This window comes from Octopus sinensis, unplaced genomic scaffold, assembly GCF_006345805.1.
Source record: "Octopus sinensis unplaced genomic scaffold, ASM634580v1 Contig09569, whole genome shotgun sequence".
Classification (NCBI taxonomy): domain Eukaryota; kingdom Metazoa; phylum Mollusca; class Cephalopoda; order Octopoda; family Octopodidae; genus Octopus; species Octopus sinensis.
In genome coordinates this window covers 124,357-196,445 of record NW_021831847.1, presented here as the reverse complement: position 1 = coordinate 196,445, position 72,089 = coordinate 124,357, and the positions used below count along the sequence as shown (strand labels likewise).

Sequence of the window (72,089 nt, the reverse complement as noted above, 5' to 3'; positions counted from 1 at the left end):
GCAGAGAAACTTTTAGAAATATGGTTCAAAGACTCTGAGCAAACTCAACACGACTTGCGCAATATTGAGAGGTTCATTTCGAGTTTATATATGAAGATCCTACATCGAACAAATGCTTGCAAGTGCAAATTGCAAGATTCTCAGTTTCCGACGATTCAAGGACATTGATTCTTACATTCTTAGGTGATCAGTGCATTCATTTGCAGTGAAAGTAGTTTATTTGTTATGAAAGAACGGATTATCCTTAAAACGTGTGGAACAACTGTTCTCTTCAACTTGATTACACAATTTCTTAATTTTGCACGACTGTTTGGAGGGTTGGACGTTGTTGAGGTTATGGGAACTGTCTTTACTTGCAGAAAGTTTTTTATTCCCGGAAGAAACTGGCGAGGCCGCAATTACAAGATGACATCCACAAAACGTTTGATCGAGAAGTTATTCAACTCAAAAAAGAGTTTGGTGGTGGAAATGCTTATATTTTTGGAGACATGAACGACGAGTGTTGGTATTCTGTTTTGTTTAAAATGTGCAGGTTTTTGTACATGTATTCTTTGGATAGGAACATTGAAACATCACCTTGCAGACCAGAAGATACCACATTAGAAGTAATCATTGTGTTTATGCCACAGGTTCTGATGGTTGGTCTCGATGAAGATATTGCTAGAAACTACCAAGTCGCTGTACTTTATTTTGCACATTTTGATTATAGACGGACATGTTTTTGGACTGTGAGATTGTCTTGGATGAACATTTCTTTAAACCCTGCGGATATTCATGCAACGGAATCATTGACGAGGCAATGTGAACGATTCAAATACTTAGAGCAATTATTTTTCAATGCATGTCACACCCCAGAGAGAGTTTTCGTATGCAAGTTTTGAAACAAACGTCACTCACGTTGACTGTACTTATTTAGGGCTTAGCACATCTCGGATCTCGTTTTTCGAATTGTCAATTCCCTCCGTCCTGAAAAATTCATCATCACATATTTTTCTCAAAATGTTCATTCCAATGCTAATAAGGATTCTGATTATCATCAGATTCTTTGGAATGAGGCGTGGTTTGGGAACACGCTTACTGAGCCCACGGATGTTATCGAATACAGGCGACGTGATGCCCACCGTGCTATCCTCGACGATTATCACTTTTCATTTGCTTACTATAAACTCTTTAAATGAATTATTTCGATAAAATTTGTATTAGTTATTCTATCTGCAAGCACATTTTGTGACAAACGCGTCAAAATACTGGTGTAGAAAATGCTTTTCCCCCCGTCGATAAAGAGAATGTCAAATTTTTTATATTCGTAGGGCACAAAACTGAGAAGGAGAGAAAAGATGTTCGGAAAATAAATGTTAAGATAAAATTAAAGAGTGGCACTGTTTATTTTACCTTTTGAAGACCCCAATTTTGACGTTAAATCTTCACGATTCTTTGAGGATTAAAGGTTTTTAGAGTGCCTGTACATGGAATAACCACTATTCCAGACGAAAAGTTATTTTTCTGAAACATTTTCGTTTCGCACAAGTTGTACATGCACATACCGACAGCAGCAACAACATTTGAAATTTTCTTGATTATCTATTTTGTATACTAATATGTCGTGAGTCGAGCCCACAACGAGCGCAACGCGCGACTAATCAAATTCACTCAATGTCAAATTAACTTGTTTTATTAATAGATCAATAACAATTATTATTTCTAACTGATATCTAAATTCTTGAGTCGTTTTGAATGTACTTTTATTACTGATCCATCACTATTTTCCACATTGACAAAATTGTTAGATAATTTTGCAACAATAATGACTTTATCCTCGTATGGTTGTTCAAACCTGGTTAATCTCAAGGAAGGATTCTTCCCATAATCCTTTCGAATGCGAACCTTTTAAGTAATTATAAAATAAATACTCTGTCTCCAATGTTTAATTCATATTTTGACACATGCACTCCCATCTTCGTGTTCAATCTCTTATAATACGAAGAATCCAAGTTCACTTTTAGGAAGTTGAATTCAAATTTATTTTTGTTGAATCATCATATTGTTTTAGTGAAATTAAAAATTTGCATTCTTTAGCAACTTGGCGAATAATCTCTCTTCTCAATAAAAAATCTTTGCCGACATAAGGGTTCCAAAGCATTATGTCAACAATGATTGGCTTTATGAATTGCACGTGCTATTGTTTTTAACTCTTCTAAGTTCGTGGAAGCAATTACGAGCTTTTGTAGACCGTTTACATCTTTAAGATATAGTGCGAATAATGTCAAAAATAATCCAAATTTAAAAAAAAGATGGTGTTTTTTTACAAACTATTCATCAATTAGACTGACAGGTAGATGACAGGTGGATAACAAAATAATCTTTAATGCTAATCAAATTTTTTCATAACTGATCTCTCATATTTTGCCCTGAAGATTTGAAAAGCAAAAAACAGTTATTTTCGGATCAATTTTTGATGTCTCTAACAATAAAAAACTTCATGTTATTTATCGTAAAAATGGACATGATTTTTAAAAATGCAATATATTGCCAACAGAGAAGGAAGATTTATTATTTTGGGATGTTTCTATTATGAAGATGTAGGGAATCTTGTTTTATTAAAGGAAAAAATAAATAGCATCGATTATATTAATTAGCAAACAACGTAGTAAAATTCGCCCGAAAATGGAGCTAATATCCTGATTAACGCCCTATAGAACATATTTTGGTTGTGATAAAATCGCAATTATCAAAAAATAGGCCAAAGACATGAAGGAATTAAAGATACACTTATCGGAAATTTTAGCATCTACACCAAAATGTTTTTTTTTAATTTATCTTTTCAATAAAAAATTTTAACGAGAATTTACGGGGACGGTTTTCCTAAAAATCAGGTCGATTAGCTGCACACACATAACGTGAGACGGTTTTCTGAAAAATAAGGTCGATTGGTTTTTTACATGTGGAGATCTGGAATTTTTATTTTCTCATTTTATAGTAAATCTCACATTTTATGACTATGTGAAATGATTCCTTATTTTGAGATGATATGAGATGGCCCATATATAGGACTCGTATTCCTTTTGTTTTACCTAATTTTAGCAACTCGTATTTTGACTGACTGTTTGATAACACTTGTTAATTTATTTGATTCTTGAGACCAAATACTTTTACAGATAGAAGTGGGTGCAGCTCTCCGTTTCATTACCTCTTCTCACATAATCCCCGCGTATCATTTTTTCATGTTTTATTTCTCAATGATCTAAAGTTTTTTTAATTTATTGTAAAAAGGCTCTTCATATTCTGTATATTAAAAAATATTTTTTATCTTGACTGAGATGAAAGAATTTTTCATTTTTGATTTAATACAAAAGTTGTTTTAAGGTCATCATTGTTATCCATGAGTATTTATATCAAAAATATCCTCCAATAGTTGCAGAATGTGTTATCTTTCATATTTTGCCCTGAAGAATTGAAAAACTCGATTTTGTAATAACCAATTGAATTTTTTAATCGGATATGAATCCAAAAAGCATAGTTTCACTCAACCTAGCTAGCATCTAACCTTTAACTATTGTCTTCACTAATTTGCCAGCAGATTATGATAGTCATTTTTTTGTTAGATTTTCCATTAATTGAATGTTACAGTCAGTTTTTTGATTGAAAAAGATATTAATTTTTTTGCTAGCAGGAATATATTTTCTTAAATTTTGTTCAAAACTGTTTTCCATGTCATTTTTATCTTTTATATAACAACTAATTTCGCTTCGAATTTGTTCCATTTCTTTATGCAGGTCGTTAAGAGATTTATATGAACAGAATTAATTATTTTAATACATTTTTTGATGTCATATTTGTTAAGATAAATCCATTATAAATATCTAAGAAACAAGTATACTATCTAGTTTTATTATTAGTTATATGACTTCTGGAAAACTAAGAAAGACAACAAAACAAACCTAACCTCATTTTTGATAAATATTGATTAATTATTATATTGTTTTCATTTTAAAATAATCAATTTTCCATTTTAAAATAATAACATTTTTTGATTACATCTATTATTAGTATATTTGACTCGGATTTTATGATTAATACGATTTGTAATACTTTCTGATTACAATTTCTAGTGTTAAGAGCAACTCTAAATAACAGTTTTATTGAAACTTAATTAAAAAACCCCGTATGCGACACAATGCAAAACATTAAAAGTTTCAACTATTTATTTCAAAATTTTAGCAAGTATTGAGACATTCAAATTTTTGATTACATTTTTTTCCATATCTTTTAGATCATAATTATGTAATTCTTGATTAATCACTGTATACATATTCGTTTTTATTTCATCATACAAAAAATATTTTCTGTTTAAAACATTTTCATCATAATCATGTCTAATAATCATTTTATCTCCCACGTTTATATTTTCCTCATCATATTGACATATTCTTTTTTCCTTCATTTTTCACCTGCTTTTTGAAGACTTTCCAGAATCTTTATATTTTGCTGGTCATTTTTGAGCATTCATTTTTTTCGTAATTTATTTCTTTTTCTGGGTCAGTTCCATCAAATGCTAATAATGCGTTTATTTCATTTTTGTCTAGTTTTTTAAATGTGCCGATCACATATAATATCAATATATATTCATAAATAATAGTTTATAATTGTAAAAAAGCAAATTTAATATTTTGATAATAACAAAAATCAGAAATATCTTCAAGAAATTCTCCTGTTAAGGTTGATTACAGGGTCGGGAACGCTTAGTGATCGAGTATATACTAAAAATTGATATTTTTACCGCTTGCAAATTTTTGAGCAAATTGTTTCATAATATTCTTCTTTAAAACTACCGCCTATCAATTCAGCGACCAGAATAATATAATTATGCACTACTGATGAATAGCAATATGCCTTGATTAAATTTCTGCAAAGGGGACACGATTTATTGTCATATGAAACCCATGTTAGAATATATTGTCGACAAAATGTGTGTCTGCATGAAAATGTTATTGCCTAAATAAATAAAAATTAAAAAAATAATAAATCTCCACAAAAATATCAATGCATATGGAACATGTCATTTCTGTTTTAAAAATCTCAGCAAAATTTTCATGACTCTCTTCACGTGGAAAAGTATTCACGGTTCTTTCACTCTTATTTCTGGCTACGGTCCGAAAGAAATTGAGCATTACAAAATAGACTTACATATTTGTTGATTATTAAAAATGAAATAATTTTTACGTCTTCTGCGCGTTTATAATTATTTCAATGCCGCCATTTTGCCAAATTTGTGTTTAATTTCATTAACAGACTAATTACTTAAATAGAATATTTTAATTTGCTATGTTTTAGTCATTGATATTTTGTTTTATAAAATGATCCGATTTTTAATACTAAGTATTTTAATATATTGAATTGATTAACATTTAAAACAATGTTCTGGCGTACATCCAAATAATTGCATAAAAGAAGACGTTAAAAATTATGCTCGTATAATATAAACATGGTTTCGAAGACGTAATGACTAAAGCATTGATTCTCAACACAAATTATGCAGTATGGAACACTTATCAAAGCGGAGTTAATTCAAACAAGAGAAGACATGATGACACGAATGAGGTGACAAAAAACGAATAGCAAGAGGATCAAGAAAGTTGATGTCTCTGTTCGGGGAACTTTTCTTGGTTTAAATATCCTAATGGGAAAATTCAACACAAGTTCTAAAACAATTTCAAAAAGATGAAATTAATAAGAATCGGAAACAATGTTACTATTTTTAAACGTGCCTTTAATTATTAGACAAAGTTGTAACTCTTTTGCACGTATCGGAATACCTAGATTCGAATTCATCCCGTAATTCTTTTCAATACGAACCTTAATAATATTACAAATTAATTTACAACTGTATCTTTTATAGGATAATTGTATTTACTACAATCCACGTTTATTTTTCTATTCATCCTCTTGTAGTATTGATCATCATCGCTGATCGGATATATTTCAATATAAAGGATGGATCTGCTAACAATTCTTATTATTATTAACGCACTTTGGTCGAGCTTGTGACGTGGCTGCATTGCAAAGTTTTTGGAAAACACCTAAACTCAATGTTGGGACTATCTAACAATCCTTAAGATTGTTTAAAATATGGCATTTTCTACGGATTTAATAATTGATAACTGATTTATAACAAATAGACTAAATATTCAAGAAAACTGAAAATCAATTTATTTTCTTTTGGATAATTCTTATTTAACATTTTTAATGTCATCGGTTTTTAAGCGGACCAGGTTTTTGGAAGGACCACCCAAAAATTCCATAAATCATTTTATTTTATCCTGAAAACAGTTATAAAATAAATTAAAGGTTTAGATGGCATGATTGCTTGTTTCGATCGCATTCAGTTAATCACGCGTCGAAATAATTTATTCTTGTTAGCTAAATTTCCCCATCGGAAAATTATTTCAGACTTTGGGTAAAATAGAAATTTTAAATGCATAGATAATTATCTGAAGTAAGAGGCCCTTCGGGAAGCGACAAATTAAAGGTTAGAAAACCAGAGGTTCCCAACCTGTTTTTACACTCCTCCCTTAGAAAATTGGATATAACGAAGGCCTTTGACAGTGTTTGGCACTACGGACTTCTTGATACGTTATCAAAAGCAGGAATTGGGAGAACCGCATTATTATGGATAGAAAACTTTCTTTCAAGAAGGAGGTCGTATATACGTGTTGGAAATTTAATTTCTAAGAAAATTGAATTACGAAGAGGGGTTCCGCAGGGATCAATTCTCAGCCCGCTACTCTTCAATTGTGTAATGAGTGAGTTACCAAAAACTGAGAGCATAAATAGTCGTATGATTATTTATGCTGATGACATTCTTGTGCTTGATTCAAGCATAAGTAAACAAATTTCGTGGAAAAGGGTAGAAACCCATATAAAAAACATTGGGAGGTGGTGCCAAAACAATGGGTTGACTCTGTCAAGAGAAAAATCAACAGTCACATGGATTGCAAGTAAAAGAAAAAATATCAATGAATATGTAAATACAGGAGATATAAAAAACTCTGGAAAATTGGAGTATCTCGGAGTATCGATAGATCGAAGAGGATCTTTTAAGGATCATATCAAAACACGAAGAGAGAAAGCTACAGGAATGTTGAAATCCTTAACTCGATTGCATTTGGAGCCTGAAACTTTCCTTTTTGTGTATTCTACATGTATTGAGCCATTCTTGATATATGGCTATCAAGGATGGTATAGGTCCGAAGAAAGTAGCATTTTTGTGAAAAAGTTGGAAAAGACCAGAAGATTTGCTATTAAATTGGCATTTGGATTGAGCTTAAATTCAAAAATCGAAGAGGCTTATGACGCTAAAGTCAGAAAGATAGAAGATTTGTTACGTCACTTATGGAAATTATGATGTAATTCTTTAGGGTATATGCGAAGAAGAGACATGTGGTGTCTCATAAAATGACCCTATACAATGAAATCAAACCCACTTTAATTAGTTTCTTGTTCTGCTCTTGGCTTTCTTCCTAACTTTAATTTATGGGTTTGTTGGGAAATAAAACTTGTCTTGTCTTGTCTTAAGAGAACAATTTTTAACACAAAAAAGTTTCTGAGGTAAATTTTTTCCCATTTTGACACACAGTTTTTGAGGAAAGTACTACTCTTAGCTCATTATTGACTACAAAACAAGTTCGATCACTTCTGAGTTATCACATATACAGCATGGTCCAAAAATATTACACCCCTTGTTTTTTTGTTGAAAAAATTTTATATCTGTTAGAATAATCTTATATCTGTCTTATATCTGTTAAGGAATGCCGACTGAAATTCTGGAAATTCAAAAAAACCAAAACAGAGTTATCTTTATTAGTAAAAATAGGTTTGATTTGGACTTTTTGTTGACGAATCTAAACCAATTACTCAATTATTGAACATCAATGAGAAAAGAATTTATGCTCGGGATTCTCATCAAAATGCATTTTTTCCCAAACTGTTTGTTATGGTAATAATTTATACAAATTACAGAGAAACAAACAAAAAATTTACTTTTTTCAAAAATAATCAAAGTTTTTTTGAATTTGGCATAATTTGCGGAGTATCTTTTGCAGCCATCGGTTTTACTACAGTCAGTTATATAAGTCATTAAAGTGTCTTTTCCTCGTCTTAATAAGGGAATGATCCTCAAACGAAAGGAATACGGCACACAAAAAGTAATTAAATAGACGTGAACACAGGGAATGAGATATCTCGTTGTGAGGATGTTGTTGTCAGGAGGGATTCTATCAATTAAATCGTCCAGGTGACTTTTTGGTCACAGTTTTTAAGGACTTGAAGAATAATGTACTGGTTGTAAAAATGCGATTACAATCTGGGCAGAGAACAGGGCGGGGGTGCCAATTTACTTGCAAATAACGTCAAATTACATTCGTATTGGCTTGTCAGTCATTGATAGAGTACTCACGTGTAGTGGTGTCTATTAGACAATCAGGGAGGATCCATAAATTGAGTGGATGGCCTCCAAATTATTCGAATTTATGCAGAACAGCTGTGTGAGGCTGACCTTGGTTGGTTAATAGTGATCAAGGGCAATGGAGACTGCAAAAATGGTGAAATAAAATGAAGATTTTGTTTTAGTTAATTTTCCAATTGGTTTTTGGTGATGTTTCAATTTGTTCTTTATTATTAATGGTAATATTTTTTATTTCTTGATTTAATTTGTTTAGTTAGCTACTTTTTCCTTTCATGGAGTTTCAGTATATTATGTAATATTGAACGAACATCATTAATATGTTTTGTATGTATTTATCGTGATATATTCTCTGTATGTTTGAGAGTGTGAATATAAAATATCTTTTTAATCTTTGAAAAGAATGTTGTGTATTTTGTAGAAGTACTGTTTTAGAGTCATATAAAATGTGAATAAAAAAATATCAAATATACATATTATATTATTTCACAAACTTCTAGTTTATATATAGATTATTGTGTAATACATAGAAAAATCTTATTATTATGTGATATAATTGTTATATAATGTCAGTGTCATTTCAACGGACAGTACCGTTTGTTTGGCTAATCCAAAAGAGGAAAAAGGTTTTTATTAAATCAATTCTCTTTCAATTCCCAATAAAACATTTTATTTAATAACTTTATAATAAGTGAGTACCATAAAGCCCATAATACATTATTCAAATTCGAAAGAAAAGTTATCAGTAATATAAATATTTCGAAAAGATAAAGTCTATATTTCAGCTTATAACACAAACTAGTTCTCTTTCATAGTGAAGTATCTGAATAAAAAAGTGAACTTCTGCAAGCCAAATAGCCTCTTCCTGTGCAACACGGCCTTCACACATTCAGCTTGCAACAAGACGACGTGGCACTGAATAAAAAAACTCTATTTTAAGCATGGCTCTCAACAAAGAGACACTGAAGATGTACTAAGGAAGGAAACATTGGCAACCGCGGAAATGGAGACACTAAAGAAATGATTGCTAAGAGACAAAGGACTCGTAATTGACTTCAAATGCAGGCTTTACAATGTTTTTGTGAAATCGATCCTACTGTTGAAATTCCTCCAACAAACTATTGAAACTGGACGACTAAGAAGCCATGAAGAATGTAAACCCCTGGTATCTACAACAAGTGAGTTATATCAGCGGGAATGTAGTAGATGGCCGATAAAAGCTGTTTAAACGTGTACTAAGAATGAACCCGGACGTACCCCCTAACAAACGATGAAAATTGCTTTGACGGTTGCACAAACCCTTCCGCGGACGACCTAGATCAACACTTCCGACTGCCTTAAAAAAGACCTACATCGGGTGAGAAGAAATCTAAAGACGGGAAAAACTAATAACTGATATTGTCTTTTTGGCTAGTGCACATGTTTGTGAAAGTGATCATAATATAGAATGAGTGACGTGTGGCGCATGTTTGACAAAATGATACACGGCCGTTTACTAACGTATTATAATGATTTATCAAAGAATTACCAATGGAAATACACCCCTCGATAAAAAATTTGGTTATTCAATCTTTTCTGCTTTTATTCATTTAAAAACGAATAAATTCTGTAACCACGAGAAAGTTTTCCTTCCCTCTTACAAGGACAGCCATCTTTTTGTCAACGCCGTATTTCTTGAAAAGAATTCTAATAAAACTCGACTCTTAATAAAGGTAGAGTCCTTCAGACAAACAGACCTTCGATTCCTTCACTAAAACATTCACATACGAATTGACTATGATTATTTTTGTAAGATTTAAAATTGAACGTTGAGATGCTTTGTCAGTTGATTGGTACTTCATCACAAAGATATATATGGTATGACACAACATATAAATTAACAGTCTAAATAGACAGCTCAATTCCCAGCTCAATCACCACGTTGATCAAATATTTCAAATCGATCAATTAGACAAATAAACTCGTCAAAGAAAGTTTCATCCCGTCAAAAGCGCTTTTAATTTACACGTGCCTCACATTGGGTATGGCCACATAAAAGAGTTATTCAATCAAATATAAACTAGAGAACTTATAAACCACTACCAATACATGCATGCGCTCAGGAAAGAATGAATGAATATGGTTTATTTATTACAATAGGTCCAAAAGAAAAGTGGCCGAGGAATTAGAGCTTAGGGGGCTTGATAACGAGAGCCACGAAGGTCTCAACTTCGGTTTTGCCCCAGGAGACTGTCTTATCTCCCTCAGCGAGTTCGAGTTTTTGCCAGGATCGCGTCAATCGTGTCAACACTCCGCTCATGTAGGTCTTCCAGCGGACTGCTGAGCTCCAGGCCGAATGCCAGTTTGATGGCAAATTGTCTGGTTTTTTCGAGTTTGGCGATTAGAAGGTCCCTTTCATCAGTTTGGTACCAGCCCTCCGAGCCATAGATTATTAGTGGCTGAACACAAGTCTGGTAGATGTGTAGAAACGTTTCTGCGCTTAGACAAAAACGCCTCAGTCCTTTTAGGATTTTCGCTCCTTGTTTCCGCTTTGCATGCACATGGGGTTTGTATGACCCGGTGGGGTCTATAGTTACTCCCAGGTAACGTAGGTTCTTCGATATAATCAGGTTCCCATAATCCTCGAAAGTCGGTTTTTTGTCACGACCCATTGAAATCCAACAAATGGTACTTTTGTCCAAAGCGAGATTCAAGCCTTTACCATTGCACCAGATTTCAAGTTCCTCCAAGTACGGTTCTAGTCTGCTCCAGGACAGCCTTCTTCTGTGTCGGGGTCCCCACATCGAGACATCCGTAACCAAGATATCGTCTGCGTAGATAATTAGTCTGCTCGTAGGAAAATGTGGTTTCGGAACGTCGGCCAGAAATATATTAAAGAGCAAGGGGCTGAGAACCGATCCCTGAGGAACACCTCTCCTCAGATTCACGGCCTTCGATAGCAAATTTCCACAACGAATGAACGATTTTCTCTCGCACAAGAAGTCCTTAAGCCATCCGACAGTTTTTCGCCCAGCACCCAACTCCGCTACTTTATCTAACAACCCCAAGTGCCAGACACTGTCAAAGGCCTTGCAGACGTCCAGGCAGACCGCCGTTAGGCAGGCTTTATGTTGTTTGGCCCGAGTCAGTTCTTCCTCAAGAAGCGAGAGACAGTGACCGGTTGATCGACCAGGTCTAAAACCCCACTGTTCCTCCGCGAGTATATTATTTTGTTCCACGTAAGCCGATAAACGATTGAAAATAATTCTTTCCATTATCCTCGACGTTGTGCAGATAAGGCTAATTGGCCTATAACTTCCTGCCTGCGTATTTGGTTTTCCAGGTTTTGGGATCATTCGGACGATTGTTCGTTTCCAGCTAGATGGGACGTGACCATTGTCCCAACTGGCATTGAATAGTTTCACCAGAATACGAAGCAAGCATCCGGGTGCCTTCTTGAACACCTCCATAGGGATGAAGTCAAATCCAGGAGCGTTGTTCTTGCAACCTCTGATTGCTTCGAACGTCTCTTCCGTGGTTATTTCTCTGCACAAGGGTCCATCCAAAACAAGTTTTGAGCGGGAATTTCGGGTCGACTCCTCGAATATTTTCAGAGGCAGGATAGACGAAGGGTCCACCTCCTGAATCCCTGCTAGCTGCTGGCGGAAGACCTCCGGGACTTCCTCAGTAGGAACAAAGCCTCCATCCACCGATTTAAGAATGATTTCTTCTCCTTTCGCTCAGGAAAGAGGGGCACAGCACGAATTATTGTCGACAAAGTTGGCATTTAAACTCAGTTAAAAAGCGTTTTCTTATCTAAAACACTGGCAAATAAGAAAAATGAAAAACGAGGACGTTTTATTAGAGTGCAACCCACTGTTCATTTTGGAGAGGGCAGTGGAAAACTGTCGGCCGGTCATGATTTTCAAAAACATATCTCGTAGATTTGTACAACACTGTTTGTTCAAATTATCGACAGACATGGTAGTGCTTTCAAATAATATTTTTGGGATTTGTCAGTCTGCTCCCTAATTTTAGAGAAATTTTACTTAACATATATCTTACGTTCGACCTTCACACCATCTAGCCCGATGATCGTTATTTCGACAGATACCGAGATCCGACACGCCTTACAGAGTACGTTTTTACGGCAATCACACCGAAAAAGTCAATGATTATATTTTTCCTTCTCATTAGAGACGTTTGGCAATCATTGTGGACACAGTGCTTTAAAAGATCATTCGGGAAGTTGGTAGATAATGCAATATTTGACAATTTTCAGTACCACTAAAACAATACGTTGATTCAACTTATAATGTTGCCGATGGGCGTAATGAGATATTCCAAGTCGATCTGATAATATTTTTTTCGAAAATCTAAATAAATGTGGTTTTGAAGTGAAAAAAAAATCAAAAGAAATTTTTTGGAGTACGGCCCATGTAAATATTTGCGATCGGAGAACAGCATAGAGTTCAAGAACATTTAAATTACGTAAAAAAACATACAGAGAAGAAAAATATACTTCCTACCCTCCAATTGATGTCACAATAATCGAAGAATGTCCGCCTAAAAACATCCAGTTATTGAAACCCCACAATAAATGTCAGTTGATGGTATGTTTTAACGTTTATTTAACTTTTTAGGGGAGCAGATAGTGATAATTGCAGGAGAGAAAAGAAGTATGCTTTTTGCAAAAGAGGTCAACAAATTGTGATCATCCTCTCATTTATAGACATTACTCCTTGCTACCTATCTTCTTGGCATCGAGAAATTTTGTGAATTCTGTTTCTTTTCCACCTGCTGAACATTTCTAAATGACTGAATTTTATTCTCCTCTCAAAGTTTAGACTGCATCTGGTCTTGTCCCTAGGAAATTCGGACCAAACAATAATATTTCCAATGATATTGGAACTCTTTAAAGACTAATTTCGTCATCTTTGGCTAAATCATTAATCTAAATTTAATAATCTTCTAACTTTATGCATTCATCGTTTGCAAACAATTAATTGGCTCTTCTTGAAGCTATCATTAGTTAGTTAATAGCACTTCCGCGTTAATCACGTAAATGTCTCATGCCGTACTCTCAACTATCATCCCGGTCAGTCTTTTCTATCCATCCCTTTCCTCGCGCGCGGAACAAACTATCATTCCATTCACAAAATCTTTCTATAAAGAGGCTATTTGATAAAGATACTAATTCATTAACATGTGAAACAAAATGTCGGATCTTAATTTCGACTCAGCCCAGTATATAACATGTGGATATCTATTTCATTAATTGTAGCTGGGAATTTGTTAAAAATCTTTTATCAAAATCCTGACAAATTTAAAGTTACATGTCGATCCTGTACAATAGGTACTATTTCACTTTTTGTGATAAATTAATTTTAGCTCATTAAATAAAGAGTCTCATTTTCGAATTTTACTTAATTTCCACATGTTGTAAATTTTGAAATGATAAATCAAATCGAACAGGAACAAATCAAATTTACTTTTATTCTGTTTATAAATAACTTTGTCATTCAGATTATAATGTCTGTTTCAGCTGTCTAGGTCAGAATCTGAAAAACTTACGATCAGACTTAGTCGTAAATACCGTTCCCATCCGAACACGGCAGTTAAGCGATTACAGGATGTTCTAGTACTTGCTGGGTGACCTACTGGGAACAAACAGTGTCGTACTTTTATTTTATTAAGTTTATATAATTTTTTTAATATTTGACCTGGTTTTATTGTACCAAATGAAAACAAATTAAGTTAGGAATGGGGAGAGAGGAAATTCCGGGGGCGTAAAGCAGGCACCCTCCTGACAATCTTATATATATAAATTTTATTATTAATGACACGTGTATTATTGATGCATTTGTTGGAATTTTTTTATGGTAGTTTGATTATGTTTATTATTTAATTTGCACTTTATTTTTTATGTAAATGGATTTAAAGGAATAATCTGTGATTGAATTCTTTTAATGCTTACATTATCTGAAAATTAATCATTTTGTGATATTTTTTGAGTTTATTCCTATAATCTGTTTATATTTTTTTCTAATTTCTCAACACTGTTATTTTATTTTCCATCCTTATTCTCATCCAGAGTGTCAGAACATTTAACAAGATGATATAATCTAAATATTTATTTTATTTGACATTGCTCTTATCCGTGTTCTCCCTTGGACTCCCCTAGTGGAACAAATGGCATCGATTTCATCAACAAAAATGATGCTGGACGCATATACTTTTGCCTATTTGATCAAACAAGAACAGTTGACCATTTCGAAAGGTAATTTGACCAACTTTGTGTACTCTCCGTGCCACCTTGAACTGATTGCCGAAGAAGAAATGTTGAAATGTAATCTTGCACTCAGTCCCTACTGCCTGTGAAGCGCATTCATCTTCATTTGTGCCAAGCCTGTGGTATCCCGGTTGTCTTGACGTGGGATGGCGTTGTTTCGAGATATTTTAAAAACTATATGGACAAATTATCGAGTGAAAAATCCAAAAGGACTTATATTCAATCTGTTGTTCTAAAATGTAAAATTTACGGAAATATGTGTGGTTTTAATTTCATAAATTAAATGATAAAATTCTTTATTTCCTTCTGGTAAAGTGAATTTCACAACAATCTTTATATTGCCAATTTTATTTGTTAATATTTGCCCGATTTCTGAATTGCAAAATCAAGTAAATATTATTGGTCGTTTCACTACATGAATCCTCGATGCACAAATTGCACGAACTCAAGTTATTTGATTTTGTATCAATGAAAAATTGAAGAACATTTTTGCGCATAATAAAACGAACTTTTTTGAGAATATACGAAAAATTTAAATATATAAAAGAATTCAAGCGACTACTAAATGAAATGGTTTCGTTTAAAATTTTTTGATGAAAACGTCTTTATTTGGGACGATGCAACATTGTAAATTATATTTGATCTTACACGCGTAAATCCAATTTTATTATTGAACTTTATTATATAAAATTACTAAAATCACCAGAATTATATGTTTTCTTGAGTTAATTTCTGGGTCATGTTCCCTATTAAAACAAAAAGAATATAAGCGAAAATTTTTGTTCAACATGTAATTCACATACGGAACTTCTAAATAATGTTAAATATTTTTTATCAGTAACCTTGATACCACAGTTTAATTTTTAAAGTGTTAGAGCAATTAAGTACAATGTAATTTGTTTGATTTTGGATAATTGCCTGGGAACGAATAGTGTCGTACTTTTATTTTATTAAGTATGTAATTTTTTTAATATATGACCTGGTTTTATTGTACCAAATGAAAACAAATTAAGTTAGGAATGGGCAGAGAGGAAACTCCGGGGGCGTAAAGCAGGCACCCTCCTGCGGAAAGTACCGCATGCGTTGTGCCACGGAGAATAGCGAAGGATATCCTCTGTAATTTTTCCCAAAATAGTTGTATATAAGTAATACTCATTTTTGTTCGGGAGCGATAATATTTAGTACCTCCTTTGCGTGACCCTGTGGACAGGTGGAGGCCGGGGACCTGAACCGTGTGTGATGACATGGCATAGACAGGTCACTAAATGCGACACAGAGTACATTAGCGTGTATATACTCTCTGTTTATGCAGTCAACTGTTTTTAAGAGGACTCCTGAGACTATCTTTCTTGACATTTAGTTGCAATATACGCTGGACTGTACCTTCTCGGAAATCTACACAGCCAAAGAAGAGGAGGAAGAAGGGAAGGAAGTGCGTGGAGTCTCACTCTCGACTCACTTTGAATGTTTATGACTTAGTAAAGCAATTAATTAGTTGATTATGAAAGGATATCTTGCTTTGTGCTAATTTAATTTTTTACGTTGTGAATCGGATTCAGAGAAGATAAAGAATAAATTTTTTTGAACTTAGTGGAATAACATTAAAAAAATATTATTATTATAATTATTATTAATTTAAATTGAATATTCAAATATGACTTGAGATTTGGCACTTGTTGTCATGTCAGGTAAAGACCAAGTACGAGATTATCTTAAGAGTATTTTCTCCGAAATGTACAAATTTACTTATTTCATAAATTAGTCAAAGAAATAATGAAGAGATTGCCCCATGCAATGATATCAATAACAGGTTAGTCAATTATAGTCCTAAATATCCAAGTAATTCTATAACATATGATTCCCCTGAAAGTATTTTGATTCCAAAAATGTCAATACCCGATAAAAAACGAGATAGTTCTGAAATGGACTCCAAGGACAGTCAATTATTTAAATGGCACATTTTCTCCTTCTTTATTTTAGGCCTGACAACCAACCAACAAGCAATGATCTATCTTTTATTGATTTATATAGTTTTAACCAGAAATATGAAGACCCCCCATCCCCTCAAACTACAAATTTTATTCCCAAAAAATGTCTTCCCGAACCAACTGAGATTGGGGGAAATTTTGGTTTATTTTTAATCTAAAATTGTCACAGTCAATCATCCAGGTGTAAAAAACGTGACCAAATTGGTGGGGAACGTGAAAAAAATACTGGCGACCACGGAATTCGTCGACGACAAGTTTCTCCTTTTTTGGCAGGAGACCAAATATCTGAGACAGTCCGTGTCCTCCCTGGTTGATTGGGAAAGCATTGAGAAGGAAGACACGGCATGTGCTAGTAAAAGAACTGGTTTGCTTTGTTGGTGTATTTGAGTTATTTCGGATGTGGAGGACTGTTGTTTTGATGTGAATGGGGAACTAATGTGAGTCCTCTTTGTGTCATTTAGGTGTGAGATGTGTAGTGTTTGGTTTCGGACGAATGGAGAACTGTTTGAACACAATCTAGCCTATCATTGATTTTATTTACATATTATTTTTTGATTATCTAATTATGAGCAAATAGTGCTTGTAGTACTAAAAGTTGTGTAATCGTGAGATGGATGTAAATGACGACAGAGTGGTTTATAGATTGTTTCCTATTGACTGGAGATCAATGATTGTAGGGAATATATGAGGGAGAGGAGAGCATTGGGATATTTTTTAAGTCAGTTATCACAAATATCTGATTTTTAAATTTTTCTTCCATTTTAAAAAGCAAAGTGATCATTTATTTGATGGAATGTTCGTTGGAAATTTGATTAAACACAACTCCTAAACTGGCTGAAAGTAATTGAGTTAATTTCACTTTTTAAAAACTTATAACTCCAATTTAAATTGGAAAATGTTAATATGTATGGAAAAAATTGGAAATGATTTTGAATTATCAAATAAAGATCAAAACAGTTTGGCAAAGTAATAGTTTTTGATACTTTTTTGTTTAGAATTGAAAAGAAAAGAAAAGCTGCACTTCATATGAAAATTCGACGACAAGAAGAACACAAACAATTAAATGAATTAAAGAAGTTGAGTATCACCAGTAAAACCCAAGTGGAAACATTTACCAAATGGGGAAGGGCTTGCTGTGGAAACAGATCTTTCATATCGAGACTATTACCAAATGGGGTCCCTCAGGGTTCTCCACTATCTCCACTTTTATTCAATCGCATGATAAACGACATACCACAGCCAGAAGGGGACAACGATCTGTTATTACTATATGCATTTATTTATTATCATTTATTTATCGCATCAAGGGATGTGAGCATGATAAAAGCAACGGATAGAATACAGGATAACCTCAACAATCTGATTTCATGGCTATATAAAAACGAACTGGAGGCAAGTCCGGAAAAATCTATTTTGACCCTGTTTACGAAAAACAGAAGGCTTGGGAAAGTCTCGATTGAAGCTAAGTTAGAAATTGCGAATAAAATACACGTAATAAAACGCCCGGAAGAAATGTTTTTTTTAACTCCCAGTAGTTTTTATTTTCTTTTTTCCATATCGACAGTAGTTTTCTTACATATTTATTTTCTAAATTATCTAACATAAACCTTTTAAGATAGCCAGAGCCCGCATAGGCAGACACACACTTTATTTATAAGTGAAGGACAGTTAATGTTAATTAATTGCAGAAACATGTTCTTCAATTATTTTGTTTCTTGCGTGTGGGTCCTTCCGAAAACCACTGGTAACGGTTTATCCATTGTCGCATTTGCCAGTTTTTTTCCTTTTTAGTCTATCTTCAGCGTCTCCTAGTAGAGACCCGAACTTATTGGGACGTCTCCATCTTTCATGAATAATATTGTCTTTTTTGATTTCCGTAATTTGAATTTTGTTTACATTTATGCTGAGTACCTATGAATGTAATAATTTCCAGTAAATTGTTCTGTTCATCCTTTTAATTTTTATTCAAGTTCTCTTTGTTGAATATTAAGCTCTTTTTTAAACTTGTCTGATGTGTTTGTCTCCCATAGGTCTCTGTAATGCTTTGTCATACGTGGCACGTTAGGACACGATGAGTTTCGCCTCCAAGACGTATATTGGCCGACTTATAGATTACTTGTTTTTTAGATTCCACAGAGTTCGTGCTGATGATTCCGGTGCTTTTTTATCCATAAGAGTCTCGATTTGCGGGTGATATTTGTTTTTTCAAGTTGACTCTAACCACAGTTTTTCTGTCTGAAAATGTATATTTGACCTTTTTTCGCCTTCTTTGCGTAGTCAATATATTTTTTCTTAGTCAGACGCTTTTTTATAAAAAGTTTTACAATGCCTGTGGTTGCTGAGCTGAAGCTCAAAATGCAACGCAATTAAAATGATTTTTATAATTTTTAAGTATTTGTTTAATAACCGATTTTCTTATATTTGGATGATTCAATAATATATAAGGTTAGAGACGAACCCTCAATTGATAACAATTTTTATCATATTTGGATATTGAGCTATCAGGAAACAATCCCAATTTGTCTCCACCTCTCAATGTTTTCATTTAATGCAGTTAAATCAATTCATAATACATTGAGGTTGGCTTTAAAGTTCATGTTCTTTTTAGCATGCTTTGAAAACAACAAAAAAATTATATAAATTTAAATCGTCACAATAGCTATTTTTTCTCAAAATTATTTCAAAGGTAAATAAACATCACAAACAAAACTTACCTTTATAACTAATTTTATTATTTGCGGATAAAATATTGAACGTGTGTAAAGTTTAAAACTACTTAATGAATGCCTGAATGGATAAGATCACTATTTGAAATCAGATCAAAACAACAAATATTTATAACTAGCTCGGCAGCTCGCTTCGCTCACCGCGACCTAGCTCCTGCGGAGGGCCTGTTTCATCAAACAACTATAAGTTTATGTAGATGTATAAAACTACCTGGTTTAATGTAACCCTATTCTATCGCCTGTTGATAAACGATGTTTGTCGTCCGTCCTTCCTTGGCATATATGAATAAATTTTCTCTTCTGCCTACCCTCGAGCATCCCACATACAGCTGTCCATGTGAAAAGCACTCACTCTCTAAAAATAACCCAACTACCTTTAATGACTGTCCCTGGGCCTTGTTTATTGTCATTGCAAACTTTTTTTTCATTTTTTGTGGTTTATTTTTTTTTATATTTAATTTTTTCATTTTTCCTTTGTAATTTCCTTTTTTTTCTTTTTTTATTTTTTACTGGCGGAAATGGGGCAGGGGGAGATACGGCAGGCGGAAATGCGGCAGGCAAGAAAGCGACACACAAAAAAGATTTAATTAATTACCTTATTAAGCTGACCGTTTTTTCTTCAGCTTCGTTTTTCCTCCTTCGGTTATCTATTTAAAAAATTATTTTTGAATAATAAAAAAGTTTAGGAAAAGAGGCATACCGAAAATAAATTCTATCTTTACGAAAAACTCAAGTAAATAGTTAATATTTTTACGCAAATTCTTCTGATTGCGCTGTCAATTGGTGGTAAATTGTGTTAATGGTTGTGCTAATGTGGTTTCAACTATCAAAGTGTTTTTCAAAATCTGTTAATTGCACACTCTATTCAAGGTCGTGCGTCAATTGGTGGTAAATTGTGTTAATGATTGTGCTAATGTGGTTTCAACTATCAAAGTGGTTTTTCAAAATCTGTTAATTGCACACTCTATGATAATAGCTTTAATTTTGATTCATGGTCGTTAATGATATATGCATTTAATTTTAAAGAGAAAAACATAGGATGAATTGAATTTCTTTATCGCGAATAATTGGGAGTTCATCATTGTTAATATTCTCGCTGTCGTTTTCATCAAGGATATTCTTAATACGAGAGATTTTTGCCTGGAAAGTTTTAATGGACCTCATCATGAATGTCGAGGACATTCGCGTTGTTCATTTTAATCAAAATGCAGAAAATAATTTTTTGATTTTTTGGCGGGAGGTTTTAAGGACCTCATCATGTAAGTCGAGGACATCGTAGTTGTTCATTTTAACCAAAATGCAGAAAATTTTTTTTTAATTTTTTTGGGGGGGAAGGTTTTAAGGACCTCATCATGTAAGTCGAGGACATCGTAGTTGTTCATTTTAACCAAAATGCAGAAAATTTTTTTTTAATTTTTTTGGGGGGGAAGGTTTTAGGACCTCATCATGTAAGTCGAGGACATCGTAGTTATTCATTTTAACCAAAACGCAGAAAATTTTTTTTTAATTTTTTTGGGGGGGAAGGTTTTAAGGACCTCATCATGTAAGTCGAGGACATCGTAGTTGTTCATTTTAACCAAAATGCAGAAAATTTTTTTTTAATTTTTTTGGGGGGAAGGTTTTAAGGACCTCATCATGTAAGTCGAGGACATCGTAGTTGTTCATTTTAACCAAAATGCAGAAAATTTTTTTTTAATTTTTTTGGGGGGAAGGTTTTAAGGACCTCATCATGTAAGTCGAGGACATCGTAGTTATTCATTTTAACCAAAATGCAGAAAATTTTTTTTTAATTTTTTTGGGGGGAAGGTTTTAAGGACCTCATCATGTAAGTCGAGGACATCGTAGTTATTCATTTTAACCAAAATGCAGAAAATTTTTTTTTAATTTTTTTGGGGGGGAAGGTTTTAAGGACCTCATCATGTAAGTCGAGGACATCGTAGTTGTTCATTTTAACCAAAATGCAGAAAATTTTTTTTTAATTTTTTTTGGGGGGGAAGGTTTTAAGGACCTCATCATGTAAGTCGAGGACATCGTAGTTGTTCATTTTGACCAAAACGCAGAAAAATTTTTTTTAATTTTTTTTGGGGGGAAGGTTTTAAGGACCTCATCATGTAAGTCGAGGACATCGTATTGCCAATTTGAAGTTGGTGTGCACACACAGACAGACAGACAGACAGACACACAGACAGACACACAGACAGACAGACAGACAGACAGACACACACCATACCATTTTATTATTAAGATTGATTAAATTGAACTTAAGCGAAACCAACAACAAAGTTAACAAAAACAAGAAATAAGAAAAGCTATTTTTCAAGTAGCCAATCGATACTGAAGACTGGAGGATCGTCTAAAATATAATTTTATTTTTGTCAAAAATACCGTTTTTGTCATCTTTCTTATACCCTTTTTCTAAAATTAAATCAATAAAAAAATTTAAGCCGACTCTCTACAACCTTATTTTTTAGAGTGATTAAGAAAAACCAAAATGGTTATTTTTGGCAACTATCTACAATCCAGATTCTGAGAAATCTTTTAGTTATGTTTCTGATAACTTACTGCATATATGCCTTGGTTTTTCTTTTATATAGTATTTCTTTGCATGAGAGCTAAACGTTCAACATGGTTAACTACTATTAGTAAAAAGAATTACAATCAATTTCTATCAGAGACACCTTCTTAAGAATTGCTAAGAAAATAGCATGCATGGATGGACCCGACGCACTTTTAGAATATTTTAAATTTGGAAAATTCAAAATCTTGGTTTTTGTTGGAGCGATAACGCACACTGTTTTCAAAGGCGTCTTTAATTTATAAAGAAACAATTACAACTCGGTGAATGTGCGAAAAATATCTATTCTCATATTTACAAAATAGAAACTTCTCTAATGATCGAATATAACAGCTTAAGTAAGGTACAAAAAATTGTTTACCCTGAAAACGGTTCTGCCTATAAAAAATCTACTGTTGATTGTGGCGGAAGAAGTTAATGCTCTGGGCAATCCCGTTACTATAAATGTAAAAATGAGCAGTACGAAATATTTAGACATTTTATTAAATAATCTCAATAAAAATGGAGTTAAAATCGTTTATTTCAGGCAAGATAATGCTCCTTGCAATACTTCGCGAGTAGTAGCAGAATATATGATAGAAAATATAAAATTATTGATTAGGTGTCTCAATCATCTGACTTTAATCAAATTCAGCATGTTCAGGTAATGATGAAGAGTAAATTATTGAAAAATTTAGCAAAATACTTGAAAGATTTACTTATTATGAAAACATCAAGACCGCGGTAAAAACCGAATAAAACTCACGTGATCCCGACGCACTCAACCAGGGACTTCATCCTCGCTCGGTGATCTCTTCACGAGCCCAGACAAGATTTTACAAGGCGGCTATTCGCTTTCGCCACGCTCAATTTGCAAACAAATGAAGTTTCGCTCAATTCACTAACATTAACTTTATAGAATAGAATAGAATAGAATAGTGTTTATTGAGCGAAAAGAAAAAGAAAAACAAGGAAGAAAAACATCGGCGGGGAGATAAAAACAAGGCACCGAAGTGTCTCTTTCCATGCGTATCCCCAATACTAGTCATGTTTGACGACAATTCTCCAAGACCATCCGGATCGTGGGCACAGAGGATTCTTGTGAGTCTTTTAGCCTTCCGTCAAGTTGTACTCCGTAAGCCAATTTCATAGCGAGACGTCTTGTCTTTTCCAACTGTTCGATCAGGTAGTCACTCTCCTCCGTACCGTACCAGCCCTCGTAGCCATATGTGAGGACTGGCTGCACACACGTTTTGTATACGTAGATGTACGTTTCCGGATCCAGATGGAACCTGGTTAAGCTTTTCAGGATCCTCACACTCCTCTTTCTCTGATTTGCTATATGCTCTACGTACGAGCCACGACAGTTAATGGTTGCTCCCAGGTAAGAAAGATTTTTTCTTTTCGAGAGATCCATCACATAGCTACTCATCGCATATGCACAAGACTCCGCATAGCGACTCCCTCTCCGCAACCATGAAATGGTGCTCTTCTCCGGTGCTAGGGTCAAACCCTTCTCTATAGTCCACATCTTTAGCGTTGCAATGTATGATTTCAGTCGTCTCCAAGACTGCGATATCCTTTTCGAGGTATCCATGACCAGGATATCGTCAGCATAGATAACGAGCTTGCCAGTACGTGTCGACGGCAGAGGAATGTCCGCCAAGAAGAGGTTGAACAGAAGTGGACTCAAGATAGATCCCTGCGGGACTCCCCTTCTAAGTTCCACACACCCCGATAGACGGTTTCCACAGCGGACAAATGATTGTCTTCCTGACAAGAAGCTCTCCAGCCATCGATAGGTCTTTATCCCGGCTCCGATGTCATGGATTCTGGAGAGTAGGCCCAGGTGCCACACGCTATCGAAGGCTTTGGCCAGATCCAGACACACCACAGTTAGCCATGCTTCATTTCTGTCAGCACGGGATAATTGGTGCTCTAACTCCCTGAGGCAGTCCCCTGTGGATCTTCCTCCACGAAATCCCCATTGTTCAGGTAAAAGCAAATTTTGTGATTCTATATGACCAGAGAGTCTGTTAAAGACAATCTTTTCCATTGTCTTAGAGAAAGCACAAATGAGGCTAATTGGCCGGTAGTTCTGTGCCAGCAGTGTCGATTTACCAGATTTTGGAATCATTCGAACAATCGTATGCTTCCACGCCGATGGAAGGTGTCCGAACGTCCAGCTGGCGTGAAACAACATAGTCAATGCTCGTATCAAGATTTCAGGGGCCTTCTTTAACAACTTCGGAGGGATGTAGTCGAAGCCAGGCGCCTTGTTCTTCAACCCAGCAATTGCCCTTTCAACCTCTTCCTGTGTTATCGCCCCACATAATGGTCCCTCCGATAATTGCGAAGAGCCAAGCTTCTTCACAATTCGGTCATAAGTCCCTCGTGGAACGGTAGATTCGACCTCTTGAACCTGACTAAGTTGGTTCCTGAGTACTTCCGGGATACGATCAGAGGAGATATATTTCCCGTCTGGTTCTTTTAGTGAAATTTCAAATCCTTTGGCATCATTTCTGGTAAGGCGTTGATATGCTTTCCAGAAATTAGGGTTTCGCTTATCCAGTTTTCTGCATTCAGACCTCCATTTACTTTCGACCTCAGTCTTGGCCATTTTTGCAATAGTAAATTTTATCTTGTCGATCTCCAATTTCAGGCGGCATTTGATTGACTCAACCCGACATCTTCTCCTGCGATTTTCCAGGGTACCTTTCGTTCTGATCAGAGTGACAAGTTTCGAATTCATCCGCTTTTGCGTTCCTTTGGGTTTCCATACATTTTTTAATGCATAAACATCCAGGAATTTTATGATTGACGATCTAAGGTGATCATCGAGATTGTCAATATCATCTCTGCTTCTCAGAGGCTGAGACACGACATTTCGAAGAGAATCCCGCATATATGATTCGAATAAACTCCAGTTCATGTTCACGAGGTTGTAACCAATGAACAAGTCCTCCGTAACATTCATAGTCATCTTTATCAACATCGTTTGCGGCACGTGGTCAGAGCCAATGTCCGCTTCCAACCTCGGTATGTAACATAAAGGACTAATTGATGCCGAGCATAGAAAGAGACCCAAGCGATCAGCCCTGCCTCTGTCTGCATAATGATTCAATTCTTCCGATGTAAAGACCGAAAAACCCAAGCTACTGGCCAAGTCCTCAAGGACAGTTCCATCCATATTCGTAGTTTCACATCCATAACTCACATTTTTGGCATTAAGATCTCCTGCTAGGATTGACAGGCAATTTTCCTCAAAGAACGTCCCAATAACGTTTGAATAGCGCCTTAGCGACTTTGAGTACATTCCCCCGACGGTTAGCCAGCCAGCAGTCGTGTGCAGCTCGAGCACAATAAGTTCACAGAGTGACTCCTCCACAATTCTGATGTTTCTTACCTTAAGGTTCGCCCTGTAGTAGACTAACATTAACTTTAGTGTTCATCAAACATTTAAACAAAATTAAGTTTGAGGACTTTTTTCGATTTTTAGTAAACTCTATTTAGAACCAAGTAAATGACTTCCCAAAAGTGAGATCGTCGAAATACCAAAAATTCATTTTGGATTTAGGAAACTAGCAACGGGATCGACAGACAAGGCGAAAGAGAGGGGAAGTTGCTGGATTCCTGTATTGAACCAAATAATACTATCTCTAGAAAAAAGGCAGCCAGGGATATAAAGAGATGGGATATAAAGAAGGGAAATGATTATGAACAACTTCAAGAATATGATCAAGGCCGACTAGGTTAAACCCATCTGAAACATAAAGTTTTAAGAGAAAGTAAATTTTCTTTTAAAAAACAATGTGACATATGCCATGAGCTGTAGCTAGTAGGCACTTGAAAGTAGCAAGAGATTGTTGGCAGAAGGAACAATTTTCCGATTGACAATTTTTGCAGAAAATTTTTTGAAAACGTTGATAATTAGGACGGGGCAAATTCTCCCGTTCGGTTTTTTCAATGCCGTCTCGAGAAAGACAAACACTAAGATAAAAAAGACAAGAAAAAAATACAAATCAAATAAGGTTGGCAGAAAAAGACAGGAATAAGATTAAACAAATAATAGAGAAAAAAATAAAAAAAATAGAAACAGGAGAAAAGAGCAGACAAGAATTTCGCCAAACGGGACTAAGGCCTTGTCTTCAGGAAGAGTGCTGGTTGAATTCTCCGCCACTCTCAACTCAACGACGTTGTCAGAAGAGCTCTAGAGTCGGCAGGTTTCCTTTCCACTCTAGAGCCAGTCGGTCTTTCCCGGAGTGACGGTCTTTCCCGACTGGGCGACTACCTTTCTTTTTATGGAAGGAAAGTTTATGGTTTGGGATGCTACCTGCGTGACTCTTTTTCTGCGACGATCCTACATAGGACTGTCTAGAGTGCTCAGGCCGAAGAGTAAAAAAAATTTTGTACGCTTTAAAATTTTCCCCCTTGCCTCGGTCACTGTGCTCCGCTGAAACTGCTATTCAATACGCAGCGAGGCGTCATTAAGGTGACCTTTAGGCTCTCGACTATTTTCTTAGCTGCTTACCTAGCGAGCATCCAACTTTGTTTTTGGACTTTCATTTAGTAAATATATTCCCAAAGAGTAGATAGATTAAATTTTACTTTAACGTTTATATAGACTGTCTACATATTATACGTCAATTTAGAGTAACACGTAACTTAAAGAATGCAGGTTAGTAGTATAGGATATTAGGTTAAAAGAGAGGACATTCGGGCTGAGTACAGTACTGCATCTTAAGCAAAAGTTCAGATCGTTTAATGTCAAATACGACAGAATATACAGTCAACTAATTCTAAAGCAAAACAAAACGACCTTGTTTAGCAGAGGAATTTTACTCAGTACATTGATCAATCCATCATTTCCCATGGACTAATCATCATTAATAGTAGAATTAGTACATTTATACTGGCTTCTCTCATATATTGGTATCCCTTTTGACGTCTATTATCGCCAAAGTGTGTATTTGAATAATGATCATAATTTGTCTGCAGAATAAACCATGGATTCCCAATGTTGCTATTGTCGGTCATATTCCAAAGATTGTATTTGGTAGAGGTACGTGTAATCACAGTCCCCTTTCAAAGTCATTAATTTTACAAAACATCTGATTCGTTAACTGAACCCACAATGAAGTAGCATGGCGATATAATGGGAGTTGATTTGAGTCGATTTACAGCCTCGTCATATGTGGAAGAACTTTCAAGGACATCTCTGACCAAAAATGATGCAAATTGTTTCTTTTTACAACCGATGAAAATAAATTCAATTAATGCTAATATATTAATGAAGAAGCTCACAAATAAGTCCAGGAAGTTGTTTTAGAGGCTCAACTCTCTGATTTATGCTCACAGCAAATTTTCCCTGAATATATAAATTTAGAAAACAACATTTTTAAGTCCGGTAATTACCCCAAAATATCCGGCAGAGGTTATAGAAGTGAACAAAGACTCCCCTCCTCTGTAAAAATGTGTAATAACTGTAAGATTTCTGATATAATCGACCATTGGAAATGATCGATGAACAAAATCAAATCTAAATTTGTTAGTCAATATTGAAAAAATAAACCCAAGTAAACCAAAATCGAGACTTCTAGCAAAAAATTGTTCTATATTATGTAAATAGAAAGAAGAACCTCCATTCGAGTTCTTAGCCACGATTGAAGTACAAAACGTGGTTATTTCCATTAAAAAATTCATCATAATCAACCACCCTTCGACAATTCAACTAACTAAGACTAACCCCTGTCAATTTTGGTAATTTCATGTGCTGCTCTAATTTCGTTTTGATATTTAATCGGAATTTTGTATAAATAGTTCTAATTATTAAAATTTATATAATTTTACATCCAAATGGCTGATCTTATTTAAAATAATTTTTCCAACAAATGGGACATCTTTTATCAATTTTTCAATAAATCCTTTAATTGCCCAAATCTAAAATTATTATTTTTATTTCAACTGATTCGTTTTTGTCAGTAAGGACCTCTCTCCATCTTTCATGAGGAGACAAATCGAGATTTATTGTATATTCTGGAACACTAAAATAGTTTTATCCAATCATAACTCGATTGGTGTTGAAAATTGAAATACAACAGTCAAACAAAAGATAATTAGCATGTTCTATTTATTATCTATGAAATATTTTAATAATCAAGTGTGATATTATTGTTTACAAAAAATTAAATTTTGTTGATTTTTAAATCTTTAAAAAACGACAAAAAAAAATTTTCAGAGACAGTCGATAAACGTTATTCCATTCTGGGAACTTTTATGGATCGGAATTGTGTGCTGTCAATGACCCGGTCTGGAGACATTACACGATAATAATTTCTTTCTTGACCTGGACTAGAATAATGATCCCCATCTCGATAAATTTAATTGTGTTGCTCGATTTGTCGTGAACAAAAATTGCTGATTTGTTATTCGAGATAGCAGTATCTGTCGGAGTTTGTGTCAACTCGGATTATCACAAATTCATTGGTGTCAACAAATTGGACTCCATGGAATTTTTTTAATTTTTTTGACTTTTTTATTCCATATTTGTGACATAAATGCAAAAGCAGGAATTCGATCACTTTATTATGGGGTCTGAGGTAGTGGCCGTTCAACATGCGTCTAGAATTTTCCAAGTACAAAATTAGTGTTGACGCATTAATTATTAGTGTTGACTCATCACGCATTAGTGTTGATGTATTAAGCATTAATGTTGAAGCTCTAATATTAGTTTTCCAACTCCCTTGAACTCCCCTAGTAGAACATAGAGCATCGATTTCGTCAACAAAAATGATGCTGGGCGCATATACCCTTCCCTATTTTATCAAACAAAAACAGTTGTCTATTTCGAACAGTAATTCGACTAACTTGGTGGACTCTCCGTGCCTCCTTGAACTGATTTCAAAAGAAGAAATGTTGAAAAATGTCATCTTGCACTCAGTCCCCACTGCCTGTGAAGTGCATTCATCTTCATTTGTGCCAAGTCTGTGGTATCCCGGTTGTTTGACATGGGATGGCGTTGTTTCGAGATATTTCAAAAACTATATAGACAAATTATCGAGTGAAAAATCTAAAAGAACTTATGTTCAATCTGTTGTTCTAAAAAGGACTCTAGAAAGCATGGTAGTTGAACATGGAGTGAGAGTATCTGCCAAAGAATACACCTCTCCTGCTTACCAGCTTGGAGAAGTGACATGCCGGTGAAAGATATGAGACAAATAGAAAATCTATTTGACGGGTGGATGGAAAGTGTATAGACACTACGATGCTACGCCGTCGTCTCAAGAAATCGTTGGAACCGATACTAAAGTAAAATCAATGTTCAACAAAGTTAACGAATTTTTGATTCTTAAACATACCTCCTTGAATTACTGAATTGCCTTCTTAAATAATTTGCCATCAGTATCAGGCTCCATTTGTGATCAAATAAGCTGTTAAAAAAAATTTTTTTACAGAAACAATTATTTTCATAGTATTTAATTAGCAGCAAAGGATAAGATGGAATGACAATTCTCACGCAAGATGGCTATTGATATGCGTTGGAAAAGCCATGCCCGTTTCCGATGATTATTTCTCCTTCTGTTTGTTAGGTCCCCCAGTTTAATAAGGAATTTTTTAGTTCTGGGACCGATGACTCCCGACGTCTCCACTGCGATCGGGGCAAAGATATGGTGGTGAGATAATGCACTGTATTTCTTGATTTTTAGCTTTTCGACCAGGTTAGCTGCGGAGCCCGGCTCTGCGGCTGACGTAAAGATGTTTCCGGCAGAGAAGGTGTCCGTGCAAGTTGCGTCCCAAATGAGCGACTTGCCATTTTCGAAGGGGAAAGTCGTTAGGCCGTCAGGACGTTTACCATACTCCGGTGTTAAAAATCGGGGAACCCAGAATTTTGAATAAAATATTCTGAATTCAGAAAGTTCAGTTTTCGTTTTTAAATATTCTGAATTCAGAAAGTTCAATTTTCTTTTTCTTTACTCGCCTGAAATGCAAGTTAATGAGGTTTTCACTGAAATAAAAGTCGGATTTAGAACGATGATGTCGTTCGATGGTGTACCTATTTAATGTGTTTAGCGTCGCATAGCATATAAGCCAATGTGTTCTTTCCCTACATTGAACTAAAAAACATTTTTCTTTTCAGAATCAAAATCACTATTGTATGGCCAACATCTAATATTGTCTCTCGTGATGTCTGATTTTTGTGATGAATTTGAGAATGATACAAAAAGAAAGTAAAAAAATTTAAAAAGGTAATTCTATAAACTAGAAATAAAAAAACAAAATGACTGCCAACAATCCACCGGAAACCACCCTTTTGATCGAGGAAAACAATGACAATGCTCAAAAGGGGGGGAATGAAAACAGCAGCTCAAAAAAACAGGAGAAAAAGCTAAAAGACAAACAAAAGCGAAAAGAAACAAAAACTGAAAACGAACACATTCTACCTGTCCAGGAAGAAGTGCCTGAAAAGGACATCACAAAGGAGAAACAGGAACCAGAAAAAGTCTCATCAAAAAAATAAAAAAAAAGAAATGCGGGTTTTTACTTTTTAAATAAAACAGTTTGACGCCCAAATTCGTAAAGCAATGATAATAAAAGAGCGGGAAGAAGAACGCCTGAGATTAAAACAAGAAGCTCTTCCTAAAAAAGCAATGAAGAAAAAAACTGAGGCTCGAAAAAGAGGATAAGGCCAAGCAAGAAGCCCGAGAACTCAAAAAACGTCAAATCGCGGAAAATAAATTAGCAAACAGTAAAATCAACAAAGACCGTTAAAAGTTAACGAATTGTTACGAAGAAGGGGTAATCCCCTAAAAATATTATTTCAGGTCTCGATAAGGGACAATTTTGATAGATCGACTGTGGAAAATACAAGTTTCCCGGACGAGACCCTTAGGTCTTTGATATTATTGATTTTGTAGTAATTTGAGGTCACGTGGGTCGTTGTTGTGTGATATTGCAATGTTGGTAGTCGATGTGATGCATGAATTGGAGAAGCAGACGATCGAGATAATTAAACTAATAATTAACGTTAAAACCCCGTTTATTGTGGCATTCAATAAAGTTATTGGTGCTTGCAGCTAATTTAGATTTATCGTTTAACAAAGTGGAACTCCCAGCCGGGGACGGACGTGAGGGATGTTTTGGAATCACAAATTCTCAACGTCCAACTCGATATCAAGAGCCAGTTTAGTAATATTGTGGCAGAATTTGCAATCCAGGCCAGTCATTGTGCACAATGTTAAGGTATTGAACGGTAATTTCGCTCAACACGCAGCGCTTTGAGATCCTTAGAGAGACCGCCCAAGGCTGTGCGTCGTTTAATAGTAACCGGCTTCCTGCATGCCGGCAGTTCGGAGCGACTAACTAACTAAAACCTCCTGAAAGCCAAATCTAAGAACCGTTGCTCTAAATAACGCCACACTAATTAGACAACGAAGCCGACTACCCTTCGTACCGCGTATTTCAATCCAGTCTTAATGACTTTATTATATTGGTTAAAGATTAATTAATTTGTTTTATTCATCCGTATTTCAGAAAATGACCAAACTTGCGTTCAAATTCGTCACATCGGGAATAAAACAAATCATTCATTTGATAATCTCTCTAACTTTTTCCAAAACAGATTCTGAAAGTCCCCAGTCTCCACATTCCTGACTATATTTCAAAATAAAACTTTGTCAAAAGCTTCTAAATTCCCATATCCAGCGAGATAACCGTTCAGTCTACAGGCCGCATGTGATTCAATTACTTGGCTGTCATTCAACTTCAAAGCGTCGAAAATCTTTGAACATGTGCGCAATATATATTTCTGATGATAACTAACCACAATTAGGTTAAGTAATTACTTTTCCGCTACATAAAATTTTCCGGCTGGTTCTACGACTGTGTTGACCACCCCGACGTTTTCATGATTGATTTTAGAAGACATGGCCACAGCGAGTTGTTTGTGACTGAGAGTGAAAATGGCAGACATGTATTGCCGTGTTCTCAAGGATTTATAGTCGTGATTCTCCCAAAACATTTCGACAAGTTTTTCATAGGATGTTATATTTGAATCGAACTCAATTTCGACAGTCTCAGTATGATCTCCTCTGTTGAATTTATTAACTAATTTTACAGATTGTGATATGAAGGGTTGAGCTTTTTCCCACCAGTAAATCCAACCCTCGTTCTAATTACGCCGGAGACACACCCAAATAGTGCCTCCGGACCCCAAAATCAGGACATTGCAAATAAGGCCTTCTCCATCTACACTGTTGTTTTAATTAAACTTAATTTTATTATATAAAGATATAATTATTAGATAAATTTTATTCATAAATATTGGAAGTGATATTATCAATTTCTTATAGACTTTTATGTGAAAATAGTTTATCTGTTTCCGTTCTTTAGCGGTTAGAGTTGTAGAGGAGGATCGGATCGACATTTGTAAAGTTGAATTCTGAGTTGTACAGTCAAAAATCAGTGAGGTCGATTGTGTTTTAAGATTCATTTAATCGATGGAGTTTCTTTTGTTCTTTGCTAATTTGTTTATTTCTTTGTCAAAACTTCCTTGAATGTCCTTGGACGAATTCCACTCAGCAGCCTTTTTAACTCTGATCGAAATATACTTCCATAGTAGTCTATTTAATAGTGTGCAGCATTTTGAGTATTTCTCGCCATACTTTATATGAATATTATCTGAAACACAAAAGGTCTGCACGGCCAATATCCTTTCCTGTGTACAAGGTGCAATGAAACGGTGATTACTCAAGGTAATCATGCCACTGTACTTACGGAAGTCTGTGAATAACCCCTTCTGTGTTTGTCTGCATAGTATGTAATCAATTTTATTGAATGTTACATAGCAGTCTTTTTTCTGGCCTGTTCACGTCGTAGCATGTCGAGCTGCTTGTCGGAATGTCTTGTTACAGAGGAACAGTGCAAACTACTTATAAAAAAATATGAGTGCTTTCCGGACAGATTTCTGATCCTTCGAAACTGCCCAGGCAAATTGATTTGTCAAGGCGTTTTGCACTTTTGCATTTTAATCTCCAGCTATAAAGAGCATGTCGGAGCTGGACAGGGATAAGTAAGCCGATCATAAGGACGAATAGAAATCGTCAAGTTCCTCTGCGTTGAGGGAAATCCTCATTGTGGTCTGTACTTCCTAGTCTTTTGGCAAAGGCGTGGGACGCTTTTTTCTGGTTCATTAAAGTTTTCCATATCCATTTCACTTGTTAAATAGCTGCTAGTAAGAAATTAACGTATCAACATAGCTTCCGAACTGGTTGTTTTTAGGGGCATGGGATCTTCATCGTCCCCATCGTCTTTGGAAGAAATATCTCTTGACATTAAACATATTTCTTCATCGGACATGATTCAAATACATTCTTCATCCTCAACATGTTTTGTCAAATTTAACGTTACTAAACGTATTTTCCCACACTTCCTCCTGGAATCCCGCCTTACGGAGAGTTTTAAATTGTTATTTTGACTTGCCTCCAAGCCATTTTGAGAATGTGTAGCGCATCCAAGGAAGTGGTAAAATTCACAACAGATTTGCGACAACTATCGTCTGAATTAATTACAACAATCACTTTTTGTAAAATTGCCAATCTGTAGTCGTGCTTTAGACTTTTTATGATCCCCATATCACATGGCCGAATGCATGGGGATAAAAGACAATTTAACATTTGATTGATTTTTTCCAGAATCTTTTGAATTCGCAGCACAATTGTCAAAAACTATGGCTATATTTCTTTTTTGCAATATTATTTTCTTGTTACCACATGATAACCAGTTTTTAAAAACGCGTCATGTCATCCATGCATTCTACAATTCTACTGAAATTGACGTGATAGCTTATTGACAATGTAGTCAACTGGAAGTGTTTAAATTCCTTTGAAGCACCTTCATTTGTGTTTGTCCGAACCCGTCATGTTGCAGGATGCCATTACATTTATTCTATCCTTAATTTTTCTTTACTTTCGATCCGTATTTCATATGAGTGCTGTTTTATTATAAATGTTTTCCGGTTTAGAATCTTTTAAAAGATCTTGCAATGTCCATTAGTACCAGTATTCAACAGAATTTAAATCGGAATCTTTTTTCTCCCCATAAATACGTTTAAATGATATTTTGTTTCTTTCCAACGCATAAGCCAACTTGAAGTAGGAATAAAGTCATCCATTTTCATAATTTTAGCAAAGTAAGTAACTTTGTGGGTTAGTATGTGACCATTTATTGGTAGGTTTTGGTCCTGGTTTGAGCAAACAAGACGGACAATGCAGTTTCTACGTTCATTTGCGACTCGAATAGGTACTTATCTCTATTCTTCAAAATCCATGAAACCTGAGACTGAGAACAGTTGAATCTTGCAGATAGAGCTGCCTGAGTTTGCCCTCCTTAAATAAACAAATTAATTATTTTCAATTTTTGAGAAAGTGTAAGATCAGGACAAAAGCATGTATCCTGGGTGTGGTCCGTCATGGACAAGATAGTGGTGCTCCAACTCAAATAAGGAACCAGACCTAACTCTCTGATCACAATCATCACTGTGTACACGCCGACTGGTGTCAGAGTCCTTGCAAACCTTACACATTTATACAACACCCTCAGTTCTTCATACATGTGCTTCATTGCTGGGGACTGGAACGCCAGACCTGGAAGAACACGACCCATTTATTGGATCCCATTGAAGAACCAGCGAAATACACCTAATGTAAATGTAATGTAATTACAGCTCAATGAATAAATACATTGAACGGCCAGACTGCAAACTTCATTAAATAGGCGTGTGAGAATAACACTCCTTCTGAATTTCCAAAATGTTTGAATATTCGACTAATACTTATCACATGACTTTATTCGTAAAAGAATTATAATTTATTCTAAGAAACATGTTTCTTGTTTTGATAGCTTAGCTGTTTCCGGGGAATCGAAATTCTCTGCCAGGGCCATGATGATTCTGGAGGCTCACAATAGCGGAATGCGATCTTACTCACGATATCATGGATGAAGCCGCCTTGAGAATCTCTTAATTAATTAGTTATAGATTACTAAATTGCTGTACGTTTGCCCACTCTATCATATTTCAATTGGCGATTCCGAGCCTTGACAAAAGGGTAAAATTACTTTTTCAGAAATGCGATTTTTGCAACGATGACACGATAGTTTACTTTCTGGAGAGCTTGGACAGACATTTTATAATTTTGAAAAAGTTTTTAAGGCTTTATGTATACCTGAGACTTGGTCTCAAAATATAACGACACATCTGTGAGTGAACTGTCCAAATGGTCTCCAAGGAAAATTGGCGGAAGCTTCCCCAGTATGCATCTCTCAACGGGTCACTTTCATGTTCTTAAACTTAAAACAAAAATTAATAGATTTTTAAAATATATGTTTTTAAATGAATAATGTTTAATTATTTAGTGCAGAAATGAGCGTCGCGGAGGAGTTATTATCATTGGAGTGCATTTACCCCGACAATCTAACCAGTAATTTGGATATAACTGAGAGTAGTCATATCCTCCACTCCTCCCGTCTACAAATTCTCACTCCAACTACAGAATAGGATCGCTCTCCTTGAAGGTACATCAAAATTTCCAACCACAGCCTCATTTTCCCTGTGCATCTCACTTCCCAACGAATATCCGAATGTCCCCCCATTCTTCAAGGTGGCGGATCTCACTAATCTCTCCGAGGAGTTTGCTACTCAACTTGAGGACTTTCTCAGCCTTCACGTGCTCTAAAAGTGATTAAATGTCACAGGCCAGCAAACTGAAGGGACTTCCGATGATATTCGAACTATTGAGTCTTCTACCCGAGTTTGAGAAGGAATATTCTCGAGGGAGTCGACAGGTCAGTGAGAGGATTGTGTGCGTGGAGGGGGAGACTGTTGGTGACGAACCAGAGCGGTGGGGGACGCCTGTGACCGTCGAGTCTTTTTCTCGTTGGAAAGTACAATTTGAGAAAGAAATGAGTGAGAGTCAGGAGTGTATTGTGAGAATGACGGGTAATAAATGTGCTGAGTGTGTAGGCAAGGAGTTCTTTGCAGGGATAAAAGATGAGGAAGATTACTGCATTGAAGAGGGACTGTTCGATGATATGGATATTGCAGAGTTAGACTGCTTGCTCAGTGACTAACATGTTTATTATTATTTTTCTTATCACGAGAGTCATAGTACTTTATAGCCCTGGCAGGAAACACACTTTATTTAAGTAAAGACCGCAATGTTAATTAATTGAGGACAGAGAAAATGATCCTTGCTCTTTTTTCTTGCGTGTGAGTCCCTTTTAGAAAATCCAGTTCCGCAGTGGGTATTTATTCTGTGTTTATGTGATGAGTAATTTTTGATGAATGTGTACCGAGGAACTAGGACAGAATAAAGACCATAGAGAGTATTCGATTGGTTTTAGTGACTGATTAAGCACACTTACTTTACTGCTATTTATTGTTATATTTGCTCTAGATAGATCATTCGTTTCATTACCGACTTAAAGGGCTGCTTCGTCCGCGATCAGGCAACGTTTCAATATGGTTCTGTCGTTTGCTGAAAGAGGTTCCGTACGTAAGTCTATTCTTTGAAAAAATGTTTTTTCATAGAACCCAGAAACATTTAGGATTTTTTGTTTTAAGTAGATTTTGCAGAGTTATTCTCCATTAAATTTCTTAACAGACTTCTAATGTGTTATCTGTTCTTTCTATTGCATCTTCATTCTCCTGGACTATCAAACTGGAGTTTCAAGTGGAAAAATAAATATCTTATAAACCGCCCGGTCTTTTTTTGCGGTTTTATAATGAAAACGATATTTTCTTTGAGATATACATAGAAGCTTTGATACGAATGAAGTTAGGAAAATCCCTAAGAAATCATCTCCATGGCACGAAAAATGATTTGGCTTTTCAAATTTCTCGATCGAATATTCTCCCAGGATTTTTCCATCTCGGTTTTCTTTTCGGCAGTCAAAAGATAGCTATTCAGAATTTAGATCCAAATTTAATGATTTCCGCCTCATTTGATTTAAGTGACCTGTCTATCAACATATTGAGTTCCTTTTTAACGGGGAAAGCTTTTTTGAGACGACCTGCGTATAGTTGTCATTATATTTTGAGTCATATGATTATCCATTTGGGTTCTAATAGATACATTGCATTCCAAAACTTTTGTTGGCAAACGATTCTTCCAAACTGAAGTCAAAGTTTGTTGTTTGTCCAATACAAAGTCACACTTGGGGCTTTCTCCCAAACTGTGTTTAATCCGGATTCAGAAAGTAAATTGACTTGTGTAATTTTGTTATTTTTAGCTGAAGGGCATCCGCCATATGTAATCCAGTGTACTGATGATCCACAGTTAATGCAACATTTAAAGTTTGCTATGGGATTTGAACATTCTTTCATATCATGTGGACCACCGCATGTTAAGCATCTTTCTTCTCCTTTGCAAAAACGTGCTATATTAGCGTAGGCTTGGCATTTGTAACGAGTTTCAGGTTTACTGAATCATGTAAGTCACTTTTACTGACTTCCGTCAGTTTCAGAGATGTCATTGAGGTGGGTTGAAAATATTTCAGCCATCTCAACCGGGTCCGATACGAGGGTTCTATCGAAGCGTTTAAGGCGCACTGCAGTTGCCGCGGATTACGGGAATGGAGAGTCGTTAAGGACTCTCTCGGGTTGTCCCTCCTTTTGGCGATTCTTCCCCCCAAACCGCGTAGGAAACAAAGCCACTTGCGGCCAAAGACCCCAGAGGTCTCAACGGCATGAAAACGAAATTGGAGAGGTGACCGTACTTTAGGATTTTGAGATCTTTGGCGCGATTGAAAGCAAAGCCTGGGTCGACGGCCAACATGGCTAGGTTCCCGTTCGAGAATGTGTCACAGCAGGTAGAATCCCATATAAGGGATTTTCCCTGCTCAAAGAGGAATGTAGTTAAGCCGTCAGGGCGTTTGCCGTCACCTCTGTCCAAACCGACAGGTTCGAGAACAGACGGCATCCCGGCTTACCTGAAAATTATATTTGGGTTTTTAACTCATGATTAGTGTTTAAATTACCTTTTATTTATAAAGTTTATTATAGCGTTTATGAAAAAAATAGTTAAAAATACAAACATTTATAATATTTTTAAGGCTCGTCATTATTATCTTCAACATCAAACAGGTTGATTAACTTGCTAACTCCCAGAATATCATCTTCCTTCATTTTACTGGCAACCACTTGTCGTAATAGATGAGAAGAAGATTTTCTCGTTGGATTCCAAAGGCATACTCCAACAATAACACTGTCTTCATTCAAGTAAAATATCACTCCTCGTCGTTCCGAAATGCTCTTTGCTTGTTCGTCTTCAAATACTGAGACTGTTCTCAAAACTGGATCGAGGACTCCGCAGCCTTCCAATTCTATGGGACCCACATACGACCAAAACATAGGAATGATTCTGTGAATCATTTCATGTCCTGTCATATTCAGACCCGCCAATTTTCCCGACATGAATGCATTGTCATATCCTTGAAATGACCTCTTTCCAAAGTAAAAATTCTCGACAGATACGGAATCTCCGACCGCCCAAATATTTGGACTAACATTCAAATATTTGTCGGCCATAACTTCCCCTTCATCGCTACTAGAAGTCCCGAAGAGATGGTTTATTCTGGAATCTGGCGAAATTTCAATATATAGGTCCCCCTCAACAGTGACCCCATCTTCCAAACACAGACTAACCTTCACGCCGTGAGGACAGACAGTCTCTGTGTTTTCTTTTGTGATAATCACTTTTAGACCATATTTCTCCAGTTCATTCTCCACAACTTGAGCCAAATGAAGAGGAAGAACTCCCGACAGTAGAGGGCGATCTGAACGACGAACATAAGTTAAATTGAACAATCGTTGAGGGTGGGTTTGAAGGATTGAAATAAGTTGTGCAACCATTATCGAATCTCCACTTATTATCACATTTTTAGCCTCCGACAAGACCGAAAAAATGTCCAAAAAATCGTCAAATGTAGACAAGTTGTGAATTAGGTTCCGAGAGATTTTAGGAACAGCGGAGGGTGAGACAAGGCAGCGGTCGAATTTCACAATTTCTGGGCCAAACTTTGCCGTGCAGGATTCCGAGTCTACTGAATCGACTCTTAAGTTGTTTGCAATGAAAATTGCCCCATTTTCGATGTTTGAATAATCCGAAATGTCCAAATAAAAATTGGGTTGCTCAAAAAACAATTTTTTGAAAACATTGTATATTTCTTGTCTAGAAGAGATGTCTCGATCAAAGTCGACAAATTCCCTAACAAATGCGTCCCTGATGTAAGGCGGGTGACCACGGGGACACACCACTGCAACTTTTGAAGTCACATCCGAGGCACGAATCGCCTGAGCGGCGGAGAATATTTCCACTCCGTCTCCGATCAGCAAATATTGCACGTGATTTGGTAGTTTTTGAATATATTTGCTACTATTTTCCCCATTTTCAAAGTTTTCTTTAATACTACCAGTCATGTGTATGTAAGGACTGTTATCGTAGTAGAAATAACCGCAGATACTTCCAACGAGACACGGAATTGAGCTCCCAAATAGCTTGTAAAATCGGTTATTTTTTGAAATAGAAGATTTACTAAGTCGTGTAAACAAACGACCAAAAAGCATGCTAAAATTAACTATCAGATAAATTTATAATTTAATATTAAAAATTAAAAAATTTTACTTATTTTGTATAACTCTTTAAATTGATCCAAGTCGAATACCATACATTGAAATGACATGTCAGACTTTATTTTAATATTCAATAATGGTTAAATGTTCAATCCATTCTCGTTAAACAGTCGTTCCTTTGGCAAATTAAAGTATGATTACAAGCATAATGTGATTTTATGAATTGGCGGCTCCGATAGTATTTGGGCCTTCCACCTCTATTGGAAACTGGAAAAACAACTGGAAACTGGATGTGTTCCTGGAATTACTCTGATAATCAGGATTCTGTAACGTTTAATGTTGTTGCAGATGCAACAGTCACTCTTGCAACAGATCCTCGAACAGCAGCTTTACCTATCATTCTTCATGATATGAATTTTAGTGCTCCTAACACAATCTATAAAATCCAGCAATGTTGCAGTGCCTGCGCGATCACTTTAGATAGTCCTGCTAGAAGCTCTAAGCCAAAGCGCTGCATTAGGCACAGCAAATGCAGACTTAAAATTGAGTAAGTGAACCCTCACAACTTTAGATTATGTCCTAGCAAACAACTACAAACAAAGTAGCTCTGCAATCTTAGCACTCAATCTCGTCAAAAGCACGAATTTTTGAAATATTGCTGACAATAGGCAAGGAAGTCTAAGAGGAAATCTTATTGTCAATACCTCTGCGGATGTTTCTTTGTCTAGAAATCAAAGTTTTGAAATCATTAAAAGTCAAAGTGGATTTGCAAATGAATTTCATAATGTCTCCTTTCACAGTTTTCCAGCTTTCGTGATCCCGAACCTGTCTTACTTGTAAAAAGGCGTTCGATTAAATACAAACCGTGATGTTTCTACCCATTTTAGTGGACATTCTCATATTGTCTTTTTTATGATTTTTCAGCACAACTCATACTTCACAGGAAAGTGCCTTCGACTTAAACATCAAATTCCATGAATAAAGTATTCAAATAATGACCAACAACTTGCTAAGATTGACCTATCAGATCCACAAAAAAGACATAATTAAACCTTTCCTCAAATCTTGCTCAATCGATCAATACAGTTACCGATAGTTCCAACGAAAACTTAACTCTAGTCGTTGAAAAGTCTGGAAAAGATCGACTGATCTACAATCGAAAATGTAAAAAAGACAAATTCATCGCGCGAAGCAATCATCGATATTCTTGACTCAATTTACATGCGTGCATTTGCCTTAAGATATCTTGAACAAATCAAAAAGACAAATCAAACAAACAGACAGCAAAGCAAAAAGGAGAATCAGGTTGGATTGATTGGGCTGAACTCCAAGAATCTCAGTATATGAATATTCAATAGATTCTATACAGCTGCTGGTAAATCAGGCAGATGTCTTTGCAAAGTTAAATACTTTGACTGTTGGCACTGAAGTCTTAGGTCCTGGCCAGGGGAAACCTCACTCATACTGCAAGAAGAGTGATCCAGCTTGCAGGAGAAACAGCATGGCAGGAATCACTCAAAGCACTCGCTTGCATAGCTGCCCATGACACAGTCGAAGCAGCAAGAGCAAATGTGACAGATTTTGATGGTGTTATTGTTCTATAAGACACTGAAAAGAGCTTCACTGTTAAAACTACCACGAAAGTTCCCTAATGTTCAAGTAATTCTAGATAATCCAGTTGTACCTCATTAATTGTGCGTTTGTTATATTTAAAATGAACACTCCACACACTCATCACCGGTTTAACAAAACTAATTAACCACACAGGCAGACACAGTCTGTGGCAGTGAAGAACATACGGGGAAACCTTGCCTTTTACCTCGTATCCAAATTTAATATGTGCCCAATCAGTGCTTTCAGCTCTACCTCTCGCAAGGCAATCTTTGCGGCGATATTGTCCTTCCAAGTACTAGGTTGTCTGGGCTTAACCGTCAATTCTTCATAAGTAACTTGATATAAAGAAAGAAAATCTCGTCTAGAGACTGTGGCTGCTTACTCAACAAATGGTGAGTATCTTACACGCAGGTATCTTTCGGGTCATCTCTGGAGACCAACGAAAAGGCAGAGAGATTCACAGAGAATACAAATGTTTGAGTGATAAACCCTACTCTGATGCACATGAACTATGGAAGGACTCCTCCTCGAAGCAAGTGTTTTATGAGACAAGTATTTAAATGATTAGTTTGAATAGGTAAATTTGTTAGATGTGGTGCACGCATCATATCACCCGGATCACGTTGCATAACTTTTTTCTTTAAAGACATTGTATAATAATTACGTACAATCGGGAAATTAGTTATTTAAAAGCCTTTCAGTGAAAATTGGCGAAATAAAATGCCAAGAGGAAAAAGGGAAAAAGGTATTTAATATCTAAATGAAAATTAGTTGGTCGTTTCACGAACTAAAAGAAGAATTAGAAAAATTTGGAGGTAAAAGAATCATCCATTTTCAGAATCGGCGGTTCTAGCGCCCAAGGTAGAGAAGGCACAAGAGGCAAAGAAAACACAAGAGGTAGAGAAGGCACAAGAGGTAGAGAAGGCACAAGAGGCAGAGAAGGCACAAGAGGTAGAGAAGGCACAAGAGGCAGAGAAGGCACAAGAGACAGACAATTCTAGCATTTCTACTTTAATCAATAAAGAAACATCCACCAGCCAGACTACATTTGACAAATTTGCAAATTTAGAAAAACTAATAAAGGAGTCGACAAAAGGAGATAATAAACAATTTCAAGGCTTCGATTACGAAGACTTTGATTCTATACCCTACAAGTGAACGGTTAAAAATAATTATTTGAAGTAACTCCAAGTGGGATGAAACAGGTTGCACTACAGAAGGAACTGGTTTGTTAGTTCTGAAATTGTAGAAATGATTCTTCCCGATTGCTATTACAGTCATAAAATAAAGCAACAAGTACTTTAATTATTCTGATGTAAAAAGCTCCCTTTTTTCCGCACTCACCAATGTAGTGACAAAACGTTAGGGCTCTTATTCTATCTGCAAACTCAAAACGAATTCCACGTCCATATAAGCAAAGAATTGTATTAGTGAGGAAATATGGCGTAGATATAGTCGGAATTGGCGATACCATAAAACGGAAAAAGTATGGATAATTGGGTCAACAAAAGAAAAGAAACAATTAATTGTAAATAAACCGACATGTTCATTCACTGAAACATTCACTTACATTGATCCCGTCAGATTTATGAAAAAAGTATATTTACAGATTAATTTTAGTTCGACAAAGAATTTTCAATCACTCCCGATAATCTGGAATATATAAACTATTCAGAATTACTCAGAGACAAGGGACCAAGTGATATTCATTTGGCAGCTGAGGCAGAACTGAAGAAAATGTTGAAAAGAAAATAAAATTTATTGTTAAAATACTTTTTTGAGTTTTTTAAAATAGATTTTAGATTCAAAATAACAAATATTTGTTTAGTTTTAGCTGTAGGCATTAATAGGATATCTCGAATAATCTATAGCTATTTTCGAATTTAAATAATATACATTTTTGCGTTTAATGACATTAAGACTTCTAAACTCAGTAAGTTGATCAACACCGCAGTGATTCGCAAAGAAATTGGAGGATTTACTATCTTTCAGGGCAATTGTTGGTCAATCCTTTCGTCAACTGCTTTTTCCATTTCCAACAATACTAACTGATTACCACTGAGGATAGAGACTAATTGTTTGTCTTGTGTCAACATGGGAATAAACTGTCTGGGTACACGGAGGCAAGACAGTTTATAAAAGAAGAAAATTAACTATTTAAACAAAGTTTTATTTAATGAACCATGCAAATACATGTATTATTTACAACTGATATTACTACTATTCTGATGGAATTGGTCGTCAGGGTTCAATCGATCCTTTTCCCGTTGTTTTCTATAATAACCTAAATGGAGTACCCTTCTTCTGAACTAATGAGCGGCATGATTGTGATGAGTGGGGACATTATTTCATTGTCTCTAGTCTTGAATACTATCAATATTATTTGGTCAAATCAACTTGACTTGAGTTCCTTTTTGAGTGGCTGACTTGATTCGAACGAAAAGACAAATTTGAGAGCTTTTTTCAAGTCTCTGAGCGACCGTTTGTAGAAATACAATTCTTTCTCAAGCTTCTGTATTCGTGAATTGGGAAAAGACTGACTCGGTCCATCTTGACACAAATTATTGGTCTCTAATGACGTCGTCTTTTTTAAATCAAATCACAAAAATACTGCCAATGAAGTATTTCCTTGTGAAGCATTTTGTAGCTCGAGTTTGCAGTCAATGAAATCGTCGAATAGTGCACTGAAAAAAGAGACCAAGTGCAAGGGAAGCAGCAATTTGAATGTGGCCTGGCCGTGAGTCTATCGTCAATGTAAACCTGATTTTTAGCATTTTTTGTAGGATTGTTGACAAGTTCTACAAGTTTGGACATTTCTGCCAGTTCGAGCGTTCTTTTAAATATTTATGAAAGCTGAACTACCTTCGAATTTCCCGTGGCTGAGAATTCAGGCTTGATTGTTCTTCGAGGATTTCACGCTTTATGGACTGGATAGAAGACTTGAATAGCCGGTCGTCTGTAGACCAGCACTGAATTTCAATGATTTTAATTTCCTTGACTATTTTTTCAATTTCGTCAAAAAAATTTTCAAGTTGACTCACAACATCCTCAAAGGTCGCCTCTGTGGGTCTCAGCAATCTGATGTTTAGAGCAAAACACTTAATTCTAGGAATGATGCCGTCCTGTGACACACGAAAGCAGCTGCTTTCCAATTCACCAATCTTTTTCTGATGATATGGTTAGTTCAAGATGAGCAAACCCACAGCAGAATTGAGTTTGATCGACAAATGCACTTGTCAGGCGGAGAATGAATAAAAGTTGATTGGACACTTTCAAACTCGTCGTACATGATTTTATTGACATTTAAACGTTTTTCTGAATTAAATTTGTCGACGATATTTTTGATTAGTTGCTGACGTCCAGTTCGGCGACTGTCCCTCAGCTTGTTAGTTCCATTGTGACTCTCTCCGCTGGATTTGTTTGCCGAACATCTCCCATTCACGTTTTTATCAACTTTGAGACTGGTCTGACTGTTTTTTGTCAGTTTATGCTGCTGTGTCATAGAAACCTGGAGTGACTACCAGCTTAGAATTTTCTTGAGAAAGCAGTTCAATTTCCTGCATTTTTTGAAGAACGATTTCCTCTCTAATAGAAAGTTCTCTAGAAAACTAGAAAGGTCATAAGACAAGAGAACTTTTTCGTTTTGTTCAAGCAAATATTTTACATGTGCTTGTTGGGGATCTTCTTCGCAGTCGGAGACAACTTTATCAGCCGTAGCGAGCCAGGCTCGAATGCTTTGTCGTCTGTGCAAATCTGTCTGTTCAGTGGCAAGCTCGTTCAAATAAAAACTGGCTTCTCTGATTAAGTTTTCGTAGTGTCGTGAGTGAGTACGTAAACTATTTTTTGTCAAAATACTCAAACTCTTCGAGGTCTTTTACTTTGCGAGTCTTTTCTTCCTCAGCCTCGTTCTTAAAAGACATAGAACTCATCTTCTCGAGTTGCAGTTGCTTCTTTAAGTCTCGGACTTGTACGATCAGTTTCTCGATTTTTGTAGAATCGACATTTTTATTGATTACAGCCTTGTTTCGGATGTTCCGGGCCTATACATAAAAAGGAGATGTTCTGACTCTGTCCGCGTATTTGAGACTGATGAAAGTCTCGTCCACGTTGCTCAGTGCGGGACTGACGCAACAAATCATCAACGTTCGAGCATTTCCGCCCAACGAGTCCTACAAGATAAAAGATGTAACTACTTTTAATATTCTCGTAATCTTCGAATCTCTGTAAGGCACGTGAACTGATTTTTTTTCTGAGAGTGCGCTGATGACGTTTCCCAGGACGAGGAGTCCGCTGTTGATGTATATCGACTCCTTCAATCTAATTCCGCAATTTCCCGTTTTGTTTGCCCGCTCAGATCCGGCCAGATCAACCAAGTTCAGCTTGGAGGACACCGTGTTTGCTGGGGTCGGGACTGGGAGGGTACCTAATTTTGTCGTGTTCCCTTCCCAGTCGACCTCTAACTCACTCCAAGTCTGATCTGTCTATATAAAGTGGATAGTTACCAATCAAAATTGTAAAAATTGCATGAGAACGACTCGAGCGGTCGTTCATGAGAGTTGTTCCAGTACTCCTAGTCTCCGATCCTTTCTTTAGACACGTTATAACGTCATCAATGGAGTCACATACAACTTCCAGGTTGTTTACTAGTACTACAGACTTTACTTGTGAAACAATACTTGTATTTCCTCTTTCGTCCTCTCTGATGTGGACTTCCTTTGAGTCGGAGCAAAGTAGGTCGACCACTTCCTCTTTGTATATTTCAACGTAGCAGACCCTCACGGAATATTCGTAGTTCTCGGATTGGCTTTCTTTCTAAGTGAAAGATGCAACGACAATTCCAACTTTCACATGTGCATATATGGCTTCGATCGACCTTCTGATGACGCCGAAAGAGTCTTCGTGGTCATCTCCACTGATTGTGAATGTTTTCCCACTTCCCTAAATGTACAATTCAAAACTCTGAACTAACAGTCTGCCCATAAGCAAAGATTGTCACGTTGTAACCTTCTAAAAAGTTGACTACCAATTGGCAAACGCACTCATTGAAGACATCAGCCTAAAAATAACTACACAAATAAATTGACCTGTTTGGCTTTTTTGTCCAACACATAATCAAATGTAAAACAAGCTTCTTTTCCATTTACAATGATTTGATCAGAATTGCACGTGTAAATTCCGCCGTCCCCACTATCCTCAGTATTCAACGGAGGACGGATCTATTGACAGTCACTCTCTTAGTATACGCGGACTGCGACTTTGACGTTTGTTTCGACGTGACTGTTCATTAGAGTGGTTGTTATGGTAATTATTTTTCTTTTCAAAAATATTGGTTTATTAAATAACTGCAAAAATGTCTAAAAAAGTGTGTTTTGATAGGCGAGCTCGACAAATCGTGATATGCGATTTTATTTCACTTATTAGAGATTCGACAAACTCCCTCCGAACAGAGGGCTGATAGATCCATTCAATGAAAAAATATGGGAGATGATGTATACTTGTGTTGAATCTTTTCCGAACCTAGAAAACAAAAAACCAACTCTTTGGAAATTCATTTAACAGAGCAGACTGGTGAGTTCTCCAACACTCTTATACATACCGAGTACCAGTTCCCGGACGACATGGACTTTCATATGTAGGCAAGGTTCTCAGCTTTTTTTAATTCGTTGATTTATGAAATTAGTATTCTTAATAAATTTAAACAACTAAATAAGTGATCAAGGAGACGTCCTTACTTTTGTAGTCTTCGCTGTATATCTTAAATCATTTGTCGCTTGGCTCACCTACGACGTGGTGTCATTGCACAATAAATGTGAAAAAGAGCCGCAAACTCCTTATCCCTTCTTCATGGAGACGTGGATGGTGTCGTGCATTTCTATTTATCTCTGGCGATGTCAAACCAAATCCAGGACCAGCTCTGATTATTGCCCAAGTCAACATCAATGGAATTCTAACAAAGATTATGGAACTTGGACGATTTTTCAGTCTAACTCAGTGGATATTGCTTTAATTCAGGAGTCAAAACTCACACACAAAGATTCAACCCCAACGTTCCCTGGATATTCCGTGTTCCGAAAAAACCGAAAACTTGGAAAAGGTGGAGGCCTCCTAACCATTATCCACAATCAGATTAATATTATGGACCTATCAAACAAGATATTGGCTATTATGGACATGGAAGATCTTTTAGAACAAATCACAGTGAAAATAAGTTTGGGATCCCTCCGGATGACGATAGCCTGCATCTTATACCTCCTGCATCTTCATGTTATATACCTCCTAAACTTGGAAATCAGCTCAGTGGGTTGATGACAGCCGAGCTCTTCTGAGATACGTTATAATATCTTTCAGGAGAAATTACTTGAGTACGTTTCAGGTATGACTAAATATTTTTTTTGAAGCTCCTTTTCTACTGTCGGGATTCCGCTCAGTCAGAGATATTATCGTTCAGACTAAGTTTGAATGCTAGTTTAAGTATCAGCGACTGCTTAGAGTTGTACCAGAAGTCTAGTGTGTCTTGATGGGACTCTGGGGAAAGCGGACTTGTTTAAAGCAATGCTGAGTTGCCTACTGCCGCAAACTTGATTAATTTTGTTTATATAGATAGAGACATCGTTCAGAAAAAATAGGTTTTTTGAAATGTCAAAGATTAGCAAATCGTCTGTAAAGTAGAAAGTAAGTCCAAAGATCAGCGCGGGTTTGGAAGTTGTTCGTAGCCATGCTAAATAATAGAAGTCTATGAGTAGAACCCTGACGAACTCTTCTCAAGAGGAAAATCTTCATGAGTTAAAACCAGACTGAAAGAAAAGAGTGTCGGTTCGACAAGAAACTTGTGAGCTAATACACAAACTTTGTAGTTGGATGGGGGCATAGGCATAATCCACAACAACTGTCTCCCAGAGGAACAAGTCGGTCATTTCCGACTAGTCAAACCCTCCACGTAGGGCTTTATTATTAACCTATTCGTCTTCTCCTCCAGCACTACTGTGACAGAATACAAAATCGTCGTTAATAAACGTGGCTTTTCTGGCTTCCCGATGACACTAAATGGACGGTTGTTGGAACTGGTCACTCAGTGGAACATTGATTTGTGCTCGGTTTCTGACCAGACGAGCATGGAAGTGGTTTCCCTCGACTTGGTCACTCACACCCTGTCATTCTATTTTCCTACCTCTTTGTTAAATAACGAGCTTAATTTGCCTAAATCATCTTTCACTGCTAAGTTCAAACATATTTTGAAAATTTGTACAATTTTAGAACAATTCTTTTGATAATATTGGGCAAAGAAGGATGAGTTTTTCAAGGCATTATAGTTTTTAAAACATAAATTATTATCAATTAGAGAAATAAAATCGCTGAAAAATATTTAGCGATTACGTAATATTCTTGATCGAAATGGAGACAAAATTGAGCGAAATTGAGAATTGTGAGGTGGATGTAAAAAAAGCGAACCCAAATTTGTTTTGAATACAAAAAATGCTTGAGAGGAAAATAACTCTATCCAAGTTAGTGTATCAAAAATGAACAAGTCGAACACATCAAAAAAAATTTTAGTTGAGTGATGTAGGTACTAAATGATGGATGACATTGAGAATGAGATAAGGAGTTATTTTAAGGATGTGAATTATATTGGAAATGATTTTTTTTAATTTTACGTTGGGTACCTAAATTGTGATAATTAAATAAAGGATTATAAATATTATAATGAAATTCCTTTTGCCCTATATATTACTGTGTCACCAAGTGGCATCTGAAATTAGCATCAAAATCAAAAAGGTCGATTCGAAACAAGTAGAAAACTATCATATTGAATGGTTCAATACACAAGTAACAAATTGTATTTCAGATTGCAGGTCGATCACTTTGATCCCTACAACATGGATGAATTCTCTATGAAATACATATATTCTTCAAAGTATCATAAACCAGGCGGTCCAATCCTTTTTTATCCCGGAAACGAAGACCGAATTGAAAAATTTGCAGAGAACCTAGTCCTTTGTTCCATTTATTTAAATAGGAATTTGTATGGAATGCTGCAGCTGAATTAAACGCATTTATCATATTTGCTGAACATCGATATTACGGCGAGTCAATCCCAAAGAATACCCATCATGTGAAACACAATTATAATGTTTAGAATGAACCATTTCCCTATTTGTCATCTCAACAAGCAATTGAAGACTACATTGGACTGATTTATGAATTATTTCCTGACGAGAAGGTCATAACCATTGGCGGAGGATATGCAGGGATCTTGGCAGTTCAAATGAGGATGAAATATCCGGCAAAAATAACTGGGTTGACCTTGTACTCTAAAATAGCGCTTTTGCCTCATCTGCTCCTATTATGATGTTCAACGGATACGCTGACTGTAGTTCTCCCTATGAAATCACCACAAAGGCTTTTCGAAAAGCAAATCCAAACTCGGTCGAAAATATTAAAAATGTCCTTAAACTCGTCCAACTTGATTACCTCAGTCTGATCTAAGTCAACATAGTTTAGAATATCAACACACTACATTTCGTAAACTTAAAATTTGCGATCTTCATGATCTTTCAATGGCTTATTTAAATATACAAGATGTGTTTTCAGTGGCGGCAATGGCTAACTACGAAACTCCTTCAACACTTTTAAAGAATTTACCAGCCCGTCCACTTGATGTATTGTTTGTACTAAAAATTTTTAGAAAATCTCAGAATTTTTCTCAGCTCCAAACATGAACAGAGATGAATTGGTCTCAGCCTTATATAATACTCTTGAATTTTATTTTCAAAATGATAGCCAAACGGAATGTATTAACATAACCAATACATTTGACTCTTCGTTTTCAACTGAGAAACAATTCCAGGTTTTTTAAATGAAAGAACATTTTAGTTTTGCACTGAAATGCCTTTTTATCTATGTTCGCGAGAAAGTTCAAACAACATGTTTCCTGAAATGAATTTTGATGTTGATAACATAGAGCAGACCTGTTGGGATAATTTTAATGTAATTCCAAAATGGAAATTCAATATTATGAATACGAATATTAATGATTTGTCTTCATTTACGAATATTATATTCACCAATGGAGAATTTGACCCCGTTAATGGAGGATGCTATCATAACACGGCTAACGAGGGGATTACTGTCATTGAAATCTCCGGAGCTGTTCATCAATCTGACTTGAGGAAGTCGTCATCTTTGGACAGCATAAGTCTGAAATCTGCAAGGAATCAGACGATCAATATAATTAAATCTTGGCTCTCCTAGAAGTCAATTACTAATTTTAATCAAATGGTTAATTTTTCTTTATTAAAAATAACAAGACAAATTTTTTCGGTTATTGGTTAAAATTGAGATAATAATTAAAATTTACATTAGAAAATGGAAAAAAAATTCTAGATTCCATATAAAAGATTCGCCTGCTCCTAACTCTAATTTTTAACTCCATGCGGGCTTTGCCCACCCCTATCCCTAACTCAAATCCTAACCAAATCTTAAATAACTAACCCTAACCCTATGCGGGCTTCCAAATCTTAAAAAAATTAGATGAAAAATTTCAAACAAAATCGTTAGTCAATTTTTGTAATTCTTGATATATGTACGTTAGTTTTTTCACCATTCTCATCTTTGTTCAAGTACATGTCATGATAATTATGTTCGGCCTAATTAATGTTAATTAATCCTATACCTCAATGCATTTAAGCTTCATGCATAATTTAATTCTAAGTCTTTTTTTGACTATTCCTATTATAGGTGTCAGTTTCAGCAAAGTAAACTGATAATTTATGAAATCAAATAACTATCGGAATGATCCTTTTGAGAACGTCACTGTACAAAGATTCAGTCGGTGACTATAAAAAGATATTAGAAAGTTGGATTGACTCCTTTAGAAACAAAATTGAGCCAAAGATGGGTGAAGACTCGATAAGCAGCAATGTAAGATTAATAATAAGACTAGAATTTGTTAATGATAGACTAAATATATCACCGCTACTTAGTTCCTGCAAAGGACCTGTTCCATCAAACAATTATAAGTTTATGTAGATATATAAAACGACTTAGTTTGATGTAACCCTATTCTAACGGCTGTTGATAAACGATGTTTGTCGTCTGTCCTTTCTTGGCATATGTGAATAATTTTCCTCTTAGGCATATCCTTGAGCATCTCACATACAGCTGTCCATTTGTAAAGCACTAGCTCTATAATAATATAGCACTAGCTCTCTAACTACAATCTCTGGTTCACAATCACCAATTTGATCTTCATTGTTGTTTAATCCACGTAGAGACTTTTGTTGAAGAAATGACCTCACTAACATTACTCTCTTAAATCCACATTCAAATCGGTTTACCTCAAAAAAGGAAATAATCAAAAAATATAATCAACTAATCCTTTTTTCTAGCGAAATGCATTTCTTGTGTAGCAAACAATATTCACTTTGATTGAGATTGTACTGATAAGTCAACTCACGCAATGACTGCCAACTCAATAACACAACAGACCTTCTTTATCTCCAGATTTTCTCTCCACAATTCTAAGAAACATTTCGGACGTTTATTTGAATGGTCGGCACTACAAGTGGCAATCATCTTATTCTCCATGTCCCCAATGTCCTTTCTTAACACATCATTCTCTTTCTGTATCGTAGACAGTTGAAGCTAAAAGAATCAACAATTTTTCTACAAACTAAATATTCCTTCCGAACTTGCTTTTCCTTACATATTTTGTCAATAAAAGACTTTTCGAGTTGCTTTGATTGCAATATTTTCTGCAATAAGAATGTCAAATACCATCAATTGGAGTGCCCTGTCCACAACACTCAGTCTAGCTCGGTAGCCTTCAAGTCTTTTCTCAACATGTTCGAAACAATCTATAAAATATAAATAATTGAATACATGCCTATAAATTTCAACAAAATCATGTTCAATTTCCTTTTAAAACTCGTAGTTTCTTGTTTAAATAAATTATTCTGGGATTTTACAAAACTCTCCCTATTTGGGGCGATCTTGAGTGATGATTTCTAAAAATAAAAAAATTCGCGAACATTAGGAGTCTTTAGTGGGGTGTTGCGGACGCCAATGTCATTCCGATATATTGGATTGTAGTATCCGACAGGCGGAATCTCCGCTATATATATTAAATTTACAAAATACATGATTTTTTATCAGTAAATCGAGGCGTCCTACTGAACATAGCGAAAAAGTAAATAATAGCGCGGTCTTTATTTATTAGTTATAAAACAATTAATAAAAACAAATAATAATTGTATTAAAATAATTATAAATTGTTAAAAAATAGTACGGACAAATATTAACTTTTTTTCTGTATGAAATCATTGTTCGAAAATTGCTTCTTAACACCATTTATTCTGCTACAATTTTTTGACAAAATTTTGAAATTCTAAAAATAAACTTTTTTGATTTAAACATAGTTTTTTTATAAATTAAATAAATACTATAACGTGTTAAACGTGTTTAGTTTGTTCTAGTTGGCTCATGGGAAAGACTGATGCTAAATATGCCGCTATAAAGAAAAAGAAAACGTACTCTTAATAAACAATATAAATAGTATTGACCCCTTTTTGAGGAAGGAATGGTACAACGTGAGTGCTCCTTCCTATTTTGAGAACACCAAAATCGGAAAAACTGTCGTAACAAAAACCACTGGAGAAAGTATCCGAGTCTTTGAAATTATTAGAACTCGCATCCGACAACTTGAAAGGGCGTTCATACAAAGTGTCTTTGGCAGATCTCGATAAAAGCGAGAATTTGTGCTACAAAATATTCCGTTTTGTGTGCGATTCCGTCGAAGGGAAGAACTGCTACACCTCCTTTGCCGGAATGGACACAACCCAAGACAAAAAACAAAGCATTGTCAAAAAATGGCACGTAGGCCTTATTTTGTAGACCTCCATTTAGACTTTGGTGGATGCCCACGCCTCCGCGAGCACAACCGACGGATATAAACTGCATTGCTTTATGGTGGGTTCTACGGGGAGGAACAAGAACCAGATCAAAAAGACCAGTTATTGTCAGAGGAGGCAAGTGAAGCGAATAAGGAAGGTGATGGTGGACACGATGACCAGAGGAATTGCGTCCTCCGACTTGGCTTCGTTTATCAAAATAATGTAGTCTTCTGGTTTTGATTTTTAGTAAAGCAGAGGCGATGGCTAAGGATGTGATTAAACGGACAGAGAGGATCTATCCTTTGGGCGAAGTTTTGTTGACTAAAGTCAAGGTTTTGAAGCGACCAAAATATGACAGTTTTCAATTTGGGTGAGTTGTAGAGTCTCAACTTGAACAATTGTATTCGACTGGTGCGGAGGTTCAGCCTGCTGTTGTGGATAGGCCTGTTGAGAATGTGGAGCCTCCCATTCTTGACTGGGTTTAAATATTATCAACTTCTCTAATTTCTTAACGTTTTTTCCTTTTGTTTTGCCTTAATAACATGTTGTTAAAATTTCCAAAATGCCAAGTAACATTTTTTTGGCTAAAATATTTGATTTTTAATTAAATGAAACTTATTTGTTTTTTAATTTTAACTTGTGATAGCTAATTCATTTTTCAATGTACTTGACAGCAGTCGAGACGCCCTATCAAATATTAGTGATTCTCACGCTTTTTTAATCAGGTGCCATAAAGAATTTACAGGGGGCACCAATATTTTTTAACAATTAGTTATTACTTAAAATATTAAAATTATTGGTTGACTATCAGTCAAGTTGTTGCGAAACTTCGTTTTAATTCGAACTCAATTTAGTAAAGTATTCAACAAGCCAATTGAAACAATAAACAAAATCCCAAGCAATGAATCCTATTTTGAAAATTAAGAATTCTAACAAAATTTTCCTTAATTCACATGGCGCTTTATGAATGGATTCAGAATAAAAGATCACTCGGCGATACTATTACAAACGGAATTCTACAACAAATGGAAATAAAAAATTTTCATTTCTGAATTTTAAGGCTTCAAGTACATGGATTAATTTTTTTAAGAATAAATTTAGAATAAAATCTCGTACTATATCAGGAGATGAGCAATATGAAACCAATGCTGACTTTTTGTCGAAAATGTCATTTTATGATCTCAAAGAAAATCAGAAATATCAAACTAGTAGATGCAATACCATTGATAATTGAAGCGTGGGATGAAATTACATAAACAACAGTAACGAATTGGTTCGAAAAGCATCTAACATTTGGGCAAAGCAGGACACTCCGGGTGAGTCTACTATGAAGGAGGACTCTCCGGTTTCAGATAATAATGAAAATTGTTCCTATAAAATTTGCAACATCAATGATGAAGAATTTGTAGGAACAATTGAGTCCAGTGAAGATAAGGATCAAGAGAATAAAAATGATGAGATGTAGAGAAAATTGGTTTCTGTGATGCAATGTGTGCAATTGAGACTATGGAAAAGTTTATTCTACAAAAGTCACCTTCAAATATTCCAATTATGGGTAAATTACGAAATGTAATCGTAAAAAAGGAAAAATCGAATTTTCGTTAAAAATAAAATCCAATATATTCTTTTTTCCTTTGTGCTGTAAATATAGCCTCCTTTAGGAGTGAAAAACAATTTCCAGTGCCCTTGTTACGCCAAAATTCCCATTATTTTAGCAAGAGATACTGTTTATCTTCGATACAAGTTGATAGTCTTCTAAAGACAAGACAATTTTCTAAGAGATAGAACATATGAGGCTGATTAGTCTGTAATTTGCAGAATCAGAACTCGGTTTTCCTTTCTTTGAGATCATGCGAACAAGTGTCCTCTTCCATGCTTGGGGAACATTTTTGTACTCCACGAAGAATTAAATAACTTTCATAGTCCATATAATAAAAGCATTTTCACATTCTTGAAGATAATCATTGGTGTGTAGTCCCAAACAGGGGATTTATTTTTACATCCGAGTATTGCTAACTTGATTTCTTCCATAGAAATATCTCCACAAAAGGTCCACTTCTTGAACTTTAGCTAGCTGCTCTTTTAACTTCTCAGGTACTTTTTCTCTTAAAATCAGATTGCCTAAACTGAATAAGTTTTATCCTTCCACCCTTTTTATCAGAATTCATTTTAAAAAAAGTTTTTCAAAATTCGGATTTTTAGGAGAAAGTTTAGAGAATTTTTTCAACTTTCCACTACTATATTCCTCTGATAAATTTTTTATCGAATTTATTCTTTGTTTGAGGAAGATCGGATCTTGCGAGTCCCAACACCGCTCTAATTTATTTCCAAGTTTATTTGTTCATGATTCCTCTTCATTTATCAATCGATTTTTGTATGAGATAAAAATTTTTTTTGCGTAGTCCTCCAGATAACTTAGAATAATATTTCTCATTTTGCATCCTAATAATTGATCTCGTTAAGATTTGGTGTTTTCAATTCATAAGTATTTGTCAATTTTATATACATAAAAATGATTCCAATCAATGTTGCTGATATTATAACCAAAAAATACATCCTTCGTGAGAACTGCTCCCGTCCGTAATTTTATCGTTTTGGAGATGGTCATTCCCCACATCATTTTCAACATAAGGCCTGTCACAGAAACCATTTAGAGAATTTGCAACAATAAACAATTGTAATCGATCACCACTTTCCCAATGAAAGTCGTTCAGCTCTTCAGACGTTAAAATTTGAAGATTTTTTAATCTTAAATACACAATTTCCGTCCTGATTTGACTTCGCGGACCCATTTGCAATATGCTTCGCATTTAAATCTCCAACAAAAATTGGATTTTCATTCCCTTCCATAAAATTTTTGACAATCGAAGAATAGTCTTTCAACCTTTTGGAGTAATTACCTCCGACAATTATCCATCCAATAGAAGTTTTAAATCAATGAATGCTAGTTTTAAAATCCGGAACGGAAAACAGACAATACTGGTGCGTAGTCCGTACACGCATCAATTAAATTACTCCAATTGATCCCATTCACTGTTAAGTTTATCAAATATATCCTTGGTGGTTGTATTAGTGCTGAGTTTCACAAAACAATTCATCTTCTAGATGCTTATCGTGTATAGAACTTACATATACCCATAATTGATCCGAGCATTATTAAGTTGGTGATATCCGTGCATTATTAATTTGGATAGCAAAAATTGGCAAAATAAAAATTTTAACCTAAAATTTTATACTTTATTAACCTATAAACTAAAAAAATAACCCAAAAATTTAGCTTTATAATTAAAAACAACGAGAAATTCTAACCGCTGAATACACAGGCTGGTTTGACGAGTGACGTCATCAGTGACCCTCCATCGCGGGACCAAATTGTCTAAAAAAGATCCACTACAAGAACAAGAAAAAACAGTCAAAGATCCCCTGATCCTATCTACGATTAATTAAAATATTAACTCTTTACTTAAAATAAAGTGTGTCCTGCCAATGCGGAACTATAAAATACTATGGATTCGCGGACAAGGCTATAAATAATAAAACTAAACGATGAAGACACTAAAAATGTTTGCTACATATACAAATTACATAATTTTCTAAATTTTCTTGTATAAAAATTCAGCTGGATCTTAGAAAACTCTTTATTTGAAAGAAAGTTCTTTTAACCGAGCCTATAGATCATATAAAGCAGTGGTTCCCAACCTGGGGTTCCGCGGAGCCAGTTTAGGGGTTCCGCGAAATTTATTATATTTATTTAATAATAGTTTTTAATTATTAAAATATATTAAACATCCACGCTTATATCTTGTTTCTCTTTTGAGTTAGTTGGTCAATTTTATAAGATTTTTAATGAGAAACAATAATTGCATAAGAGGTTCCAAAAAATATTCAAAAAAGGTTTTTTTTATAATTATAATTTTAGAAAAGAAATATGATGAAAGCTACCTCTCATATGGGTTTTCTCAGAATGGATCTGATTTACCACATACGGCAGAATGTGTAATATGCCATCATATAATGCCTAACACATCTCTTGTTCCTGCAATATTTGGTTACAGAGACTTGCATATTTGGTTTCAATTTATGAAAAACTGAATAAATTTACATTATCATTACAAGGAAAATATCAGAAAGTTTTTATTTTGAATGAAAAAGTAATGGCCTTAAAACGGAAAATCGAATTTTGGCGATCATCTGTAGATAATAATATTGCATGCTTTGCCGTTTTACAAGAGTATCTCGAAGAATCAAAATCATCATTGGACAATACAGTTCTTCAGGACATCAAAGATCATTTGATGATTTTGGACGATAACATTGCGAAATATTTTCCGGGTAAATTTGATGACGATTGGGTTCAAAACCCATTCAAAGTTAAAGTAATACCAGCAAATCTAACATCAATTGAATATGAACATCTTATTGATTTGACATCAGAATCAGCGTCATATCAGTTATATAAAAATGAATCCCTTTTTAATTTTTGGAGGGGATACATTTCAAAATATCCAGATATCTCAGAAATGGCTATACGTAAACTATTACCTTTTCCAACGACTTACTTATGCTAGTTTGGGTTTTTAATATGTCGCGACCCACGCTGGCGACCATCAGTTTGACAGGTTATGACCTTCAGTTTGACAGGTGATTAGTTTGATATTTAAACCGGAAAAAATTCATTTTAAGAAATGGTTTAGCGTCATTTTAGAAAAAAAATTATAGTTTCTCTCAAAAGATGTTAGCATGAAAAAAGCGACTCAATTTATCATTATTAATGATCGGTATATTTGCGACTCCTAACTCATAGTCTTTATCTAAAGGACGAGAATAATCAAAAACACAAATTGGTCATTTGTCTGGACAATGAAATGGAGATCAGGACACTAGCATTCGCCATTCACCAAGAATCCCACTGGGGAATACGAAAGCTTCAGAAAAAGTGCAGTGAATTCTATTTCACTGTAAAACGTCCAATCATCGAACAAATTATAAAAGACTGCGAAATTTGTAAATTTGCCTTACCATTGAAAGTATTTAAAAAAATATATACCTAGTTGTCGGATTCTAATTACCATGTAACTGCAGAAAAACCCAATGAAAAATTCCAGGTGGATCTTATTGATGTTAGAAGATATAAAGAGTTTGACGATGGATGTAATTGGATACTGACAATTATTGACATCTACAGCAAATTTGTTGTCTGCAAATCTTTAAAAAATAAAACTGCTTCTGGTAAGACTTACAATTTAATTGAAGAAGTGGTGAATAAATTCCAAAAATTGTTTTATCAAATTGGATATTATCAGATCTTGCAAACGGACAACGGGCTGGAATTCAAAAACCAACTTATGGCTCAACTATGCGAGGAATAAATTTGAAATAAATTAGGGTGTAATTGAGCGCTTTAACTAGATATTGACACGTGGTATGGCAAAACTGATGGATGAAGAAGGAACTAAAAATTGGAAACAATACGGCGGACATATTACGAACAAATTTCGACCTCTCTAAAAATCAAATTATACAACATGCTACTGAAACCGGTCTTATTGTACAATTTCTCTACATAAAAAAATACGTAAAAATTGGAAACAATTTTTAGACAAAGTAACTTTTTCCTATAATACGACACACCACTCGGCGATCAATGAGACCCCCTTCAAAAGTTTAGGGGTATTTCTGGAATTAACACTGTGATTCATGAAATACCAGGTTATAATCTTATTTATAATTAGATAAAAATAACGAGGCATCGTTTGTCGAAGATGAACTTAATGGTAAATTTACGATGTATTTATTTCTAGAAACGAATAATAAAAAATTGTAGGACGAATCCGTCATTGAAGCTACACAGATTTGAATCCTTATATGAAGAAAATGGAAAGTAAAAAATATAATGTCTAAATACAGATTAATGGTTATTTGTCTTTCCTAACAAACATTTAGATCGAATTACGAAATAGTTACTATGAATAGAGATAAAAAATGTCAAGTTTTTTGATTTTTTAGCAATTATCTTTAGTCAGTAATTAGTGTCAAACTATGTAGGTCGCCCTGTCAATCTTGTCAACAATGAAGGTCGCTCTGGTCGCCAGCGTGGGATGGTCGCCAGCGTGGGTCGCGACATAATATATACATCCACCAAAACAAAATATAGAAATAAACTTAATGCTTCCGCTGATATGAGGATACAGTTGTCAACAATAACTCCTAACGTTACACAACTATGCTATGATAAAAAATTACCTCAATGTTCACATTAAAATTGTTTTTGGTTATTACTATTATGTTTTAAGTGAAATTATAATAATTGAATTGGAGGGGTCCGCAAAAAATTAATTAGCCCAAAAGGGTTCCGCGAGCACCTTAAGGTTGGGAACCACTGATATAAAGTGACACCTCGTCTACAGCGGTTCTTAACCGTGGTCCCCAGGAATTTTGAAAAAAATATATTAAGGTTAACGTTAATTGTGTAATTAAGTATAAATCAAAAACATTGAACTTAACCCGATTTTATTAGCGTGATTTGTCATTATAGTTATGGTTAAGAAGAATCGTCGTCTTTTGGCCGATTCCTGTGTTTAATTTGGATTTACTAAATTCATTTCCTCAGATAATGAAATAAAGGAAAAATGCATGATTTACCATAGAATTTAGGGAACCAATTCACTGAAATCTTCTCAACTTAGGCGCCACAAAAAGTATGTATATCCAGAAAATTGCTGCTTACATAAATATTTTAAAGCCAAAAGAACGAAATTTAATTCACAGCCAAAGCTTGAATGGTTTAATAAATCCCAAGATAAATGGAGATTATAAGCATCCTATGCTGTAATTTTAATTAAAAAAATAGGTCTCAATCATGTTATTTTGATAATTTTATGTTATTTTTGTATAATATATTTATTTTATTTAAGGTGGTCCCCACAAAATTTTATAGTGCAAAAGTGGTTCTCAGTCTATAAAAGGTCAAGAACCGCTCCTGTAACAGTTCCTAAATTATGGTTTCTAAATAAAATTCATCATTTTTAAAGTGCTTAAGATTAGTCACTATAGTTATCATTTGAAAGTGAAATGTCTTGAATTTGTTGTTCAGATTTGCAGGAAATGTTATCTAACCCATCGTCATGTAACACCAATTCATCTTAATAATATCAAAAATTATACATTCTTGACCTATATCACCACCCACAGCATTTTCATCAGACGAAGGACGCCTAAAACTTTCAAACATTCCAAAATTCGACAATTCTGCAAAAGTAGACGATTTTTTTAATTGACACTAAATTAGAATACGAGCCAACAATACATCAGACTGATTAATACCCAAACTAGACTGAGAAAATATGTTTCTATCAATCAATGGCCTCATCCGAAGGCCAGAAAAAAACGCCTTTGCGTGATGATATCCAATATCCTATAAACATAAAGCACTTTACACAGACCCGAATTTCATCGAAAGCATTGAACTGAAGAGTCGCGAATTTCTGAACAGGTGGACTAATATAATGCATATATTCTGCATTCCTAATCGCATCCATCCTGTCAGTGGAGGAAATAAACGTTAGTCTGGATTGGATCTCATGCATTGAAGGGATCTGGGATAAAACACTGAATGTTGACTAACCGGAGCTGAAGAACGGCAGAGTGGATTCAATTTAGACCAAAGAATCCACCACCCAGACAAGTGTTCACCATATTTTTCAAAATCCGTGTCCACTCTTCTTGAAACATCAACAGCAAACACAGTCTGAGCCCCAAAAGATCTCATTACGTCAACTTTAATAACAAAAATCAACTCAAACCCGGCAATAGATTAACATACCCACCGTCCAGCAACAAATGGGAATCGACAGGATCACAGAGTGGGGGTAAATAGCCAGAGAGAGTCATACTGGCTCGGACATATCTCCAGAGTGACCCCGAGTAGTGTATTCTCATACCCAAACTGGTAATATCCGACGTCACGCAAAAAAACGGAATCCAAAGATCCTCGATCTGCTGATCGCCGAAAACATCCACAATCAACATGTTGAATCTCTTTCCTCCAAAATTACAAATAATCAACCGTTGAAGAACGCGGAATACGGAAATGTAAGATCCATGATTTTATTCCACAGAGAAGACATTTTCCGTGAGAAATACCTCGCAGTCGTGACAGTTTCCTCGTGGTTTGTATCCATCGCCCAAATGCCTCCAATGAGTGCCCCAATACTCGTCCCCCCAACCATATCAATGGGGATTTTAGCCTCCTGCATTGCTCGGATGACCCCGATGTGAGAGATACCCCTTTTATTCCACAAAAAACCCCAACCTGGCACCTCCTCCACCCAAAACCAACCCGCTTGTCGATCCCGTAAGGAATCTTGCCAGTCGGGAAAAATCAGACAAACAATCGACAGGATTAGCCAAATATTTCACATAATTTCTCGCCTAAAGTCCATTTCCCCAAAGACCTTCATATTGTAGAAGAATCTCTTGGAACAGCGGACATGGTGGTGGAGTGTACACCAGGAACGAGCATTAAGCCACCGTGATGTCCCCGATGGCTTGTGTTTGTCATCCAAATGTAGCAATACGAGTTGCTTCTGTGCACGAAGATGCATATTTTCAATTTCAACCTCAATCTGGGCAATCACCCAAATTCAAACAACCGCGCTGATTTCGTGCCCATCGGCGGCTCTTCCCACAATAAGGACACAATCGGCCTGAGTTATACACCTTTGAGTCCACACAGTGTTTGTATAGTCCGCCTGATAGACCACCATTTTGAACGCGTCTTCCAGTTTACTAAGCCAATGACAGAGTTGATATTCATTCGAACTGGTCATTAATGGCACTTATACGTATCAAATGCATTCTTTTTGAATTTTTGGAGTACGTCTGAACTGGTTAACCCCAAAGTCGAATCAATCGCTCTCATTGCATGACACAATTCAAGCACAAATGCATCAATGGGGACTTTTGAGGTCATTGGCACTACTGCCACAGTGTGGATGTTATTCAGCGTAGTGAGTAGCCCGTCTGCTATCTGGTCTGCCATATTTACTGAGATTACACTCACTGGACGCCTGGAGAGGACAAAAGTTCTTGTAGCCCCCCAAAACCTTGTCTCCCAGGAGGGATATCAGTTTTAGGGCTTTGTCGGGGTACTTCAACTTTATGTAGTCCAGCAGTCCAATCGGGATCTCCACCACTGCCGAGTCCCTAACCCTAACCCTAATCAATTTACCTAATGGATATCAAAGTTGTAGCTCTTTTAGCGCGGGAAACAACTTCAACAATTCCTGCCAATTCTCCATGTCCGTATTCCCCTTCCAGATATTTTTTACCGTCGACAAAAGTCATGATAGACCGAAGACGGCCATGGAGGACAATATATATTTTATCCGCGTCGTCCCCCTGTCTGGTGAAATAACGGAAAACGGAAACCTGTAGAGGGCTGTGGCCGCGTCCAAATGTGTCCAACTCAACCCATAGTCAATTAAACGCATAAACGGAGAAAACGAGGTTATAACGTGTGTAGCAATGGCCAGAATGACACTCGGCACATTCTCCGTCAGTCTTTCGTGTCAGAATTAGATAACCTTTTCAAGTTTTGTTTGGAAATAACAGCAATGATGGACCCCGTTTGTGCTTTGATGGTAAAATGGGAGGCACATTTGGCCAACAGAGAGAGCTGTCCCACCAGGTTACCGTTCACGAGGGAGAATATGGGAATCTGCTAACAAAATGGGGTCTAACCTGCTTAAAACTATTAAAAGAGTTGCTACACATGTCGGAAAATGCTTCGAGGCGTCCTTTCATCACCAAAATTAGCTCCACGTTCTGAAATATTTGAGGGAATTTGCCTTGTCGCCTTGTTTTTGGAGAATAGTTCCCGGGTTGACACATCGGATCTTGACGATCTTCTCCAAATGACTCTTTTCCTTCGAATTAGAGGCCAAAGGGGACTTGAATGTTGAGCAGGACTGACAAATTGTCAATTGCCGTCGCAATTAGAGAGGGAACATTGCAACTGGAAAGATGTCGGGGTTCGGCTGAGAATGATTCACGGACGGAGAAAGAAATATCATCAAATGCTAATATTTAAATAAAATTATTCAAACATTTTGATGATGTGAGTTCACTGTGATCCACGTCGAGAGTACGCAATGCCGAATTTGGACGGACAATCTATAAATAAAAATCCTCAAAAACATTGACAAATAATTCATGAGCGACCCCAAAGTAGTTTTGTAGGGCATAAAAGGCCGAGTTATGAAATCGGTGGAAAATTGACTCCAATGTGGAAACCCTAGTCCCCGGCGATTCCTCAAAAAAAGTATTAAACGACTCAATGGGCAGTCTTTTAATCACAAAAAACCGAAACCTGGCAACCTGTGAGTCCACCCCAGCCACAGCAGATATCCCGCTATAATTCGAGGTGGCCGACTCCTATAAATAAAACAAGGACACTCGAACAGTGAACACAGCTATAACATCTAATAAACTGCATATACAATCCCCAGATTTGGCGTCCTTTAGAGAATAAATATTGTCATCCTAGAATAAGCAGAGTGGGGTACCTCATCGACAATGTTGACGTGGATGACCCCACTTTGTACTACAAAAATACTGTCACTTTGATCCCCCGACTGGAATAGATAACTCTCCGCAGGCACTGAGAGCACTTGCAGTGAACGACACAACAAGAGGAATAAATTTTCATCAAAACAACCAAATAGACTATGATGAGGTCGTCAATACTACCTCATACATCTGAGGACATCGTACACGTGCGAGGGGACAGCACTGCCCCTTCTCCCCATGTTTTCTTCCAACAGGGCGGAGGGGATTGATTTGATTTGACGGGGTAATTCCGTGTTGGACTTTTCTGTGTCAATGTAACTAGAAGGCATGATTGGGTGATATACCGGCGGATTTGTTTTAGTTTATATCTGAGGTTGTGCCCCTTGTTGTCGGCTAGTCTTTTGACCTTGAGTTAGGTTGTGGAAATTACTCGTTTCATTACTTTCTTTCCGTATTTGATGACGTTGTTTCCTTGGTCGACAACACTTTTTCTTGCATCCTGAGCGGCTGTGACGATTCTTACTAGTATGAGTATTTTTTGGGAATATTAGACTGTTTTTTGCTTGTTGGATGAATTTGTAGACTGCCAAGAATAGGATTATTCCGGTTAATGATAACAACAAATATAAGGCATCCATAAGAAGTGATCTTTATTTATTTTATTCTAATTAAATTTTATTGGCTTTAATTATTAAATATTAATAAAAAATACTTTTTAATGTAAATTATTTTCTAATTCGACTGGATCTTGGAAAACTCTTTATTTGAAAGAGAGTTCTTTTAACCAAGCACGAGGTCGGCAGACAATTCAATTGTGAAGCCCGCACCTTCAAATTTCTCAATAATATCTGCAATAACGACATTACTCGAAAGCCTGGAATGTTTGAATAGCTTCGGATAGGGTCATACAGACTGCTCACTAACACATACTTTTTAAGACTTTCTTTGTCTGTTTGAACCTGATATTCACATCCCTAAATGATTCGAAAATACATGTTTCCGATCAGATTGTCTGAATAGTAAGTAGGAGCTTTAAGCCAACTCCCAAATTTTGTCAAATGCACACGTAGTGGAATGGCGATGTTTCTGTCGTTAAATATTTGTTTTCTTGTATCGCTCTTGTTAATTGCTTCTTGTACAGTAGCTATCATTAAGACAATTCCCGGATAAGAGTCTCTTATTTTCTCACAACAATTGTGTAATAGATGAACGGTACTTGTGACATGGAATAACCTGGGGTAAAGATTTTTAATTATTTTCCCAACTAAAACTTATACGATATCAGATATGTTGTTTCAGGAAAATTTAACGATTCGAACATCACATCAACGTATTTTTGGCCCCGGATTTTTGTTTCATTTGTAATAGCAAACTCAATAAATTTTGATGTTTCTGTGAGAATCGATGAGAATTTACAAAAATGCCTTTTCTCGCACTTAATATTGCACAAAGACGACAATATAATATCATCCTCAAGAATCATAAATTGGTTAGGATAATCCTTCACAATGGCTTTAGGTTAAAAACCATTTTGCTATCTTAGGCATGTCAACCAAAAAATTTAGTGTCAAACTGTACAAAAATCATTTTAATTATTATTTACTGTTATTAAAACTTTTTTAATGGTCAACGGAAACAGTGTAACCACTGTAAGGCAATGACCGTTGACCATTTAGCCACGAAGTGCGGGAGTATGCTTTACCATGATTACACATGGAGGCATAACGAGGTAGTGAAGTCCCTCCATCTTTTGCTCTGCAATAAGTATGGCTTGAGGCGGTGTTGCGAACCCATCGAGTTCAATCGGTGTGTGAGAACTCGCGGGTGTGCATTAAGGTGGATACCCCCATACGCACCTCGATTGTTGTCCAGCACAACAGACCCGATATTGTGGTCGACGATAAGGGGAGATTGTTATCGTGGAGGTGGGCATCACGTGCCTAGACTGTTTGCAGATAGTGGAAGTGGAGAAAAGGAGAAAGTATGACCTCCTTGCAAACGAGCTAGGACTGATGCACCAGTCCATGTCATCCCGTGTGTGATGACATGGGATGGACTGGTCACCAAATACCACAAGCGGTACCTAAGACAGTTTGATGTAGATAAGTCTCTACAGCAGTGGTTCTCAACCTTTATTTTTGTATCGCCCCTTTGGAATTTTTTTCGCCCCTCCAATTTTTATAGCGCCCCCTTATTTCATTAGTAAAAATTTTTATTTAAAAAATAAGAGTTTTAATGAGATCCTTGTGGTTGATGAAGATTGACAAGTTTTTCAAAATTTGTACTTCTTTTCGTAAGTGTAATTCTAATGTCGCCTCTTTCTTCTATATTTAGTTTGTTTCTTTTTTTCCGATCATACTATTCAGAGTGCTGAATCCTCTCTCTACGCAGTATGACGTAGGAAAACATAATATTATTGGCATCATTTTTTCCCATAATTTCGGGAATTTCATTTTTATAGATTTTTCTCCCCAGAATTGTGTCAGGTTTTCATTTTTAAATTTTATTTTCAGTTCTTCGTCGTTTTTTAGTTCTATTAATTCTTCTTGACATTCATCATCAGAATCATAATGAATGGGCAACCAAGGATTAATCATTGAAATCAGAAAAGTTTAAATTAATTAAATCTTCAAATCTTTTTTTCAAATCTTGTTCCAAAGATTCTAAATGAAATTCATAAATTTTCAGATCGTTGTCATCAAAAGTGTGGTCATAAAAATCGAATTTTCCAAATTTTCTATTACTTAAATTAAATTTGTAAAATTGAATTTTTTCAATGAATGCATTTATAATTCGTTTGCAATCAATTAAATTAACATAATCTCCTTGTAAAGCCAATGAAACTTCATTTAATTTTTAAAAAATCCAATTTAAATAAAAAATATTTTTTCTATGAATTTTGCAGGAATTAAACAATTTAAATTCTTCTTGTAATCTTAAAAAATCAACAATTGCATCAAATAATATCACAAATCTTTCAAGACAATTTCCCTTGGATAACCATCTTACTTCGGTATGTAAAAGTAACCTAACATAATCTTCATTTTGATTAGTGCAGTATTCACGAAAAATACGATCGTACTTGCTGTTTCTTTTAATTTTATTGATAACTTTGATAACAATTTGCATTGATGCATTCAATTCTTCAGATAATTTTTTTGCAATTAAATGATGCCGATGTAAAATACAATGAATTGAAGTGGACATTGGAGATTTTTGTTTTAGAAAAGCTAAAAAACCACGATATTTTCCAACCATAGCCATTGCGCCATCAGTTGCGCACGATAAAATATGTTCAAATGGAATATCATTTAAGAATAAATAAGATTCAAACATTTTGAATATTGACAATCCTGTAGTATCCGTGACTAAAGATTTTGCAAATAATAACTCTTCTTGCAAAATAGAATCATCATCGAAATATCTTTATAAAAAGTATTTATAAAAAGTAATACCTTACATATGCCATCAAAATTGACTGATTATCAACGACAACTGATTCGTCAAGTTGGACTGAAAACTTGCGTTCTCTGAGAAATAAAATTAAAGATTGTTCAATTTCATTAGAAATTTCATCAATTCTTCTTCGTATAGTGTCGTTGCTTAATGGAATAGTCTTCATAATATTTGAAGAATCTTTTTGTAAGATATCGTTTATAAATAAATTTAAACAAGGACGGATGACATTTTCTGCAATCGAATGGGCATTACCTATAAATTAAAATAATAATGCAACCAGTTTTTGCGATTATCTCTGCAACTTTATATGAATAAGATAATCCAGAGACATTTTGAGATATATTTTTATTAAAGATTGACGGTAAGGTGTTTTTATTTTCAAAATTCTTTTTTAATTCTAGAAAAAAGTCTGGCTTTTTTCCAATTGAATTATGATGTTTTCGCTTTAAATGTTCAATCAAACGAGACGGTTTCATTACCTCATTCGAAAAAATTGTACCAAAGACAAAGTGGTTTATTAGGATCTTGAGGATCTTTAATAAATCCAAGAGAAATATATTCATCTTTATACATTCTGAATTTTTTTTGAACACGACCCATAAAGATAACTAGAAATCACGCTTAGAAATTTAAATAAAATATAATAAAAATATCATATTATTAATAAATATTATTAGACTCGATTATATATCTTTATTTTATCAAAGATTATCGACTTCTAACATAAGATTTTAATTTTTCAAATATTAGCAATCAGCCATCGCCCCCCTGGCAGAAAAAATCGCCTACCGTTGAGAACCACTGCTCTACAGGCTTATATACAGTCAACTGTTCTTAAGAGGACTCTGGAAAGTGTCTCGTTTGATGCTCGCCGATCCAGCCCTTTCCTGACGTTTAGTCAGCGAGAGGCGCTGGACTGCACCTTCTCGAAGGTCTACAGTGCCAGAGAAGAGGAGGAAGAAGGGGAGGAGGTGCGTGGAGTGCCACCTTCTGCTCACTTCGAAGGCTCTGGACTTAGTTAGAAAAATTACTTAGTTAACTAGTTTCTTTTTTTAATAAACGATCTGTTATTAATTTTAACTTTTTGGGTTAGTTCGTCCCATTGATATTGCACAAAAAGAGATTTAAGGTATTTAAAATATATTATTCAAATTGTTTTTTGCGATATTCAAGACCAAAAATAATTCTAAATATATTCCCCATTCCTATGGTGTTCATGTACTCTCCCAAAAGCCCAATGTTAGAATGATAGCTCATCCCAGATGAATTAGTAGATTGGAAAGTCTTCTCTTCAAATCCCGTAAAAATTTTGACATTTCCAAATTCAGAAAGTGTCATTTTATCCCAATCCAGTCTATCGCGAATAACAATTCGCTTCCAGTTCATACTTTTCAGTCCCATCCAATATCTGTCCACATCATCCTTGATCCCTTCAACGCAGATAATCCCCGGCTTTCCGGGAACCGAGAATCCACCCAATTCCAAGTTTCTAGCCTTAATCAATAGCAGCATATACATACTTGCTTGGTTATGTAATTCCGTTTCAATTTATTATATATGTGATGACTGTATATCCATATTCGACTAAAATCAAATTTATTTTCTTTTAGTTCAATCAATTCTTTATTTTTCTCATTTTCAATTTTAATCTCTCGAAAATCTGTTTCCATATTTGGTATAAAATCATATTTCGGAAAATTTAAAGAAAGCCAATTAACTGTACTAACAATATCCTGTTCTTCTACGTTATTTTTTGTGTTGTTTTGGTACAAGTTAAAGGCAGATAATAATTGGTCATAATTAGGGTGATTCCACTCTATCTCATAGTCCGGTCTTTTACTAAATGGATATTCCATTGGTATGTGGCAGTGAAGAGTGAACAGTGATGTGTTAAACTTGAGATTGTTTGGTATTTCTATTTTTAAATATTTATAAGTGTCATTGTGCAAATTTGAAAATATTTTATAGTCAAATAGACAATTTAATACTTCTAATTCTTTATTTAAATACTCAGAAATCATCTAAATACAATAAACAAAACCCAACACAAAAAATAAAACAATTAATAATTTATTTAAAAAAATAAATTTATTTTAATTAATATATATTTCTTGAGTCAACTTATTTTCAACCTTGTTCTGGCGGACATTTAACAATAACAATCACTTCAGTTAATCATCTAAATACAATAAACAAAACCCAACACAAAAAATAAAACAATTAATAATTTATTTAAAAAAATAAATTTATTTTAATTAATATATATTTCTTGAGTCAACTTCTTTTCAACCTTGTTCTGGCGGACAGTTAACAATAACAATCACTTCAGTTATTGTTATTCCGCAGATTTAGTTCGAAATTGTTTCATTATTAAATATAGGCATCCTGATCGAGATAAACTGTTTTTCTTAAAAACACTGTTTATATATCTTTAGAAATAGGAAAAAACGTGTTGTTGTGGTGCTGTTCATGTCCTTTTTCTCGATAAGAAGAAAATGAATCCCATGGGCCCTCCTGCAGAAGTAAATTATAAAAAAGATATGGTGGATGCAGGAACGATGTCTCTGGGGCTGGATAATGCCACAAGAGCTTATATAAACAATAACCCTACGTTTGGAAGTCGTGTTGCCAATACTAACTTTCACACTCTTTCTGCCATTATTGAGGATGTCGATTGTGTCTCTAAGAATGAATGGGTGTCACAGGCTGTTCATGCCACCAGACAAAGACTGGGGAGAATACCAGAGGTGGCTGGAGTTTTATCCTTGAAAAGTTCAACGTGAAATTTTCTGAGAGTACGAGTCTAACCAGATTGAAAAATATGGCCAATCTCAAACCAGTAGTTGGTAACAATAATGAAGCTGGTGGATCTAATAGCAAACAATTCCCAACAAGGGAACAGTGGAAATCTCCAATTTCAGAAATTGCCTGGAAGAGATTAATTTCCAAATTAAGGAAGTTAAATCGATACCGAGAGAGGCTCGTAAGCCTACATGGAAAATTCCAAGAAAATATGTCAAAGCTGATATTTTAATGGGATTAAACTCTGCAATATATCATATTACAAAGGACGATCCACCTCGAGATATCAATGCAATTTGTGATATTTTATATGCTGCCCAGTGTGCCTACTCAGTCTTAACTAAGAAAGTTAAGCCACAGACCACATGGTTGGGAAATACCGAGGCGAAGATCTCAAAATTATCCGCAGAACTAGAACTTGTAAATTGTTACGTAAGACAGGCTCTGCCACAGTGTGAAAAACAAAATGTGATGGATATTCTATGTCGTTATGGATATAAAAAGAAGAAAAAAGGAGAGCTTTCGAGAATCGAATCCTTACTACATGACCTAATCAGAGTTAAGAAAAAACAAATTGCTGTATATAACTCGAGGAAGGACTTCCGTAAGGACAATGTTTGCTTCGAACTAAACAGAAGAAGATTTTACAGAAACTTATCAAAGAGTAATGAAGTCACAACATACTCTTTTGACGATGAGGAGTGCATGTCGTTCTGGGAAAAAGTATGGAGCAAAAGGCGCGAAATATCCGTGTCACTGGACAATGTTAGTAAAAGAATAACCGGCAGTGAAGACATGTTGCCAGATTTAACAAATAATTACATAATGGAGATCATTAAATATCTTCCTGACTGGAAGGCACCGGGATGTGACGGAATATATAATTTCTTCATAAAAGACTAGAATCTCTGCATGAATTTTTATGTGTTGAAATCAAGAAAATAATCAACGGTGATTACATGCCAGAAAACTGGTTTTATACTGGAATTACATATCTAATTCCTAAAAAGAACGATTGTGAGACCCCGAAAGATTTACGGCCTATAACATGCATGTCGACACTTTATAAGTTAGTTACCAAGTGTGTTAATGGAAAACTGTCTGAGTTCATGGATGTATTTGGCTTAATTTCCGACAATCAACTTGGTACGAGGAGACAGTGTCAGGGTGCTAAAGAACAGGCCCTTATTAACCAATGCCTAAATAAAGAGTATGGAAATGGGCTATACTCTGCATGGATTGATGTCAAGAAGGCTTTCGATTCTGTTGACCACGACTTTCTATTTCATGTGTTGGAGTGCTCTGGGATACCTTTATGGATTGTTAACTTTGTGAAAAGGACTGTACGAATGTGGACTGTAAAGCTCCATGTTGACGGAAGGAGAATTGGTTCTGTAAAGTTGAGCCGAGGGATTTTACAAGGAGACTCGTTATCTCCGCAACTGTTTGTTATGGTGATGGACCCACTAAGCAGGATTCTTAATGCCATGTTTCCAAAGGTTCAGATTAATCAACAGGACCCAAATATGTTGACCTATTCTACTAATCATTTGTTCTTCATTGACGACCTAAAGATATTCGCTCTTAAAGAAGATGTAGTAATTAAAATGATGGAAGCTGTTGATGGATTCTTTAAAACTGTTGGCTTGGAGATGAATTCAGAAAAGTCTGCATCAAATGTCAAATCTTTATCTTGTTGTGAGACTTTGGAAGGAGTCAAAGGATATCGCTACTTGGGTGTACTTGAAGATGCAGGAAGTAATGTTCTTAAGAGTAAAGTAATGGATTCTATCCTTGGAAATGTAAAGAAAAGGATAACCATGCTTTCAAAGACGAAATTAAATGCGGTCAACCTGTTCCATGCTATAAATGAATATGCCATTTCCCTATATAATTATTACATTGGACTTATTAATATTTAACCTCATGAATTTGATTGCATTGACCGTCAAATACGACAACTCCTTAGGACTCTCAGACTTCACCTCAATAAAGAGAGGTTATATTTAAATCGGAAATCTCTTGGGAGAGGACTTGCTTCAGTTTCTTTCAGAATTGAATTGATACTCTTCCAGTTCCTGAATAGTTTAGAAAGGCAGTCGGCAGTATGCTTACGGAGATCGGGAATCCTGTG

At 35.5% G+C, this 72,089-nt stretch overlaps 3 protein-coding genes and 1 pseudogene across 3 annotated transcripts; 2 read left to right on the top strand and 2 right to left on the bottom strand.

Annotated features, from left to right (window-relative positions):
• The first annotated feature begins 14,005 nt into the window (after positions 1–14,005).
• Positions 14,006–14,122, top strand: LOC115228133 (annotated as a pseudogene).
• Positions 14,123–35,737: 21,615 nt separating this feature from the next.
• On the top strand, positions 35,738–36,121 carry LOC115228121. The gene has a single exon (XM_029798782.1). It carries the CDS (start codon positions 35,738–35,740, stop codon positions 36,119–36,121), a length of 384 nt encoding a protein of 127 aa, XP_029654642.1.
• A 1,978-nt stretch (positions 36,122–38,099) lies between these two features.
• LOC115228120 (apoptosis-inducing factor 1, mitochondrial-like) lies at positions 38,100–39,617 on the bottom strand. The gene has a single exon (XM_029798780.1). It carries the CDS (start codon positions 39,615–39,617, stop codon positions 38,100–38,102), a length of 1,518 nt encoding a protein of 505 aa, XP_029654640.1.
• A 4,478-nt stretch (positions 39,618–44,095) lies between these two features.
• Positions 44,096–44,739, bottom strand: LOC118761139. The gene is made up of 2 exons (XM_036498841.1): positions 44,437–44,739; positions 44,096–44,404 (listed from the first exon to the last, which is right to left on the bottom strand). The coding sequence occupies exons 1-2, from the start codon at positions 44,737–44,739 to the stop codon at positions 44,096–44,098; spliced, it is 612 nt and encodes a 203-aa protein (XP_036354734.1).
• Positions 44,740–72,089: the final 27,350 nt, after the last annotated feature.

Bases quoted from the DNA above. Each gene is read 5' to 3' on its own strand.
- LOC115228121 (XM_029798782.1), top strand. From the start codon at position 35,738: ATGTCACAGGCCAGCAAACTGAAGGGACTTCCGATGATATTCGAACTA.
- LOC115228120 (XM_029798780.1), bottom strand. From the start codon at position 39,617: ATGCTTTTTGGTCGTTTGTTTACACGACTTAGTAAATCTTCTATTTCA.
- LOC118761139 (XM_036498841.1), bottom strand. From the start codon at position 44,739: ATGACACAGCAGCATAAACTGACAAAAAACAGTCAGACCAGTCTCAAA. The intron at 44,405-44,436 runs GTTTGCTCATCT...CCATATCATCAG, and splicing joins CAAACTCAATTCTGCTGTGG to AAAAAGATTGGTGAATTGGA.